This window comes from Triplophysa dalaica, chromosome 24 (assembly GCF_015846415.1).
Source record: "Triplophysa dalaica isolate WHDGS20190420 chromosome 24, ASM1584641v1, whole genome shotgun sequence".
Taxonomy (NCBI): Eukaryota; Metazoa; Chordata; class Actinopteri; order Cypriniformes; family Nemacheilidae; genus Triplophysa; species Triplophysa dalaica.
The window spans coordinates 14,833,815-14,905,903 of NC_079565.1; the positions used below are offsets into that span (position 1 = coordinate 14,833,815).

The following is a 72,089-nucleotide window of genomic DNA, read 5'->3' on the forward strand; positions in this document are numbered from 1 at the left end:
ATATTTAATGAACAAATATTTTTAGTAAAAAAACATAATGTTTTTATGTAAGAATCTCAAGAACATCTAAAAAGAGTAACCTGATCAGACATGATAATGAATATAGATATGTGATGTATGATATATAACCATTTTCTCTCTTATTTTTTAAAGGGATCAACATGGAGATTGAATTGGAAACCATTGTTCTGTTCGAAGTGTAGTTTGTGGAAGATGCAATGATGAAATTAATTTGAATTGTCAATGTTGTATTTTAAGCATGTAAGCAATGTTTAGATGATGCTACTGTAGCACTGTTTAAAGTTTTAATATTATTGTTATTTACAATGGAAACTACTGTAACAGAAGAAATAAAAAGGGACAAATACAAATGATTTTCTCTAATGACTTTTTGTATGACATATAACATACATTTCATGAACTACATATAAAATTATCTGTAAAGCAAAATCAAAATGCTGTACATGCCTTTCAAAATTAATTTCCATCACAGTTAATTTTTTCAAATAATGGGCAACACATGTTATTTTAAATAACGGTCAACACATGTTATTTCAATTTACAGTCAAACTCTGTTAAATAATGATTAAAACATGATTTCAGTTTACAGTCAAAACATGCTTTATGAAGTAATGGTATCAACATGTCATTTATATCTACATTCAAATCATGTTTAGTTAAACAACTGCTACACCATGTTTTTACATTTACAGTTAAAACATGTTTTATTAAATAAGGGTTTAAACATGTTACGTGAACTTACAGTCAAATAATGCCATTACATTTAATGGTCTATGCATGTATTTGCAATTATACAGACAACATATGTTATTTCAGATTACGTTTTAAAAATTGTATAGTACTGTATGGTCAATGTTCTTTTTTCATGTTGATGTGTAAACATGTTACTTCAGTTCATGTGGTTTTACCGTTATTTTCATTAATGGCAAACGTTTGGCACCCTGTGCTGCCATGCATTTGCTCGTTTTTTTCGGTGTTTTTTTTTTTTACAGTGTATCGAGTTTATTCTCGTTTTTTTTTTTTTTTTTAGGTGGCACTAAAACACCGTCGTATATTTCATATTCAGCTGCTGCCAAGATCTTTTTATTGCAGAAGGATAGCACCCACATGAGAGCGAGAGAGTTTTTTCACAGTTTCAACAAAATAAATGTAAAAGTGATTGACATATAAACTTGCCCATTAACACGTGAAGCAATTTTCTCCCACGCCAACTCTCTTTCTTTTGCTGCTGCAGCTGTGTTGCTCGTTTTTCTAAATACGTGCTCATATTCACCATATGCTTGTAACAGTACCTTCAATTCGATTGACGAGAAATGAACAGAGCGCTTTTTGTCACGTGCCATTGCCATGGTGAATCGTGCTATCTTCACTCAATTGATTATGGCTTTTCATCGCCATGCTGCACGCGCATAACCTAGAGTGAACTTACTCAGAGTGGATTGAACTAACTCAAATCAGCTGGTCTGAAACTGAAAACTCAGAGTAGCGATTCTCTGAGTAAATCAACTCAGAGTTCAGATTTTAACTCGGTGTTGATTGAACTTCCTTATTGAAACGGGCCCCTGAAGTCCACAATTATTGATTTTGTTTTGCTAACATCGAGTGGTATGTTATTGATGTCACACCAGTTGATAAGATGTTGTACCTCCTCTCTGTAAGCGGAGTCGTCGTCATCACTGATGAAGGCCACCACTGTTGTGTCATCAGCAAACTTGATGAAGTGATTCAAGATGTATCTGGCACAACAGTCGTGTGTCATCAGTGTGAACCACATAGGGTTTAGCCCACATCCCTGGGGGACCCTTGTGTTCATGATGGTGGTCTCTGAGGAGTTTTTTTCCATCTTTTGCCGTCTGTGGTATGTCTGTGAGAAAATCCAGTAGCCAGTTGCATAGTGAGGTGCTGATGCCTATTTCACCAAGTTTATTCACCAGGTGTTGGGGGATGACGCTGTTGAAGGAGGAGCTGAAATCAATGAACAGCATCCACACGTGACTGTTTTTGTTTTCCAGATTAGACAGGCATAGATTAAGTGCTGTTGCTATGGCATCATCAATTGAGCGCTTTGGTTGGTATGCAAACTGAAATGGGTCCAGTGTGGTGGACCCATTTCTTAACTAGAAAGATCTCATCACAAATATTACTAACAGTTAAAACCTCAAAAGTATTAAAAAAACATAGCAATTAGGCAAAAGAAAATCTTGAAGCTGTAATCATGATTTTTTTGCATTAAAATAATGAACAAATTGACTAATTATTTTGGCTGTACTTGTTGTCATGAAACCCGAGGTGAGACATGGACAGAGGACCCAGACGTAGACTGTGGGTAAAATGTTAACAAGACATTTAATGAAGAATACAAAATAGGAAACAAAAACCCATGAGGGGGTAAAACAACATAACAAAGGGTACCAACAGGAACAAAGACTCACTACACTAAACAAGACTAAATATTACACTTACATAAACTATGACTTACTAGTCTAACACTAACGCACCATGGAACAAGACCTCACTTACATGACACAAACAATGAACCAGCACAGGACAGAAAACACAAGGGAATTATGAAGGTAACTAAAGCAAGAGGGGACAGGTGTGGGACATGAAATAATATACGAGCACTAACAAGGAAACAAGAGGGCAGGAACAATGACAAGACCGAAGAGAGAGTACGGCAACCCATAAGTGCCAAAATTGTCTCTCTCCAACATAAAACAAGGAATCCTTCTCTGGTTCTGCCACAAGATCTCAAGAGAATCATGACACTTATACTGTAAGTATAAACTACTGAGTAGTTTTATTTATACCAAAATGCCATGTTTTATAATCTCTACATGAGCTGCAAGTTTAGTAAAAAGTTTGTTTTTCTTTGAACTTTAGACTAGCATAACTACGCAGAAGCATGAGAAGAAACAATTCATCTAGAGGAAAAATACCACAAATCTATACCTTAGTACAATAGAGTATCCACCCTTCCAATAATCTACTGAATTTCCACCCCTGACTGCAGGGCCGGATGGGTCACAAATTCAGGCCGGGATATCCCACACTCATCTAGGCCACAAATCACAAATCGAATGCTTTCTAGTCATCACACAATGCACCATCTAGCTTAATTAAACTGACAGTGCATTGTTTATGAGCAACATAAATTCACTTTGGCTTGTGGAAGTTTCAAGAAAACAAATTTTATCATGTGGCCAAACCACAAAAGCATGTTTAAATGATTTATACTGCAAGTCTATTTTAAACTGAAGATTCATTCAATCTTTAAGTTTTATTATAGAACAACAAATCATACACATCATATGCTTAAATTGTATGTGTTAAGATAAACAATTTCAGCGTGCTGTCATAAATTAACGGTCCCAAAATTCACAAAATATCTCCCCATGGACAGTCAGGGCCTATCTGACTGACATGCATGCATTCATTTTTATGTAAGTGAAAAAAGACAGACTCTACACTTTGGTTTAATTTATAAGGTGATCAACAGCAGATTTTATTACATGCTTTAGATTCATGGTTAAGGTCAAGTTCACTGTCAAGAAAAAGAGGAGTCACAGTCTTGTGGATTACAGTTCGTCATCAGAAATTTCAAAGTCACTGTCATAGTCATCAGCTGACAGTTTGTGTAAGAAGTGGAGGTTCTCTGCTCCAGATAAAACTTGCAGGTAACAGTCTCTTGCTTGCACCCTTTCTGTAGATGAGGCTCTGTAGAGCTTTTAACCCTCTTCACTTAGGTCACATTCCGCATCTTAAAAGATGAATGAAATAACAAAATCACATTGAGCCTCCCTTAGAAACTTTATAAACAGTCAGCATTGTTGTGTATGTTTAATAGGGCTGCCCTCTAATACTAACGCAAAAACGTTATTCTTTCAGAAAAGTCATAGGTGATGGGTGAAACATACTACACAGCACATGGTGACAGTCACGGACAAATATTATTGATGATACGACTGCTCCATGTTACATTCTTATGACATATGTGGGGCAGGACATTCAAATAGGAACATTGAAAGAGTTTCAAGGACATACCGAAGAAAGCAAGATTGACATCTTTGCCACCTTTACTTACTGAAACTGCTAATGTTTCAGATGTGTGTGTACCTCTGAGTGCAGATGAGGAAACATTATTCACACTAAAGTCGGAACTGAAGGTTGTTGAGAAGCAGATCTAGGATTTATTATAGAAGCAGACATGGCTACGACAACGTAAAACGGAGCTTAAAACAAACATTGCCTGACGCTTGCAAAGCCACGGTAAGTTTTCAACGTGATTGTAATACTCCTACCACTTCTAATCCACGTGTTTCTCTTTAAAGAGCACAAGCTAAGAGAACAGGAGGAGCCCAAATGAACTTCACTCCTGCACCGGCACACACAAGGCGAAGGGCGCAAGCCAGGACCGGAGCGATGACATCTACAGTTGTGTTCAAAATTATTCAACCCCCAATGCTGTAAATGGTTTTAGGGAATTTAGTGTACATTTGTAATTGTATTCAGAATGAAATCCTACAAGGACTTCTTAAAGAACCATATGCAACTAAAATGACATCAATTAGTTTTGTAATACAGTAGTAAATGTTTCTTTTGTGAATTCTTCATTGACATAATTATTCAACCCCTTAAAGACTACCACTCTGAAGAACAGATGTTCAATGAAGTGTTTTCAATCAGGTATTGAAAACACCTGTGGATATCAGGGAGCAGCAATAAAGCCTAATAAGCACCAATTAGGCAGCTTTAAAATGACTGTACTACTCAGCTCCTTCTAGACATTTACTGGTGTGGTTACAAACATGGTGAGGTCAAGAGAATGGTCCAGGAAGACAAGAGAACATGTGATTACTCTTCACAGGAAGGGCAATGGCTATAAGAAGATTGCAAAGATGTTAAACATACCAAGAGACACCATAGGAAGCATTATTCGCAAATTCAAGGCAAAGGGCACTGTTTTAACGCTACCTGGTCGTGGCAGAAGAAGATGCTGACTCCGACTTCTGTGCGCTACCTGAAGCGTATAGTGGAGAAAAGTCCCCATGTGACTGCTGAGGAACTGAGAAAAGATTTGTCATATGTGGGTACTGAAGTTTCTGCTCAGACAATACGGCGCACCCTGCGTAATGAAGGCCTCCATGCCAGAACTCCCAGGCGCACCCCCTTGCTGTCCCCAAAGAATAAGAAGAGTCGACTGCAGTATGCCAAAAGTCATGTGGACAAACCACAGAAGTTTTGGGATAGTGTTCTGTGGACTGATGAAACAAAATTAGAACTGTTTGGGCCCATGGATCAACGGGAGGAGGAAGAACAAGGCCTATGAAGAAAAGAACACCTTGCCTACTGTGAAGCATGGCGGGGGGTCAATCATGCTTTGGGGCTGTTTTGCTTCTGCAGGTACTGGGAAGCTTCAGCGTGTGCAAGGTACCATGAATTCTCTTCAGTACCAGGAGATATTGGATGACAATGTGATGCAGTCCGTCACAAACCTGAGGCTTGGAAGACGTTGGACCTTTCAACAGGACAATGATCCCAAGCATACCTCCAAGTCTACTAGAGCATGGTTGCAGATTAAAGGCTGGAACATTTTGAAGTGGCCATCGCAGTCACCAGACTTAAATCCGATTGAGAACCTCTGGTGGGACTTAAAGAAAGCAGTTGCAGTGCGCAAGCCTAAGAATGTGACTGAACTGGAGGCTTTTGCCCATGATGAATGGGCGAAGATACCCGTAGATCGCTGCAAGACACTTGTGTCAAGCTATGCTTCACGTTTAAAAGCTGTTATAACTGTAAAAGGATGTTGTACTAAGTACTAAGATTGAATGTCACTTGGGGGTTGAATAAAACTGATAATGATGTGAGCTCAGAAAAGACATTTGTGGTTATTTCATTATAAATGTTATGTTATATCTGTCTGACCTACATGTGCCTCTTTGATTTAATTGTAAGCAGGATGACTGAATGATCATAATCAATGTCAAACCGACCAATCAATCAATTTCAGTGGGGGTTGAATAATTTTGAACACAACTGTACCTCACCACCACCACCAGTCTTCAAGATCCTGACCAGGAAATGCTTTACTGCCCTCTGCGAGGCGGACTGTAATGCTGTGGTCATCAGAGACTGAAGTGTCTGGAACATACGCGTTTCCTTCTCTCAAGGTAAGCTGCGCACTCACTGTTTTCCTGGCGCCCGTGGTCTTGATGTCTCTGCGCAGGTACCTACGATCCTGATGCTGTCGTGCTGCACGCGGGGGTGAACGACGTTATGCGTGAGTCTGAGATCCTGAAAAGGGACTTCGATACATTAAGCAACGCATCAAATAAGCAAAGCATTGGAGCGGAACTCCTGTCTGACAACATCTCAAGGATGCTATGCACCATTTGGCTAGTAAGTACAAACTTTAACCTCCTCTCACTCCACTGTTCAAAATGTTACTGCTTCCAAATGCATAGAGCATTTATGTAAAGGTCAGAGAATAAAACTTATCGTGATTAAACCTAATGACAATATAAATAATGAGCAAAACTATATCCTAAAGTTCGGGCTACTAAATATTATATCACTAAATTCAAAGGAAGTTATTGTCAATGAAATGATCACAGACAACACTTTTGATATACTCTGCCTTACCGAAACCTGGCTTAAACCAAATGATTATTTCGGTCTAAATGAGTCTACTCCACCAAGCTACGGTTATATGCATGAGCCACGTCTGGTTGGTCGAGGTGGTGGTGTCCCAACAATCTTTAGATACATTTTGAATACATACATTTGAATCTGATCATTTGAAGTGCTTGTGTTGATCATAATTGTTCCAAACAAAAGTAAAAAAACATTACTCTCTCTTACATTGGCTACTATGTATAGACCCCCTGGGCCCTACACTAGTTTTCTGAAACAGTTTGCGGACTTATTATCGGACCTATTGGTTAACTTTGTGTGGCAAGTCGCCCATTTCCCAATCAGCGTCGCCATGCGAAAGGAGACAATCAATTCCCTCACTTGCTGGTCGGCAACACCTGCCACTCATTTCCAAAGATAGTTTTTGTAAAAGAAAGTTTTTGTAAAGAACTTGCCAGATCTGACTCCACTAATACCCTTACCAATATATACAGAATTGCTCGATGACATGACCAGCAACATGGGCACTATTTTCTCTAATACATTAGAAGCTGTCGCACCTATGAATGAGAAAATCATAGCGCCATGATACAATAGTACAACCTTTCGCCCTAAAAAGAGAAATGCAAAAACTGGAGCGCAAAACCCAGTTAGAGGTCTTTAGAATTGCATTGAAAGAGAGTGCAAACCGTTCTAAAAGTGCAAAATGCACTAAAAGCAGCAAAAGCTGAGCACTTCCGTGACCTCATAGAAACTAACAAGAAAATCCAAGGTTTTTATTTAGTACAATTACTAAACTAACAAACAAACAGACTTACCCTGACCTGGCTATTCCGCCTTGGTAGCAATGAATTCATGACATCTTTTATAGAATGAATCGGGAATAAACGAGACAACATAGTTAAAACCCAACCTCCAAGTGTGTCTGATGAATTAGTATCAACCATCACCCCAAAAGAAAAGCTACTGTGTTTTTCTTTAATAGTACAGGAAGATTTCATCAAACCTATTGCAACATCCAAACCGACCACATGCTTATTAGACCCCATTCCACCTAAAGTATTAAGAGTTACTACCTGATGCGATAGAGCCCATTTATAACATTATCAACTCGTCAATTAATCTACGCCATGTCCCAGGACCATTTAAGTTGGGTGTAATTAAGCCTCTTATCAAAAAACTAACTAAGACCCTAATAAACTTGGAAGCTATGGACCGATTTCAAATCTTCCGTACTTGTCTAAAATACTAGAAAAAGTAGTGTCCACTCAGTTGTGTACTTTCCTACAAAATAATGACATACACGAAAAATTTCAGTCTGGCTTTAGACCCCATCATAGCACTGAAACAGCGCTTGTTAAGATTACAAACGACCTTCTTATAGCATCAGATAAAGGTAACGTCTCACTACTAGTCCTGCTTGATCTTAGTGCTGCGTTCGATACTGTAGACCATAAAATACTTAGATCATTTACACCATTATACCGGTATTCATGGACAGGCTCTACAATGGTTCAGATCTTACTTATCAAAAAAGAAATCAATATGTCCATTTAAATGGCAATCGTCAAATCTAACGCAAGTAAATTATGGATTACCTCGGGGGTCGGTTTTAGGTTATATCAAGACCAGATGATTCCTTCAAGCTATTCAAATTGGCAGTGTGTGTCCAAGATATAAAACATTGGATGACTTGTTATTTCCTAATTTTAAAATGCAGCATTCACTTACCTCTTGTTCTGAAGAGCCTGAGAGCCTCTCACGACTGCAGCAGAATACGATACGTGTTTGTGGCATAAGGGACACAACGTCATGTTCCCTCCATCAGGGAACTGAGGCTACAGACGTAACCAAGATGTTCCCTTTCTGTCGGTCTCTCGACGTTGTGTCGAGAACGACAGATGGGGTTGCCTATGGATAACGCAACAACGCTGTATCGCGTCTTCACACCATTACCATTCATTGTGATCACAGCAACAGTCTTCCCTGGGCTGACCCTCAATGACATTCGTCAGGAATCTCCACAGGTTTAAAATAATCTGTACAGGGTTTATAGAGGTCTAGTATTAGCTACACTGCGAACAATCAACATGGGACCCAATTAAGGCATATGAAACACATGTCTTTAATAAACTGTCAAATATACATATATTTAATTCATCACATAAAAAAATGTCTCTCTTTAAAATGCTCCTGTGACACGTCTGTTAAAATCAAATCATCAAGCAAAAGATTCATAAAATACTATTTAAATGTGCTGTAATTAAATATTTAAGTACGTTTTTAATAAGTTAAAAGTTGAAAAGACATAAAACATATATTGCCATGATTTGTTGAACATTTCAGGTTTTACAGGGTATCTACAGAGGCCTTATATAGGCTATCAGACCCATTTATTTAACATTTGTTTTCATTGTTGTTGGGTTCTCTGCAGGGCTGTATTGGGACAAAAAATTGGCTCTGGACTTCATTTTGGCAATATCACAACGCCTTATCGCAAACGCACACACACACACATTATTATTTATCAGTCTAAATAACTAAAGGTTTTAATTTATGTGCTGATTATTATTCTGATGGGAAAAATGAATTCTTAGGTTACACAATTTTGGCTGTTTCTTTAAGAGGTGCATTACGTACCAGGGCCGACAGAAAAAGCTTAGAAAACAATTCACTTTTCTCTATAACTTTTTCAATAATCACATCAGAATCAAGAGAGAAGAAGAAGTCCCTCTCTGTTCCATCAACATAAAGCTCCCAAATGCTCCTGTGAGAGCTTGAGTCTGAATCTGGTTTAAATGAATCAAATTGTTTATTAGTTTGCAACCTGGTCTCATGGGTAAGACGTACCTCTGCACACTTTTTGCAGCGCCACTAAATAGGTTCTAGCAGGTACATATTTCTACAGTTTTAAGACACGAAAGTCCACTGGGGGCGCTAAAGAGAAGACCTCTGTGTGACACATCGATGACGGTCGACTCCACATACAACACGATTGAGCGTCAGAGGTATGTACAGTATATCACATTATCCTAATGCTGTCTGCGTTATTTTAGTGAAATTGTAAAGTGTCACGTTGTTTTACTGAAACATGTTTGCTCTAATGGTAACTAAACTGTAACGTTAGAATCATGCGACTGCCCGTGACGCCAGTAGGACAGTTAAGTGAAGCTAACGCATGAGTAATTTAGCTAGCGTTACCCACCGCCGACAATTAAAGTTTTTTTTTTTACAATTACCGTTACGAATTCTGCGGTAGATTTAGTAGCTATGTGGCTTGTTATCCGGTAAACTTAATAAAGCTTTTGGCGACCTTTGAAAATATAAATAGATCGCTTTATAATTCAGTTTATTGTTCGCAGTGGTGGACAGTAATGACGTTTTTATCTTTTTACTCCGCTATATTACATAAAGCATATCGTTACTCCTTATTTGGAAATAAAGAAATTACGATGTGCCCCTCATGAAAGAAATGATTATTTTTAACGAACCGGGTAAATCGGTTCGCAAATCACGCCAAATGATTCATCTACGATTGTATGAACAACTCAATGATTCAAATGAGCCGTTCATAGCGAGTCTTCAGTGAACTGAATTCACGCGCGCGCGCGTGCGCGCTATAAGTAAGTTACTCATGTCCAGTTTAAGGATAATCTTTGTAACTGAAAATAACACTTAGGTCAAAACCTACAGTTGTTGGTGTAGTCTTAATCTGCAGACATCGTTGAATGTGGACACATCGAAGTCAATTTGAAATGTTTACGTGAAAAGACGAAATATTATAGTAACAGAAGTTAAAAAGTAATTTAAAACGCATACATCATTCATCGTCCCAGTTGATGTGGTATTATAATGTTATGCATTTATCCATGCGTGACCCCTGATTTTAACTTGTTTTTCAACACATTACATACGTGACAAGCACTAAGCCGAAATAACTTATTTATTTATTTATCTGAAAATGTTTCTAACCTGAGAAACTACATGATGGAATAAGAAAGGACGTGATGTACATACTTACTATCAGTGATACCTGCTGGGGTCGTTTTACCCCACAGACTAGGTTTAATAAATAATTATGGAAAAATATGTTCCATAAAATGTAATCCCTTAATACAGTTTGTATTCTTATGTCAAATATAACTCAGATTTTCTGCAAAACGTCAAGCTTTAAAACACTTTTCCATTAACCAATGAAAATTGGTTGTATTTGTCTATTGGCATAGTTGTAATTAGGCTAAATTACATTTTAAAATACTTTGAATCAGACTACAGGTAATTCAAAAACGTACAGTGAAACGTTGACCTATCAGGTTAGTCTTTCCATGTAGCACCAACTTGTGCCAATGCCATGCTTGCATATGAGTACATATTACTACATTTATTTATGTATTGAACATGCATTTTATGTAGCAGCCGTACCTGCCACAGAATGAGTGGTGCTCGAGCTAAAGATAACTGCCCATGTGGCTGGACTTTAAAGTAACAACCTCGTTTTAAAAAGTTAATTTATGTTATAATGATATGTAACGTAACAATTTGACCCTTTTTTATGGATCATATGGTACAAAAATATGTTGTATTACTTTTTTCTTCTGTTTAGAGATGCCAGGAAACACACAGAAATTGTGCCCCGGGTACAACACCCTGATAAGTGTTGCATTCAAGACATGCCCACTCTGCAAACAACTCCAGCCGTACAAAACAAAAGTTGCAAAAAAGAGATGCAACTTTCAAAATAAGAAGGCTGAATGGAAGAAGTCAATCGAGAAAAACAACAACAGGACAGTTGTACTTAATAGCTGCCATGTAATGGTAAGTTTAGGTCAGGGATAAGCATACAAATAGGGTGATTCATGGGGTCAACTCAGTAAACGTAGTAAAGTTAAACGGTCAATTGTCATGTTTCCATGCAGCTGTCAAGTAAACTTTTATGAAATGTGAAAAAAAAAAGAAAATATGAATCACATGTGTTTCCATCAACTGGTTTTGAGTGAATAAATTCCTGCAACGGGATCCTCCCGCCATGAGGCCGTCCCGTTCCCCCCCCGGGAAAAATACATTGATGAAAACATGGCTGATGAAGCAGAAATAAATATGTTAGTGATAGCATTTTGGTGAATATTTAGTTACAAACCAGTAGTAATTAATTTCTTGATATAAGTAGACATGGGCTGGTATGAGATTTTGGTGCTATAATAACCTTGCTCAATGAATACCACGGTTTCACGGTATTGCTATTACAACACTAAAATGTGTTTCTTCAAATGTATGCATATACATAGAGACTGGACACAATTCATTTCAGTTTGAACCATAACTTGTGTGTCAGGTAAAAATAAAGCCTTAAAATTACAATATTCTTAAAAAAAAAATATATATATATATTAGACATAAACATCAAACATTGAATTACATGATTAAACAATCTATTCTTATGCAAACACAGCTCTTACCTTAGAAACTGTATCACATAATTTTTTTTGTGGTTTTGAAACCTTAACTCTTTTAAACCTTGGTATACCTTGAAACCGGTATGCGGCCCATGCCTACATATAAGTGGCACATTTTAAGAGGTTTTTTCCAATGACCATAAAAATGAAATGAAATTAATATTTTAGTCAAATTATTTCATTCTATGCATGTTTTTTTTATTTAAAGTTTTTATTTCAGCTTGACAAACTTGCTGCTCTTGATTTCTTCCCCATACTACTTTTGGGAAAGAAATTAAAGGGAAAGTTGGTGGCCGATGCCATCCTTGGAGGGGATTACGTTTTGGATCCCGATTTGTTTCAGAGGGTTAAATTGATGTATGAAGCAGTGCTAAAGAGTATGTTTTTTTTACTAATATTAAGGTCTGTAATCTGGAAACACTGATAATCCACATGTTTCATTCTCTTTATTTTTCATATGGATGCAAAGGGTGAACCATTACATTTAGCCATAATAGGATAAAGCAGCATGTGGTGGCTCTATTGCAAAACAATACTATTGCCTGAAGTCAACAAAATAGATAAACAGTATTAGGCAGACTGTTTTGTGACAATAATTACAATTGATGGGAGAAGACATGTTTAGGTCTATGAATTGCCCCTGATTTAAGTTAAGGGTAAAAAATGATCTACCTATTCCTGATAGGGGCAGTATACTGCACATGTAGTTTATGCTTTCTGGCTCATAGCCTTTGGTAAGAATTGATCTTCCTGTGGAAACAATGTTCTGAAGCTAGCGTTCTTTAAATTTTGGCCATGGGCCAGATCATTGATAGCTCAGGAGACCTGGATGTAATCTCGTTATTGTTTCATTTATGTATCCATTTAATCACAGATTTTGCTCCATTTCCTTAAAACAATCAGTTTGAGACAGAGAAGATATGAGGAACTCTATTGTAAACTTTTACCGTAGATAAAAATAAATATCTACTACATTTCCCTCTCCACAACAGCTTTGAACAGTCTTCTTCTCATAAATTAGTTAGGAAAATTTCAGCCTCCTTCACAAACACCAATGTTGTCTTGTGGGAGAAACAGAAAATGTAATATTAATTTAAGTATAAACCCTGCTTGACTATTTATCCTGTTTACACCTTTGGAGAAATTTGGTTCTAAAAAGTGATAGAAGCATGAGAATACATTTAATATTTTGGGGTTGGATACCTCCTCTTTATATACAACTAGTTGCAGCTTCTTTAGCATTATCCCACTGTCATAATCATGAAAATTTAGAATGCTCTGATCAAAAGCTAAGTACAGTATTGCCTTGATGACTAGATCTCTTGACATATACCGTAGATCCTTAATGGCTCTTTTCAATCATAACATAACACAACACACATGTAATGTAGAAACCAATTCTATTATAAAAACTAGCCTCTTACACTTGCATTCAGATCATCTTTGTGTTTTTAATAATTAGTCATATGCAAAGTTCTTAATTTTGATCTTTGTCTTGTCTGCACGTTCATTGTCAAAGACAGAAGAAGGCCACAAGTAGCACAGAAACTACTGACCCTCCAGAAGCTACTTCCACCAGCCCTCCAGAAGCTACTGCCACCAGCCCTCCAGAAGCTACTGCCACCAGCCCTCTAGAAGCTGCTGCCACCAACCCCCCAGAAGCTGCTGCCACCAGCCCCCCAGAAGCTGCTGCCACCAGCCCCCCAGAAGCTGCTGCCACCAACCCCCCAGAAACCGCTCCCCCCAGCCCCCCAGAAGCTGCTGCCCCCATTCCCCCAGAAGCTGCTCCCACCTGCACCCCAGAAGCTGCTGCCACCAACCCCCCCAGAAGCCGCTCCCACCAGCCCCCCAGAAGCTGCTGCCCCCATTCCCCCAGAAGCTGCTGCCACCAGCCCCCCAGAAGCCACCAGCCCTCCAGAAGCCACTGCCACCAGCCCCCAAGAAGCCACCAGCCCTCCAGAAGCCACTGCCACCAGCCCCCCAGAAGCCACCAGCCCTCCAGAAGCCACTGCCACCAGCCCCCAAGAAGCCACCAGCCCTCCAGAAGCCACTGCCACCAGCCCCCAAGAAGCCACCAGCCCTCCAGAAGCCACTGCCACCAGCCCCCCAGAAGCTACCGGTATTGATATCACAGGCTCATCAGAAGCCACAAGACCCCAGGCCCAGAAGGCCAAAAATAGACCAAGAAATGAAGTACACTGTATGTCCTTAATACTCAGTAAAGTGTGTCTGAACTCTTGACATTCTTAAGAAGTAATAACTTACTGTATAATAAAGTGTGATGTCTTGATACAGATCCAGTCCAACAGATGGAAGCCAGCAAGAAAAAGAAAAAGTGTTAAGTACATTTTCTGTATATACATTTACATCAGTAGCTTTCCTGTAGCCCATTGGTAAGAGCTTTGCATTAACAGCTTTGGATAAAACCGTCTTCCAAATGAATAAATGTAAATGTACATTAATATGATTTATTAACTACTCTTTGATTCTGCAGTCGCTGTTTGGTTTTATTTGTAGCAATATACTTATTTCAAAATAATATTGCCTATCTTTCAGATGAGTGTCCAGAATGCTGTAGGAGAGTGAGCCAAAACAACTTTGATTACTCCAAGGTTTTGAAAAAAAGAGTGAGAGAGGTTTGTCTTTCCAAAGCATTTTCACACAGTCTTGCATTATATCGATGTACTTGCAGTCATAGACTACTTAAAAAATCTGCTTAAAATCCTTCCAACCATCTCATCTGCCCCAACACTGCTTAGCGTCAAATTGTAAAATTGATAACCTGACTAAAAATACAACATGAGATGAACCGCTCTACCCAGTATTTTCAGATTGGATTAACTTCAGGTTTTTTCTTTGGTATAACAATTGTGATTCATAAACCAACAATGACAACAGGCAAAGAAAAACTATTATGTAAAAGATAAGGGTGAATAGTCCAGCTAAAGCATACACTGATCACCATAATGGTGACTTAATAAAATAAATTCACATTGAGCTAACATATTACTAACATAATAACATAGTGACATCACTATGATCATCCCATGACCTCATGTGTTGACTGTGTAGTTATGTTGCCGTTTATTTAATGCTAGTTGTTCTAGGCCTTTGTTGTTGTCTGACCAGTTGAAACCTACGATTACACACTGTTCTGTAAATTAACATACTCTGATTTTCCTTCATAGCCTTCATACCTTTTGCAAGTATTGACATGAACCTTTAAAACATTTTTACATTTAATTAATAATGGTCTTAAAATTGTCTTAAATATCTTTAATTTTACTTGTTGAAACTTGCAGAAGCCCTGAAAATGTTAGAGCATAGATAAAAAAGGATAACACTCTGGACATGCTGAATGTGAAGTTAACAAGAATTGAAACTGAATCACTTTGAATTCTTTGTATTTAATAAAAACGCATTTGGCCCCAACAATGTATTCATGTGATTGTTACTGAGCTGGATCATGACATCATTGTTTTCTTCAAAGCTGCTGTTTTGACGGATGAACTAAGTAAAAACTAATCAATAAAGACTGAACTTAATAATGCTGGACATTGCCACCCGTTTTTCTAGAGCTGCTACACAATTGATATTGTAAATAAGCAGTATTTAAATAAAGGTTACATGATGACATAACATGATATGTTAGGACTTTACCACTGTACATTTTACCATCACAATTGCAAGATTTGTGCCATGACACACATGGCTGGATTTTGTGTTGTGGAAAGTTGTGTTGTGATCATGCTTGTTTTTTGTTTGTTCTATAGGGAACAGAGGAGGTCCTCATTCGTTGGGTTCCATGCAAGACCTGGTACGTGTACTAATCGACGGTTTATTACATACAGACCATATACAACAGTTTTAATATTTGGGTAACAGTAACAATGTCAATAGTTCACTGAAATGTTAAAATATTTTCAATTGTTATATTTCATAAAGTGATATAACAGTTTGCTTGCCTGACAGAGTCACTCAGCAAATGTAAATTTTTACTCAAAACGTTGTCTCTTACAGTGGGACCAAATGGAAGGACTCATGGGAGCCTTCTTCTTTTCTTGAAGAATGAATTAGAAATATGTAAATTAATTTAAAAATGGGGCTTGTTGTTCATTGCCTAAAATGTATATTCCTTCAGGAATAACCTAATAAAAATCAGTTTTGTATGCATCATTATTGGACATGGTATGTCACTTACAGTATGTCTTGAAATTTTAATGGTGCATGTGTTGCCTTTTAAACTTCCAAAATGTTGCTGTTCAATATGAAATTGAGTCCATGTGCAAGAGCAATTTAGCTGTCCTGCCTGCACCCCAGCAATGCTTACATATTGGTTGAAGGAAACATTACTGTTTAAAGTGCATTGCAAGGTATTCTAGAATCTACACATTCACACATGAATGGCAAAATACACAACTATGTATTGTACACCAAGTTACCTTTATCCGTGTCAAATCTTAAATGTTAGTTCCATTTGTTCTTGTTTTTTTTAGATCTGAAAGTGGTCGGGATGTGAATACATTTCAGAATGTATAGTTATTTGAACACAAATTATTCTTTCCTTTTTCATATACCTATTTGATACAATTCTTACATCATGACATAATGATCATTTGTCAGTTACGATTTTTCGACAATGTAGGTTATTGGAATATGCATTTGTGTTGGGGCTTGGTTGGCAGCCAGAGAGAATTCCCACAAATCCTGCAAGAAGGTTTATGAGGAGCAACTGGAGTTGGCTGTCTGCAGGCACGTTGAGCAGAGAACATCACAATGCTGCTGGTTCCATCTTAGGGCAGGAAGTGGAGAAGTAGTTGGTATGCTATGTAGATGTGCAATCATACAGTATATAGTATTTGGATAAAAGACCAGAAGAAGCCATGGCAGTTGTAGTTCTATCTTTTGATCTTTTATTCATTGGCGGTGCAATAATTATGCATTCAAAGCATCAAAAAGATTTAAAATTGGCAAATAATTACATTAAATAGAAATACCTAAGAAAGACAAATGTTTCTATTTACAAGAAACATGTTAATGGCTTCACATAAAATGGACAGGACTGAACAGTATAAACTGTATTATGGTGATAAAAATATCAGATAACAAATAATGATTCATACTAATAATAATAATTCTTCTCATCATTTTAGACTTCTAAAGCTATATAGATCCCCCTTGGGACCTGGAAACCCTGAATGCTCACTTTCACCTGGAGATGAGAGCATGGGCAGATGGTAAGAAAAGGATGAACATCATCTGACATTTTGTCAATCCCTTTTTTTCAGGAGAAACTGACTATCCAATATTATTGTAAAAAGGAATCATGATATGATCACCATGTTATTCTGCAGGAGTAATCACAAATGAATTGCTTAACTATCACAATTTCACAAGCTCTCCATCCACATTTTAGTTCCTTTGTATGATATCGTGGAATTGGTTACATTGTAAAGAAACAATGCTATCACTAAAAAGATGTGAAAAAATACAAACAATTGTCCATGTGGCTATTTTTGACACAGAAGCAGGATCGTTTCTGATTGAAGGTCACACACATTCAGCAGTTGTTTGCTCGAACTTTCCATAAACATTTCAAAATATTTGAAATTTGCTTGTTTGTTGGACATTGTCTGCTGTATGGTGATTTTTCTTTCTGTTTTTCTATACAATTCCTCTACAGGTTTGGGTGACTTGACAAAGAATTGTGTTGTCACACATAGCTTACAGATAATCAAGGCCAAAGGTCCAGCACATATAGAATGGCAATTCTAAGCCATTATTAAGATAAACTCAAAAATTGAAGAAGGAATTTGCAAATACTAATATTGGACTATTATTATTAATTTGGTTCAGCTTTTTTGTGACAACAAAGCTGTAGTTTCTCCAGACTGGCGTCACTACATAGCAAGTTAATCATGCTAATTTCTTAAATAATCCTATTACAAAGCATAATTTGTTTTTCACACGCTTAAATTGTACAGATTTTAAGGGAAAATATTTTGTGTATTATTGTGTGTGTGTGTGTATGTATGTAAGCTATGATTGCAATAGAATGTGGAAATGTCTTCATTTGTCTTGATGCATACATGCTGTTTGTCATTTAAGCATACTTGTTGATGAACCCCATCAAATGGAATTTAAATCATAGATGTATTTCTATAATGATTTCCATATCGCATCATCCAAGTGTACATCAATATAGACATAAATCAAATCCACTTTCACTGACATTCTGTAAAATTGTACAGAGAAATGTATTAATTTGTCTTTATGCATATGTTCACTGCTGTAATAAACACAATAATAATGGCATAAATGTCTGCTGTGTGAACTTCCTATGAAAATAATATACCATTTGTCTGACTTTAGACTACTGCAGATGCTTACAAGTTCATGACTCATGCATACACACTGAGTCTTGGGTGTGGTACATACATATGTTCACTACTTTAATAAACACATTGTTGATGGCATTGCCAATGAAGGGTGAGGTCGGGTTCCAAAGGTTTCACTAAAACAATGCCTGGTACCGGGCAGTCTCCATGAAATATTGAAATGAAATCTTGTAATAAGACCAAACAAAATACATTTTCGGAGTTTAAATGGCAAATGTTGAAAGTGAGACATTTTGAAATGTCATTCTAAATATGGGCTCATTTTGGATTTCATGAGAGGTACACATTCCAAAAAAGTTGGGACAGGTAGGAAAAAGATGCTGGAAAAGTGTACATATAAAGGAACAGCTAGAGGACCAATTTGCAACATGATTGGGTATAAAAAGAGCCTCTCAGAGTGGCAGTGTCTCTCAAAGGGCAAGATGGGCATAGGATCACTAATTCCCCAAATGCTGCGGCGAAAAATAGTGAAGCAAAATCAAAAAGGACTTTCTCAGGGAAAAATTGCAAAGAGTTTGAATTTATCATCATCAACAGTGCATAATATCATCCAAAGATTCAGAGAATCTGGAACAATCTCTGAGCGTAAAGGTCAAGGCCGGAAAACCATACTGGATGCCCATTATCTTCGGGCCCTTAGACGGCACTGCATCACATACAGGAATGCTACTGTAATGCAAATCACAACATGGGCTCAGGAATACTTGCAGACAACATTGTCTGTGAACACAGTCCACCGTGCCATTCGCCGTTGCCGGCTAAGACTCTATAGGTCAAAAAAGAAGTTATATCTAAACACGATTGTGAAGCGTAGGCGTTTTCTCTGGGCCAAGGCTCATTAAAAATGGACTGTGGCTAAGTGGAAAACTGTTCTGTGGTCAGACGAATCAAAACTTGAGTTTCTTTTTGGAAAACTGGGACGCTATGTCATCCGGACTAAAGACAACCCAAGTTGTTATCAGCACTCAGTTCAGAAACCTGCATTTCTGATGGTATGGGGTTGCATGAGTGTGGCATGGGCAGCTTACACATCCGGAAAGGCACCATCAATGCTGAAAGGTATATCCAAGTTCTAGAACAACATATGCTCCCATCCAGATGTCATCTCTTTCAGGGAAGACCTTGCATTTTCCAACATGACAATGCCAGACCACATAATGCATCAATTACAACATCATGGCTGTGTAGAAGAATCTGGTTACTGAAATGGCCTGCCTGAAGTCCAGATCTTCACCCATAGAAAACATTTGGTGCATCATAAAGAGGAAGATGCGACAAAGAAGACCTTAGACAGTAGAGCAACTAGAAGCCTGTATTAGACTAGAATGGTACAACATTCCTATTCCTAAACTCGAGCAACTTGTCTTCTCAGTCACCAGACGTTTGCAGACTGTTATAGAAAGAAGAGGGAATGCCACACAGTGGTAAACATGGCCTTGTCCCAACTTTTTTGAGATGTGTTGATGCCATGAAATTTAAAACACAACTTATTTTTCTCTTGAAATTATATATTTTATAAGTTTAAACATTTGATGTGTCATCTATGTTGAATTCTGAATAAAATATTGAAATTTGAAAATTCCACATCATTGCATTCTGTTTTTATTCACAATTTGTACTGTGTCACAACTTTTTTGGAATCAGGTTTGTATATAATTGTGTTTTGTGGTTAGATCTTAAGTACATCTTAAGCAAAATTAAATATTTAAGCACGATCACAGAACATTTAACTTATTAAGCCTATTATCAAAAAGTTTGGTGAAACTTTATGTATTGCATGTTATAATATTTTTGTTATAATGTAATTCTGTTAATGATCCATGTGTTAATGTAGTGAAGTATGTAGTAAACAAATTTGTACAAGAAAAAATTACAAACTATAACCAAACTGTGACGTTAAACGATATTTTGTAATTAAGGAATCAAGACTCAGTCAGGCAGTGATAGAACATTCAGGGTCAAGGTTTTATTCTTTACAATGGGGAGAAAACATGGCTTCAAAACACAGATTCATCAAAGTGGCTGAGTAGAGCATAGAAAGTCTGATTTAAGTTGCTACTTTTACAGGAGAGGAGTAAATTACTGCACCCAGCAAACTTGAGCCACCTAGAGTAAGAAGACCAGTCAAAACTCTAGTCAAAACTATAATTCATCATCGGTAGAGGCATCTGTGGAGCCATGCTCAAATGGGTCTTCATCTTCTTTTTCAACAACAGGTCCATCATTGCCACCTAACGCTATTCGGGAATATGTTTCTTTCACAGTCACCAGGTCTCTTTTGATCTCCTCACATTTTTGTAGGACAGCACTGTATAGGCCACGGTAAGCTTCACCAGAAAGTCCTGAAGGGAAGCCTAAAATTTTGGATAGAAAATAAGAAAGTGTTTAGAAGTATGCACCACTACATCAATTTGGGACTTTCCAGGTATTATGATCTTTAAAGCAGGTTATTTAAACTAGGCTATACTAAGTAAACAATATTTAGAAATTAGTACTCACTCTGTGTGGCCAGGTCATCTGACACTGCTCTAGCCTGGTCCTTCAAGGCCCTGTAGGTTCTTGTAAGCTGTGTCCAATGTTGTTTCATTTCCTCTACAAGTACAGCCTCTTCCTCAATCAGTCTCTCCAGCTGCATCACCTTGTCAAAAACTTTCTTCTTCATTCCTAAAGAAGTGTCAGGTTCTACAAAGATAAAAAAAAAATCAATTAACATAATACTACTAATCTTAATGCCTTTTGTTAGCAATATCCGATGTTAGTGGAAAAGATGTCTCAGGCAAAAAGTGACTGGTGTTGGATCTACAGTGTGGGAAAACAAAAGGACAAACCGACTTGACACATTACTCTGAGGAGTGACCTGTAGTAACTTCCTCTGGACTGTAGTTTGAGTGAGCTAAAAAAAGTTTAAAGAATGCAATGATGTCTGTGCATTTCTATGGTCTGAAACAAAGGATAAGCACATGGGCCTTTTCCTTTTTTAACCCAGAGTTTAATGAAGTAAGTGTTTGAAGAGGATTCACCAAAATGATTCATGTCAAACTTTACATACCAGAATCCCAAGGCCAGATAGGACTTTCTGTTGTAAGAAGGTCTTCAATTGAACCTACAGATTCTGTTGTGGTTGGAAGACCGTCGTATTGGGATATGGCATTAAACAGCTTTTTCTTATCCTCTCCAATCCGTCTTCCGATCTTGTGTCGCTATTTGTTACGGTCTGCAGCACAAAAACACCACGGAGAGAGGTTTCAGGAGGATACGCATGAAGGTCATTGTGCTAATGGCGCCTCATAAACTACGGTATTGAGCTCACAGAACATCAGGGATTAAAAATGCAATTGTAGAATATTTAAACTACAATAATAAAAGTGTGGTCATAAAACCATAATAGATAACCTTGAATGTGACCAAATTTCAAGTTATCCAGGAAGTTGGGTGCTGATAACATTGGACATATAGGCAGAGTTAGGACAGTTCACTCAATATACACTCACAGTATAAAGGTTACTAATGGTTCTTGTAGTAGAATAGGCGGGGCGAGACCGTGGTTCGAGTCCGGTGAGTATTTGTGAATTAGCGCCAGCTGTGCGCACACCGGGCTCGAATCACGTAGGAGATTGGGAGCATATAAAAGGAACGAGCGACTGGACCGTCGAATAGAGAGGACCGGGCCCGAACTTGTGTTATGTTTGTATTTATATTTATGTTTTGTTCGCCGGCGGTCGTCCGTGAGGGGCCACCGGCTGTTATATTACTTTATTAAATGTTTTGAATGTTTTTCGGTTTCCGACTCCTTCCTTCCATTTTATGTAAAACATGTTCGGGCCCGGTCCTCTCTCTTCGACGGTCCGGTCGCTCGTTCCTTTTATATGCTCCCAATCTCCTACGTGATTCGAGACCGGTGTGCGCACAGCTGGCACTAATTCACAATTACTCACCGGACTCGAACCACGGTCTCGCCCCGCCTACTCTATTACAGTTCTATATGCACAGTGTGCTGTAGATGTGAGACTTCAGTCTTCAGATGTGATAACATTTAAATAACTTAATAATATCAATACATATCACATTTTAAAATTAACCCCACAAGAACATGAGGGCATGAAAAGGGAAGGAATTGAAAAATTCGATTCAAATTCGGAATCGAATCGAAAAAGAATCGAACACTTGAAATTTAAATTACACTTATCAATTCCTATGTGCATATTTTCAGAAATGTGCATGTGTTAACTTCGGATAAAGCAAATGAAATACAAATTTACCACACATTTATTTAACCATGATGTAGTTGGTATTAAACTATGGTAATTTTTTTTTATAAATCAGACAAAACATGGTTGCTATGTACACAGAATGGTGCTCATAAACCGATATTTTTGGCAAACCTGTCAATAAGCAGGCTTAAAGGACCCTACAGGTCAAAGTTTTGCTTCAACTGTGGAATCAAAACTGGGAATCGATAACAATTGAAATCGATAAGCAGAATTGGAAATCAAAATCATCAAAATACCCAACCCTAGGCATGGAGCCTACTTACCGGTTACACGATACAGATCCCTCTTTTTCTGCTGGATGCCCAAAAATAGGCCTTCAATCAGATGTTGCAACGCCACTGGATCATCTGTTCGGAGGTCATCTGGAGCTGTAAATATTTAGTAAAGGTATTTAATCAATATCATGCACTTTCTGTTCCATCAAAAATAGAACAATTAAACTATTTCTATAAAACACCTAATATAGACATTTTTAGGGATAAGGTGGTTAACATTTAGTGAAAAAATAAGTATTCAATGAGAATGTCATAAGAATATATGAAAATATTGACAATGGATATCAACAAATGTTTTGCCAAAGAATCTGAGAACATTTGCTCAGTTTGCTAATTGGTGAATAAGTGTTATGAAGTTTTTTGGGAGAAAGTTTCATCATCTTAGTTTACTTTAAAAAGAGAAAGAGCTCCCAATTATGCCATTGTTTTATTGTTTGGTTTGGTCATTCAATGTCACTAAAGGAGTCAGGTGTTAAAACACAAACCAGCAAGGAAAAATAACGTATTCAATATATATTTTATATATAAAATAACGCGTTCAATAATTTTTAAATTTAAAAGAGACAGCAACAAGTACTTACTGTCAACTGCCCACTGTCTCACATCAGTAACCCACTGTTGTAGTTCCTCATCAGACCTTTGCGTGGACTCCTTTATAGCCTCAATGTCCTCTTTGACTTCCTTTGTCTTCTGGATAGTCTAAAAGCATAATTAATGGAAAGTCACACAAAACTGTCGCAATCCTAAATGTATAAGATACTGAGTACATACAAGTTATCAGTAAACATCAGTCAGATGAAATGTAATCTTCCTTGATGAATATTTTTTAGTTTTTACTTACCTTCAAGTACCGTGTAGACAAGTACTTGTGCAGGTTTCTTTTTTTTCGCTCATTCCATCCTCTGGCATGCAATGTGATCATATCTACTCGTGCTGTAAAGATGAAAGAATTAAATGAGCTTTTTGAGCAGTGATGGTTAATCTACAAGTATGATTCTTGAAAAAAGCAAGCTGTTTTAATTGTTAGGCTACCAAAGCACAATCCGTGAGCACTGAAAAAAAACACTTACCAGCCTTACTCATGTATTTTGTAGTTAGAGCCACACGGGACAAAAAGCTGTTGACTTGTTCAACTTCTTCACCAATGGTAGTGCCTGCCCCTGTTTGGTTTTTGCCACCCCACTGCACCTAAAGCATGCACACCAGATGTCCAAACCACAAATATTGAGGTCAAACAGGAAAAGAACTTACCATATTGTTTGAAGATATATTTACCTCACATTTTGTAGAATGCCCCTTTGCATGCATGACCGAAAGAAATGGCTTCATCTGAGTCAATTTTTTCATTTCTGGGAATGCTTGAGCCACCTTTTGTAGATAAGGCCAATATCTACACATGATGTCGGTGCAGAAGAACTTGCAATTTGTTTTTGTGGCCAGATCATTTTGCAAAAACAGAGGGTATGCAAATATCTCCCCCCTGAACATGTTCAGACCTCTAAGCAATATGCAGTGTCTGCAAACTGCCACCTCTAGGCCTTCTTCGTCACATTTGGAGTTTGTCTTCTTAGAGGTCTCCCTGGCTGCAGCCCATGTTGATGTTCCACAGGTGCCTTTTCCACTTACCTGTAACACAGAGTCATATCAAATATATACACAAAGTAAATGCTGATTTATTGACTACAGTCGTAAGTCTTTGACAAATATCTTACTGGCTTGATCTTCTCACGAACACAATCAACAAATGTTGCTACAGCTTTGTCATTGGCCAGAAAAACTCCATCAAAAAATGGTTGTTCCTCTACCCTACATAAATAAAATATGTTAAAAGCAAAAATGATTCACAAGACATTTTGACAGTGTAATGTTATCAATAATAATATACCCCTTTGTTTTGCTGAATCTATATAATTTTCTGTTTCCATCTGCAGACACAGCAACTGTATCTGGGGTGCAAGCTGGGCAAGAGAAGTGGTCAATGCCGCAGAGTTTTTCTCTTTCATGACGACAATATGTCCATTCAAGGAAAGCTTTTTGGAAGATGTCGCCACAAATGTAACCTCTCTGGAATTACAAAAATTTGAATACAGTGACATGCCAGTTAGACTTGCACAAATGAAGAAAACAAATGACCTTCCAGATGTTACCCTTCCAAATTGTTGTGAGTGCTGTTCTAACATTTTGACAAATGCTTGTCTTGAAAGACCAGGTGCATTGATCTTCAGGTCCTCAAAAGAGGTGAAAAGGTCTAGCTGGTATATGGTTTGAAATCCCACAGTGCCCGGCCAGTAACCACTACACAGCAGGTCTCCCACTTCAGGTGTCCATGACGCATGACATGTTCTGCAATTCATAACTGGCCGGTACATGTCATAGCGACCTGAAAAAAGATTAGATCACTTAAATTTTTTTATCCATTTCTGATTCCAATTACATAACAAAATTGTAGTTGGAAACCATCACAGTAGTTGGAATCCAATTAAATGACACATTTTAAGGTAATAATCAGACAACTTTTAAATAACTTTGGACCTATATTGTTTCAATGGGATAATATTATACCATATCATTATAAAAATACAAAGAGTAAGAATATTACATTTGTTGTTACTAACAACTTAACATTATATTATGTAAAGGTTTTCCAGAATGGTATTTGTGAAGGAACTGCGGGGGGTTTAAGAGTTTATATGAAAGGCTAACGATTAATTAAATAATACAAATGTTAAATTATAATAAATCATTTTAAAATTAAAATAAAAAACTACTAAAAAATAAAATAATTTATTTGTTTACACGCATGCAATTTTACCATAACCAATGACAGAGAACCAATGAACATGCAAATGTAATAATTATTCAAAAAAATATTTTTAAATCTCTGTGGTATAAATGAAATTGAATTGAATAACCTGATTAAAAGTTTTTAAAAGATTAAAAGATTAAATGCCAATAGACAAATACAATAGAAAAATTGCGTGTCATACAGTACCATTTATGCAAATGAGTGCAACTGATCGTCCGGCGACAACAGAGAGGTTTTGAGGGTCACAATCACACACTTTTTCAGGTTGTGTGATTGGCAGCAAGCACACTAGATGAAAGGAAAAATATATTACCAAAAAATAACATGATTTTAAGCTTTCCAGTAATTCCTACCTTGCTCATATATGACATTTTGGCCACTGAAGTCTTGCACAGCAGTTGATGGAGGGACAGGTTTATAGAACCCATCTATAAGAGTCTCTCTGTTGTGAAAAACTAGATGTTGATGCGTAGAAACATCACACTTTCCACAGTAACGGGGTTTAGGCAAACAGTCCTTGCACCTGATGACTGCTTCTTTCAAGCTGCAGTGATCACAAGGACCAAGATGTACACAGTCTGAAGCAAGCAAACTGTCAAGGAGTTTTGGTCTTGCTTCCTGCCAGCGTTCTTCAGACAAGGATTGCCTCAGTGCCCAATCATTAGATGCTGTTGATCTGGGTTCATCACAGTCCATTGCATCTTGGAGTAGATGTACTTGTAAATCTTGCAATAAATTAATTTACATTACAATTCCTTATCATGAACAAGCTTGTAAGAACACAAACACAGTTTATGTTGTTTAAAAAAACAATCTCTTGAGTGCTACACCTAAATATTCTGAAGCAAATCTGTACATTTTCATAAAATGCTTGCTCTTTTATTAATTCAGAGACAGTTCTGATAGGTAAAAACTTACTACACAAAACAAATTTAAAGTAAGCATACCAATAATCCGATGTGCATCTACTTCTCCAAAATGTTTGGTAGTTGAGGCTTCAGATGTGTTTGTAGTTTCTAGAATTTTAATGCAGTAGCAGGCATACAAAGAACAGAACAGATGCAATGGGAACTCTTTCCACTGTTGAGCAGCTCATATGGGAATGTATTTTATCAAATTACCTGTCTGTTAGTATAAACAGACTTCAGGGTATAAATGTGAAAGATAAACAGCATTTGGTTGAACACATGATTGTACATCGAATCAACAAAAACAAAAATTGCTTACCAAGCTCAACTTCTTGAGGGTTATTTGAAGAGGCACTGGTTGAGGCAACTGGTCTTTCAGATCGGTCTAAAAATAAAAGGAAAAAAATGGTATTTACAAAAACTTAGTGAAAATCAAAGGGTCAAAAATATCAAAACATACCTGTCTTTCGTTTATGCTTCTCATAGACCAAGAATCCTTTTTGGTCTCTTTGTTTCCACCTGAGTTTTATCTTCTTTCTTTTTCGTTTTTTTGGTGTTTCTTTTACTGCCTCCTCACTCTGTATTACTCAAACACAAGAGGTAGAACAACGACTTCAAAATATACATATTTAAGAATGTGTTGAACACGTTTCTGAATATCAATTTTCAAGTTGCAAAAAATACAAACAGTTGAACACACACGCACACGCACACACATACAGTGAAATACTGCTTGATGCAGAATGCTGGTACATAATTTTATAAAAAATACCTGTAACTCCTCCAAATCAGCCATTATTTCATCGAGATCAGGCTCTAATCTCTCCTCCATATTTTACACTGCTGTAGGCTGACAATCCTTCTCAGTAATTTATTTTTTGACACCTGAGAGGCACAAATAAAAAGTACACATCAAAACAAATGAAAATATGTGGGTAATGGTTTGCATACAACTGGGAGGCCTCCTTGATTAAGTTTTTTTCCTACCCAGGAAGTGCCTAGGTAAATGTTCTCAATGATGGTTAATTGGGTGCCGGTGATGCAATGGGCAGTTTTCATCACCTGGTGAAGTGTTTACTGTCCGATGTGGAGCTCTTGCCATACCACACTTGAGTGTGGTTTGGGAGTAGATCGAAATGTTAAATGCTTAAGTCAATGAACAGCATTCTAACACAAATTTTGATTGTTTGGTTAAGGCAGAGTGGAGCTCCTTTCTGGCATCAGGAGTGCTCACACATGATTCTATTGTTAACATTTACCATTACAATTACTACTGGTTTATGACTAAATATAAAAACAAAATGCTTTCATTGTGATATTTTATTTCTGTTTAATCAGCCATGTTTTCATCAATGTATTTTTCTACACTTTTTGAAGTATCACATTAGAAAAGGTTGATGGAAACCGCAAAATTGAAACAGATTTGCCCAATAAATTCTGATGTAGTGAGCATTTAACTGACATGACTGATCAGCTGTTAACGAAAGGAGAAAATCCACGGCTAAACATGCCTTTAAGGATTTTAAAGCACAACGTGAAGGCCAAGAAGTGCATAAAAATCCTTTAAAATGATCCAGTAAAAAGGGGTCAAATTGTTACGTTACATATCATTATAACATAAATTAACTTTTTAATACGAGGTTGTTACTTTAAAGTCCAGCCACATGGGCAGTTATCTTTAGCTCGAGCACCACTCATTCTGTGGCAGGTACGGCTGCTACATAAAATGCATGTTCAATACATAAATAAATGTAGTAATATGTACTCATATGCAAGCATGGCATTGGCACAAGTTGGTGCTACATGGAAAGACTAACCTGATAGGTCAACGTTTCACTGTACGTTTTTGAATTACCTGTAGTCTGATTCAAAGTATTTTAAAATGTAATTTAGCCTAATTACAACTATGCCAATAGACAAATACAACCAATTTTCATTGGTTAATGGAAAAGTGTTTTAAAGCTTGACGTTTTGCAGAAAATCTGAGTTATATTTGACATAAGAATACAAACTGTATTAAGGGATTACATTTTATGGAACATATTTTTCCATAATTATTTATTAAACCTAGTCTGTGGGGTAAAACGACCCCAGCAGGTATCACTGATAGTAAGTATGTACATCACGTCCTTTCTTATTCCATCATGTAGTTTCTCAGGTTAGAAACATTTTCATATAAATAAATAAATAAGTTATTTCGGCTTAGTGCTTGTCACGTATGTAATGTGTTGAAAAACAAGTTAAAATCAGGGGTCACGCATGGATAAATGCATAACATTATAATACCACATCAACTGGGACGATGAATGATGCATGCGTTTTAAATTACTTTTTAACTTCTGTTACTATAATATTTCGTCTTTTCACGTAAACATTTCAAATTGACTTCGATGTGTCCACATTCAACGATGTCTGCAGATTAAGACTACACCAACAACTGTAGGTTTTGACCTAAGTGTTATTTTCAGTTACAAAGATTATCCTTAAACTGGACATGAGTAACTTACTTATAGCGCGCACGCGCGCGCGCGTGAATTCAGTTCACTGAAGACTCGCTATGAACGGCTCATTTGAATCATTGAGTAGTTCATACAATCGTAGATGAATCATTTGGCGTGATTTGCGAACCGACCCTTGTCAAAAAATCCTATTGGAATTTTAGTTTATCCTATAGGATTCTATTGGATCCTACTGGACTTTTAGAATCCTATTGGGCATTCTGATATATTCTATTGGAATTTCAGTTTTATCCTATAGGAGCATATTGATTCTTATAATCCTATTGGATATTATAATATATTCTGTGGGAATTTGTCCTATAGGATTCTATTTGGTTCTTAGAATCTAGTTGGACTTTAATTTCTCCTAGAATCCTTTCAGTCTTTTTGATTTTTTAATGTCTGAAATCCACTTGAATTTTGTGAAAAAAGCCTTATTGTTATTAGAAAGCTATTGGAAATTAGGGTAATAGACAATATACATATTTTTTTTTTTTTTTCGAGAGAGAGAGACTATTATTTAAACAAAAGAATAATTAAGTGTAACTGAATAATGATCTACCTCAAAGTTGTGAACAATTCATTTTTTATTTCAATCTTACATGTAATGTGCTGCACAAGATGTGCTTTGTATTTGACTAATATAGAATATTGTAAGGATATTTATAAAATTATTAATTCAATCAGTTCATAAAATATTGCTTATAATGATTAATATAAAATGTAAATACAACAAAACAATTTTACTACACCTGACAGAATAGGTTTTAATTAACATTGGAACTATGAATGGAACACTATGTACTGTACATTATTCATTTTATGTTGACTGTACAAGAAATCTATTTAACAGTCAAGCTCTCTAGTCATACATATTAGTCAAGCTCGATGCTGTTTGGTTGTAATGAAATATAGCATGTTTTTTTAAAGCTCATATAAACAACCTTTCGGACAACCTCCACGGGTTTCACAATAATGACTGTTTCAGTAGGCAACACTTCTTTTATATGGGAAGGGGATCCTTCAGAGACAAAACCAGCAAGAGCAGTTTGTAAAAGATGAACCTGGATTAAGGGATTGTTTTTGTTATCATGTACAATATTTAAAATTGATTCAATCTTTCCTATGCAACCATTTCTTAGCACAACTGTAAAACTGTTGTGTTTGTATTCCTTTCCGTATTTCTCTGTTGTTAAAAGTTGTCCTTTTACAATGGCTCTGTCATAAATCTCTGCAGAGTACTCATCATTTTCAGAGAGATGACAAACTGGGAGCATTAAGAACCTATCCTTGTGATCCAAAGTTTTTTGTCGAGAACAACCCAAAAAAACAAGACCTTCCATCTTTTGTGCCCTAACAACCGGAGGATAAACACCTAGCCATTCATTGACAAGTTTTGTCAACTATGTTTGAGACATCAGCATTAGTCTTTGTTTCCCTAAGTAGTCTAGGAATGGACTGAAGTATGTTAAAGTGGCGTGCAATTTGAGATGGAATGTAATTCGTCCCATGACATAACCTCTTCAGTTTTTGGTTGTGACCCTCAAATGAAAATGCAGATGTACACCAAAGGGGACCAAACATCTTGACAGAGAAAGGCAAGTGTGTGAGTTGATGTATGTTGAAAGACATATGGCACAAGTCATACATCTTTGGAATCTCCTGCACAAATGTTGCTATTTTAGATGTTGCAGTTGCCATGTCACTGTCTGTGATGATGTCTTTAAGAAAGCAAAAAAGAGCAGTGGCCAGAAGTAACCAATGTTTCAGAAATTTTGCTGGAAGAATCTTGTATAGAACAGGCCCACTGTAAAATAACAGCCAGCTTCTGCATTCTGCAGCTTTCCACCTTTGTGCTACTTTCACACTCCGTGGCACTCTTGGTATATCAGATGGAGGTTTGATGGTAAGCAGCCTTTGATCAACATGTTTCTGTGATGTCCCAATATACCAAGGGCTTTCGTGGTACTTGCTGTTAAACCACAAGTCCAAGAATTGCTTTGTCACCCCCAGCAGAACACAGTGCATGTAGTCAACTGGAAAACTATTGACAATGTCAAAACCAGTGGAGGGATTCAGAAGGACTAGAGGTGATATTGTCTTCACCCCACACACATGGTCAACCTCATTCTCAATGGCCCTCTGTCCACAATCAATGACATGGCTATGAGTTCTTTTCTCCGCTTCAGTAGCTGGATACACTCTGGCATATCCTCTTCCCTTTGGCACAGTTTTTCCTTCATTTAAGCAATGGCCACATCCATATGCACCATTGAACTGATGTATACCTTGAAGCACACATCGGGCCACTGCATCACATGAGCATATGATAGGGAAAACTTTAGACACCACATTTGTTTTAAAAAGTGGGTGCATCCATTTAACGCCATTTGAATTTATTTTTAGAATGTCATCCACAAATTGTTTAAGGTAGGTAGACATGTCAGGTTTGCCACGGCCAAACCAAACACCAGCGAGTATTATGTTTTTGAAACGAACATTCGGTTGGAGCTCATTAATAACACATCTGATGGGCCACAATGAGAAAGATGAAGATTTAAACATCGGAATGCCATCACAGTTCCAAAGCAGAGATATGTCGTTTGCTGTGAAATTAGGGAGTGTCTGATACATTTCTCCTTTTCTTACATCATTCATTCCATTTTCTTCAGATTGCAATGCACATTCTTCTTTTTGTAGAATATTTCTTAGCTGATCCTCAATTGAGAGACTCATGTAAAAACTGCCTTCTGTAATATTTCTTTTTGGGTCATTTATCTCATTACAATCTGGACAGTGCATGTTGTTCTTTGGAATATATGCCCGGCAATTGTTGCAGAAAATGTGAACACTCAGTGACTCAGATGGATCATGAAACAGTTTTCGGAGGAGGTGAAGAGACTTTGGCAATATGTTGCCACTTGGGAGAAAAACGTTTAATAACTTTAAGAGGTCTTCCACAGCACTTTCTGTTAAACTGTGCCTCAGTGAAAATGACAAAATAGGGAGTATGCACTGTGCAATTGTCATCTCTGATCCTGTGTAGAGAGGTGCCCCAACATTTTTAAATTCTGAATAAGAATCAGGATTTGTGTCAGCAGTGTAATCTGTGGCAGAGTCTACCTCTCCCTGAGTGTCTGTACACTCTCTGTCATTATGGTCCATTTCATCAACAGAATCATAAAAGTCCTCATTATCGTCCTCATTGTCTGCCAGGGTGTCATTCTGATGGGTAAGATGATCGCTGTTTTCATGAGAAGTGTTTTCTCTTCGCCATCGACTTGTCTTTGGAAGAGGGCAACTCAAATCTGGATCCAAAAATCTATTAAAATAATCAGAAGCCATCTTAACATTTATCAGCCTACGAATAAAAGGCTGGTGCATTTTTTGGTGCATTGATTACTCTTAGACAAACCATGAATTTACTATGTAAACAATGTTTTAACTATGTATTTTTTTGTGTTAAATACTACAAACCATGTTTTTTGATGTTTAACTGTATAAAAAACATGTGTTTTGTCTAAACATGGTTATTACGTAAGGTGTACAATTTCTCTAAAGTGCTAGCATTACCAACATATTAATAAAAATAATTTATTACTGTATAAACATGATGAAATGAATTGCTTCTCTACATTCAGCAAGAAAAGTCACATAGCTACCTTTTATAAGGGGCTCGTTGTACACTCATTTCACAGGAAATCTTCACACGTCTTCACACAATCTTGTGTAAATATTAAATAGGTAAATAATTGCACTATACTAAATCACTATATATACATATATTAGTAAAATAATACCATGCACTCACGCACACACACACGCGCGCACACACACACGCGCGCACACACACACAGGTGTATATGAGCCGGCACCTTACTTTATGGGAATTACTTTGCGCATGCGCAGACCTTGATTAGACCGCAGCAGAGCCGGTGATATGACAAGAAAGACAACCCAGTGGAAGAAACTGAAGAGACGTGACAATATGTAAGTCACAATATTACCAATAATTCACACCATACATATATTTTGTGAAAAGTAGCAAAAAAGACAATTTTTGGTCTGCTTTTATAAGCTTTAATCTTCGGAATGTTACTAGCCGTTAACAGTAACGTTATCTGTTCTCTTTAAAAAAGAATAACGGAAGTAATTATTGCCAGTTACTTACACAATATGTAGAAATAGTGTCTATTTGGTTCGTATACGTTTTTATTAATGTTAATTATTTCTTAGTCGGTACTTAGGAGTTTAGTTTAGCTTCTCGTGAGGCAGAATGGCGGTAAGCGCGCGCCGGTACCGTTGTCCTGACAACAGATAACGGTTGATTGCTATTATGAAGGGAATAAGACATTCCAACACATCTAAATGGGCGATAGATCGATAACGATTATAACTGTGCATTTTTACACGATATCGATCAAATGGGCCCCAGAAAACTTAACTGAAGCCGAAAAGCTGAGATAAACTTGATAGCTGACAGTGACACTCCATACGACATGCTATACTGTTTATTAGTTGTATGTATTAACTTCAGAATCTTTAGTGGTTTTCTGCCTAAATAAAAGGTCTTACGTCTGAATGTCAGTATGCTCTTCAATCAATTCATTAGACCACAGGGAAATAGTGACAGCTTCTTATTGAATAGTCTCTTTAGTTAAAAGAATAATGACTGGTTTAAAATGTTGCACTTTAAACTCAAACTTAAACTAAAGTGCATGATTCATATTTTTCCATTTATTATTTTGATATTCTTAATGTACCTAAATGTGTCAGAGCCTTTTCCAGCAACTTTTTTGTTTTGGTTATACCCTTTTGATATTTAAAATTCTTGCTGTTTTCTCCAGCTTTCAGTCAACAACTTGCTCTTTGCATGTCTCTTCATAGAAAAAACAAGCGTGGACTACGTTCACAATTCAAGCACATAGCCAGCATTGTGAGAACCACAGACCGGTAACAAAAAGCTGCAAAACAAGTAATTATTAATAGTATTTTGATCAAATATATCTAATTGTATAATATTATGAAAAATCTTAATGTCTGGTTGTCTGAATATTGATCATGCCAATGACATTTTTTTCTTACTTATTTAGAAAATGAAGTTCATCTTGATCCAGTGGATTGAAGATCCCCCAACATGGGATGTACTTCCTATAGACAAAATTGTAAACGGCCGCTGTGAAATTGGGGGTATTTGCGATGTGTCTTACAATGAAGAATCCAGCCCAGCAAAAATTTTGAACATTGGTAAGTTTTTATAATATGTCTGTATGCATTTCTGTGATAAAATTGATGATATACATGTTGTGGTTACCACTATTTAATGAAATCAGGAACTAGATCTGCCATGATGAAGCAGCTTTACTGTGTGGAAAGAGATGGCCAGGCCAGAAACAGACCACAGCAAGATGAAGAAGTAGGGCGAGGACAGCGCAAGAAATATCGTAGGATACAGTCTGATTCAGAGAGCAGTGAGGAATTTCAGGTAGGATGTTGCTGTTTGTGGTGGGAAAGTTTCAGATGAACCAATCAACCGCTTTGGATGCTGGGAGTCATGGTTGCATTCTGTACTGTCTAATACCCAGCATGCATTTTGTTATATCAGTCTCTGTAATCTTTAATCTAGTCTGTTGAAAAGCAAGTGTCTGCAAAGAAGATCCAAGCGATAAGAGCCAGATCCTTTCTAGAGCAGTATAAGGCGGACAAAGTAAGAAATTCTAAAACATGTCACACATTGACTGTCACATGACTCAGTTTCCTACTCCAAATCAGGGAAACTCATTGTTTATTATTTGCTAGATTTGTGCATCGTTGGTAAAATATGTGTTTTTATAGAGCTGCATTAACATTAGGTTTTTTGTTTGGAATGATATTTGAGTAAGTCAATGTTGATAACATATAGTTTTTGTTTAAAGTAAGCCTCTAGCTGTGATATTTGTAATCAGTAAAGACAAATTGTTTTAAGAACTATGTTATAAACTGTACTAATGACTGTTTTAAAATTATAGGAATCAAGTAAAGATGCAGCAACCTCAAAGACTGCAACATCAGGAAATGAAAGTGAATTAAATGAGCAAATATTGGGAGAATTAAAAGAAATTAAAAGTGTTCTGGTAGAAACTTTAACACTTTTGAAAAATGGTAAAATTGTATAGTTATTAATGGCATTTTTATCATTATATGCAATTGCTTCTAGTGTTATAATAAGTTATTTTGTTTTAGGATGCACTCCATTATTAACTGCACCAGTTACCAGTTCACTGGTAACTCCCCCTGAACCTGCTTCTGATTTACTTGCTCAAGAGTCTTCCCCTGTGCTACCTGCCCCAAGGGCCTGTCTACAACCTCTTCATGTAAAGGACACTAGGAGCATTGGTGACTGCAAAAAGGTATAGTTTAAAACCCTTTCACCTGGAGGGATCACTATAGTGGGAGGATCTTTAATTTTTTTGTGTATGCATGGGTTTTGATGGCATAATTTCACATCAACCACTGCAGCAGACACCAGTGCATCATCCTTTACACTGTCACCTAGTGGCAAACCATTTTGTTTTTTCCTCCTAACAAAGCAGGGCTTGAGAATAAGGCCTGCCTTGACAACTCAGGACAGCTGTCAGAAATGTAACTTGTCCAAACAAGACAGGACTGTATCGTCACAAAAGTTAATCTGCATGTTTTTAAACCTTCCATATTTAAATATTCACAAAACGCATGACTATGTAAGAGCAGCCAGGTCACTAGACTGGGGCATTGAGGGATATGTGAATAATTTTTCAGTTCTCCAGGCACCCCAGAGAGAGGCCTCCAAAGCGGAAACAGCTGAGATGGGGCCTTATGATACAATCTTGTTAGACATTTGTTGTCATGGCTTAAGAGCAATAAAATCAATCCTGTTTGAGGTTTTCATAATGAATGTATAAAATGGTTAATTGTGGCTGACATGAAATGCTTTCTACAGTGCCATCAATAACTTTGCTCTAGGGTGATTCTGACTCTCTGCTCACACTGTAGGTTTCATTGTAACAAATAAAATATTATTAGGTGCACATTTGAACTGTTTTTGTTTTAATGTATGATCTCTGTTTTCAGGTGAGAATTGGCCCTAACACATCCATCACTGCAGAACAGTTTGGTCATGTAAAGTGGACAGATGCTAAAAAGGCAACAAAAGACCTCCTGATTTCAGTGTTCGGAAGAAGAATACTAGCAACACACTGCTACACTGGGAAATGTTCCAATGCCTTCAAGAACAAAGACGCTAAACCTCAACTGGATCCTGAAAAAGTGTCTGACATCATTAGTAAGTTATTTTTCTCAAGAATTCACTTGCACTTTCAGGCCTTAACAGTTTAAATCAGTAGTTATCAATCCTCCTCGCGACCTGGGCCTTCGCTCTGCATATTATGTATGTATGTACGTACACAGCATTGAAACTTATTACAAGTCTCATTTGAATGCTTGATTCTGATTGGCCAGTCGCAACATTTCAAGGGTTTTTCTTTTCAAATAACAACCGCTCAAAACTAATAACACCCTGTAACCCGGATGCTGCAAATCATTTTGAGAGGGGCAGTTTAATAATACACAGAAAATAATTATAAATGTGTCTTTTAACAACATATGATATTATATTTACGAATGATTTAACCAAGTTGCCCGTTTGTGCCGTTTGAACGTCGTTTCTTACTTTAAACCCAAACTAAACTGCTTTTCCTCACGGAAGTTCCGCATCCGATAAAAATTAGCTAATAAAATTTTTCAAATTCACAGTTTATGTCCAGTTTTTTTCGCATGTAGCCGTGTAATAAACGGGATAATGTACAAGCAACCGGCTGCCTCTACATTATCCCTTACATGCCAGTCTTAGCAACTGTAACTATGCTATTTTTTGCTTCAAAAAAAAGTTAATACAATATAATTACAATATAAATTCCATTGATCTAAATAACTGAAATGACAACATCACAAGAAATTGACAATTATGATTTTTGTTATAATTGTGCAGCATTTTCTCTTATCCATATGTATTGATCTATAATAGAAGGACGGTTAGATGAGGGGTGGCTGGATGACAGATGTGCAGATATCTGTCTATATAGACAATATCCACCTCTTTATAGATGGAATAATATTGATTTATTTGTTTTCAAATTGAATTTGTCACAACAAACCCTCTGTCCATTCTAATGAAGTTGTAATGTTGACACTTCTGACACTATTGCTTTAATTGCATGGGAACAGTAGAAATAAATGTGAAGTGTTTATTTGTAAATAAGAAGTGAATGTTGCTTATGTAAAACTTTATTAATCCAGCTGCATATTTTTTGAGTAATTTACCTAAAACCAACAAGTTGTGCCCCGCTCTCCCCTACATTATTCCTATTAAAGCATTTCCACATGCCTAGAAGTTTTACCCATGGTGAGTTTGTATTGAAGTGCTAAGTTACTGATATAAGCACAGCTTTGCTGTAGATGTGTTAGATTGTAAACAGAACACCCAGTACTATTATTCATTAATCATTATGGCTTGTAAACTTATTTTCTCTTTATTTCTTTTACCTTACAGGCTACATCAAAAGTAAATTCAACACAGAAGTGAGCGTAATTAAAAAAGCCATCTCGGAGAAATGCTCAGATGAATGCAAATTATCCAAAAGACGCAACTGTGTGTGATAATAATTGAATTTTGTAGTGATTTTTTGTTTGTATTTTTGCCTCTAGTAAATATATCTAAATAAAAAGGAATTAAAAATCGAAGTAAAATTTTGTCTGCACGATTTTGTTATCAATCTGAGTTAAAGTTATGAAATGTTGAGTAGTTTGCTAGTATGCTGTCTTAAACAAAGGGTTGTGGGTTCTTAGCCAACATGTTCTCAGGTTTTTAGTATGTGCTTCTTGAGGATCGAATCCATAATGTTTTTGTTGCTAACAACTTAATATTTTTAGAGAAATGTCTGTTTTAAGACATATATATATATATACACACAGTAGGATACAGTAGGAAAGTGTCTATCTTTTTTATCAAATATGCCCTAGTATATCATATAATCCCTATATGCCCAAATAGAAGTGGTCCTAAAGAGGTAAAATCATTCTTGGTAATCCTATAGGAATGGTTCCAAAATATGATAGAAATTGTAATTAGAATCCAGTTCACATTTCTTATAGGAATCCAATAGGATTTTTTGACAAGGGGATTTACCCGGTTCGTTAAAAATAATCATTTCTTTCATGAGGGGCACATCGTAATTTCTTTATTTCCAAATAAGGAGTAACGATATGCTTTATGTAATATAGCGGAGTAAAAAGATAAAAACGTCATTACTGTCCACCACTGCGAACAATAAACTGAATTATAAAGCGATCTATTTATATTTTCAAAGGTCGCCAAAAGCTTTATTAAGTTTACCGGATAACAAGCCACATAGCTACTAAATCTACCGCAGAATTCGTAACGGTAATTGTAAAAAAAAAAACTTTAATTGTCGGCGGTGGCTAACGCTAGCTAAATTACTCATGCGTTAGCTTCACTTAACTGTCCTACTGGCGTCACGGGCAGTCGCATGATTCTAACGTTACAGTTTAGTTACCATTAGAGCAAACATGTTTCAGTAAAACAACGTGACACTTTACAATTTCACTAAAATAACGCAGACAGCATTAGGATAATGTGATATACTGTACATACCTCTGACGCTCAATCGTGTTGTATGTGGAGTCGACCGTCATCGATGTGTCACACAGAGGTCTTCTCTTTAGCGCCCCCAGTGGACTTTCGTGTCTTAAAACTGTAGAAATATGTACCTGCTAGAACCTATTTAGTGGCGCTGCAAAAAGTGTGCAGAGGTACGTCTTACTGTACTTCCATCCACTGTGTGTGTTCTTCTTCTTCACTGTCTCCTATTCTTACTTGGGTAACACTTTATAATAAGTGCACGCTATGAATCATAAGTTAAGCATCAGTACATAGTTAATTAATCATTTATGAAGCATTGGACCCACATTAATAGACATTAGTAAGTAGTTTATAAATACAGCTATAAATGCTTTGTTCTTGATTTATAAGCATGTATATAATATGCTTAATAATCAAATTTTCATACTTTATTGAGGATTGAGTTGTCAGGGGTTCAGGAGATCATTTAGAAAGTGTAAGTAAATGATTAATAAACTCTTTGAATGCACATTTATACATCTTATTATTCTGACATATAGTAACAGTAATTTAATTTGTTAATAAATGCTTTTTTAACACACATTCCTGCTGTAATTCATGATTACTTAAGGTAGTTATAAAACATTTACTAGTTGTTATTTAACTATTTTTTGTGAGCTCATCTAAAGTGAGGACTATGTATGCCTTGTAAAGCATTTACAAATGAGAGTTTCATATCACTTCACAGTTATATTTTTGTGTGCAGGAATTTTTTCAGAAGTTTATTTTTCATTTTATATCAATTCATTTAATATTAATTTATATGTTTGGTTGTACAATTTTAATTTTGCAGAGGTTTATTTTATATTAAATCGTTTTATACTCATAAATATGTACAGTTGTACAGTTTAATTTCTTTTGCATCTTGAAATAAATATTTCTATTTTCTGTATCCCTCTGGGGCCCGTTTCAGAAAGCAGGGTAAGTGCAAACTCAGAGTAAGTCAACCCCAGAAAACGGAATACTCAGGGTTTTTGGTTTCAGAACGCGAGGTATGTCAAACCCGCGACCACGGAGTAAGTCAAGCCCATTTCAGAAATCGAGGTATTTTATACTCCGAGTGAGTAACCAGAGTAACCTACTCCGTGAACCTAACCTGGTCGGGAGCAGGTTTTATTCCGCAAACCTAGGGTTTTTTACAATCTCCGCCCCCTTTTCGAAGTGAAAGCGAGCGGTGTTGAAATTACATACGTCATTTGTTTATTGATTCGTGTTCCTAATCGCGCTCAATTTAGTCACACAGAACTTAAAATGGCATGTCCGTTTATTTAGGAACCCATAGAAGAGGAAGCTGCATTAATTCGCAGAGAATTATATTTATGTCGGGAGAGAATTGTGAGGCCCCGTTTGGACGTTTTATCTTAACTTTTAAGGCCAGTTTAAGAAGTATATTTAACATTTCCCAATCAGGCATCTTACTAGCAAGACCATTTTATTTCTTTAAAGTTTCCTGAATAAATGATGTTATTGTATTTCTACGACGGCGTTTTAGTGGCACGTTAAAAATAAAATAAATTCAAGATTACGAGATTAAAGTCGAAATGTTACGAGATTAAAGTCGAAATGTTACGAGAATAAACTCGTCGTAATACGTATTTTATTTTCGTGAAGGTTGTAGTTTAAGAGTTGAAGTTATGTTTGAGCACGTCATCTGAATCAGTGAGTTAATTCGTAGTTCATGTCAGATTTTTTCTTCTGAATAAATTCAGTTTCCTACATAACGGCTGCAGTGTCCTTTTACTAATTATAACTCCGTGATGATGCGCCAAAATACAAAGAATTTCCTTATTGCTAAATCATAATCTAAAGTAGGATTTAACCAAATCCTCCACATCCATTGTTTCTAGAAATTCTGTTATTTTTCTCAAAATATTACGACTTTATTCTCGTAACATTTCGACTTTATTCTCGTAACATTTCGACTTTATTCTCGTAACATTTCGACCTTATATTTCGACTTTTTCTCGTAAAATTTCGACTTTATTCTCGTAACATTTTGACTTTATATTTCGACTTTATTCTCGTAAAGTCGATTGGCGAGAAATGAACAGAGCGCTTTTTGTCACGTGCCGTTGCCATGGTGAATCGTGCTATCTTCACTCAATTGATAATGGCTTTTCATCGCCATGCTGCACGCGCGTAACCTAGAGTGAACTTACTCAGGGTTGATTGAACTCAAATCAGCTGTTCTGAAACTGAAAACTCAGAGTAGCGATTCTCTGAGTAAATCAACTCAGAGTTCAGATTTTAACTCGGTGTTGGTTGAACTTCCTTATTGAAACGGGCCCCTGTTGTCATGATTCCGCTATCATGTCATGTTTATTCTTATTCTTGCAGCGGAGTCATGACTACGTCTAGGGTTTTGTGTGAGAAGGACATGGCATGGTTTAGATATTGGCTGTCATGCGCCTTCTCGTGTCTCGTCTATGGCCCCGCCCCTCTCGTCTCCTCGTTAGCTTCCCTTGAGTGTTTTATTACCCACACCTGCCTATTGTAATTATCCTTTGTTCGTCTCCCCATTTAATGCCCTGGTATTCTCTATCTTGTGCTCGTCGGTTACTTGTAACTTTGCTCGTCTGTACTGCTGTACCCAGGATTTATACATACGCTGTGTCCCAGCGTTTCTGCTCCAGCACTCTGTTCCTGAGAGTTTTTGTTACAGTTTGTTACCCTACGTGAGTTTTTCGTTCCTGTTTGGCTGTCTTTGTTTATCCCCTGTATTTTACCCCATTGTGGGTTTTTGTTTTGTGTTTATTAAAATCTTTTGTTACCCCGTACCGCTGCCTGCATTTGGGTTTCTCTATCACCACACGTTTCGTGACATCTGTGTTGTGTTTTTACTATTTTGTTTAGAAGATAACTGAGCCTTTAACTCTCATTTGTAAATGCTTTGCAAGGCATACATAGTCCTCACTTTAGATGAGCTCACAAAAATAGTTACAACTAGTAAAAAAGTGATGCATTTTTGAAGAAACCTACCCACATCTAGGGAGTGATACAAACATAACAAATGAAGATAGAAGAATATGGTTTCTTTTGTTTAAAAATGAGACTCTGTTCTTTCATTTGACATATTGTTTGTCCATATATTCTTTACAGAAAGCCATTTACTGTGAGCCATTAAAGTTGGGTGAAAATGTTAAAAAACGCTGGCGTAGGCTGGCAACTTTTTTTTACAGAGGCTGGCGGCGAATGAGTTAAACAAGAAACATGCTGGTTGGCTACTGACAACACACTCGGAACAAACACAGACTTACCAAGACCAATGTTTTAGTGTAGTTCATACTGCTTTACACACATACTGAACGTAATCAATTTATTTTAATGTCAAAAATCTAATTTGTGGTTCTGGTTTGATTGTTTTCCTGACACATTTCTTCTTTGATACATTCATAATTGTCTAATCAATGTAGATATTCAATAGATATTAAATAAAAAACTTTTCTGACCCCTATTTGACTGATTCCTGCTTGATCTTGGCCTTGCATAGACAATGTTTCCATTACTGTCTCTCTTTATCCAATGCACCCTTGGTTCAGGTGCTGCGTACTCTTCTTCCTTCAGCTCGGCAAGCAAGTCATTGGCTGAAAACAGTATAAACCAGCAAACCAGCATCAACACATACCTAACCCAGCATATGATGTTTTTTTTTTGGGTAAAAGTTTAAAACATTTTTCATTATCAGGGAAAGATCATAAACGGCTCAGCAGAGGAAGTTTTCAACAGAGGAACACATGAAAACAGATTATTAATCACTTAAAAATTGATATTTAATAGTTATCCGTTTATTTTGCCCATAAACGCACTCATTGTGTATTATATCAAAGTGAAGAGTTTATAAAACATTCATAAGGTCAGTATGATGTGTATGAGACCAACTCATGAATAATGTTTCAAACAAGTGAAAGTGACTTGTGGTTATTCATTTGACAGTTTGCTTTAGAAATTGACTTCATCTGCAGGTGTTTTCATGGTTCATTGAGTGATGTTTATTTATAATAAAGAGCTGATGTTCTGATCTGTCACAAAAGACAAAATGAGTCATGAAGATTCAATATGATTTTATTTGATGAATTTTAATGAAACACAATCAGCAGTGAATGAATAAAGCACACATGCACTGGTTTGTGGTGTTGTTTGTGAAAAGCAGAGCAGATGTCAGATGAGAGAGAGAATGAATGTAGAAACACATGTGAGACATGAGTGAGACTCAGATGAGAACAGAAGTCAGAGGAGAGAGAGAGAGAGAGAGAGAGAGAGAGAGAGTCTAGTGTGAACACTCATCATCTCTCCTGAATTCTCCAGTGACTGTATGACTGGGATCTTTGTGTTTGGCCTCACAGCTCACTGAGAGCACTGAGCTCCACTCCTGCTCAGAGAGAGTCAGACTGCTGCTCCAGCTGTACAGACCGTCCTTCTCCAGGAGCCCAACACTGCTGTCCTGAGATCTGCTGCTCCCGTCCACCTTCCACATCACACTCCAGTCTGAGGGGAAACCCTTGTTGAGCACACACATCAGTGTTGCTGTTTTCTTTGTGGAAATCTCTTCACTGGAGGGCGGCAGGACGCTCACTTTAGGACGAGTGAAGCCTGACAAACACACAATAGTCACAAACTCACAGTGAGAAACAAACAACTTCATAATAAGATACTTAAATTAAATTAAATAAGATTAAATATTTCATTCATGTTGATTTAAATGTTCATAGAGAATTTACAAACATTTACAAGTGCTCTGATTTGAGAAATGATCCGTGTGGAAATCATATTACCTTTGTGACATTTATTTACTTTGATTAAGGATAAAAATTTAAACATAGAAATACCAGTAAATTAACTGGTTTTGAAAAATATGACCTAACAATATATTTAATAAAATAAATAAATTCAAATGTAAAAGTTTTTTGTAACACATAATAGATTTCATTTGATTTTCTATTATCACAATTATAGTTTTATACATTTTTCAGCAAATCAAATTTCTTATTGTTTTATAAAATGAGTCAAAACTTAATCAGAAATGTAACCTGAGCAGTTAATTTAAGTCCAGAGTAACACAATCTTTTCATTTTTCCAAATTAACTACATAATTATGTATAAATCATTAAACACATCTAAAAAAAAATTCACCATATTGTATAAAACACCCAGCGGTTCTGTTTCAGATTTGTAAGTGCAATAGTACACAGTCATTTTTTAAACCACATGAATATAGTAAAATCAAAATAAATATTTTAAAATGTGATAGTTGATCTTTACATGTGAATGCAGAAATCTGTTATAATATTATTGAATGTTTTTACTTACTGCCAACATCCAGTCTGGTGCCGCTGCCGAAAGTCCACCACAGTGATACAAACTAATAGAGCGACTGTACAAAAACCTCTGAACGCTTCAGTAACTGCACTATAAACACATCACAAACACATCTTTACACTTTATCACACATTCACACATCATACACATTACATTTCATTTAATCTTCTGATTATTTTTGACAAAAAGACTTTTACAAATCCTGAGAATTCTCACTGATGAAAAGTTTTACTTCTCATATCTGACTCTCATGACCTCAATCCTGAAAGTATGAACAAGGAAACAATATTCAAAATTAAAGCATTGCAGTCAAATTGATGATGTAAAGATATGATGATATAAATACAACAACATAATCAATAATATAAGAAACATGTGAACATGACATATACAAGTATCTTTATTAAAACATACATATTATTTATATTACACATAAAACACAATATTCACATGATCTAAAAGATACAGAACACATCACAAGTCCAGTGTTTGTCTGTGTTGAGGTAAATGATACATGTAGAGAGTGAGTTTGCATTGTGATCACGTGCTTCAGTGCTCTGAGAGTGTTTATAGTGCTGTGAGTTTAGCACTTCATGACTGACAACACAACACAACACAACACAATCTTCAGCATCACACAAACCAACAAGAACAATAATGACTTTCAGCATCATCTTCATCTGGACACTCACAGTGTTTGCTCAAGGTTTGTGTAGTAACATTTTTATCACGATTGTTCATTCATTGAAGAGTGAAATCTTCATTTGTTTCAGTGTTGTCTTATATTTCATTCTTGTTGTTTCTTTCAGAGTGTAGAGGACAGTACACTGTTACTCAGAGTCCATCAATAACAGCAGTTCAACCAGGACAAAGTGTTCAAATAAACTGTAAAGTCAGCAGTGCAGTGTATAGTACTTACTTACACTGGTACTTACAGAAACCTGGAGAAGCTCCTAAACTCCTCATATATCTCACAAAAACCCTCGAGTCTGGAGTATCATCTAGATTCAGTGGCAGTGGATCAAACACAGATTTCACTCTGAGCATCAGTGGAGTTCAGACTGAAGATTCAGGAGATTATTACTGTCAGAGTGAACATTATATCAACAGTAAATATGTGTAGACACAGTGATAAAGAGTCGTACAAAAACCTCCGTCAGTCAGACTGAACAGTGACTGCACTGATACACCTGACACATACTGCAGCTGATCATACAATACACACACACACAACAAGACTGAACTATTTAGAATTAAAATTAGTAATTAGAATTAAAGAATTAAAAAAAATACTTTAACATCCATACTGAGTTCTGATTAATATTATTGGCGTCAAATTCCGCTAATTAATAATGAACATATTATAAAACATAAACTGACTCATTTATATAAGATGTTTTTTCTCTGTTTGTGTGTTCTTGTAACCAACATATCTAATGATCTTTATGAGATAAACGTTATGATCAGATGCACAAACAGCCGCTGTTCATCATCACAACATTTGTTCAGAGAGTTCAGTGTTCACACCAGTCAAGAGAAAAAAATACATTTAAATTTTGATCAGAATATTCTTTTATATAAATTAATGATTTATGTCAATCATATATGTGCACCAACAACTTTATAACATAGCAATAAATATATTGTGTTTTTGGTTTACAGTATGAATATAGGCTGAGAAGTGCATGTACAGCACACAGTATAATTTTAAACATAATATTCATGTGTGAACTTTAATAAAAATAAAACCACTAACAATAAAGAAGTGAAACTTGTGTGTTTCAGTTCAGATGATTGAACCAATCAAACATTGACACTGAGAGTGTTGAGCTGAAAATCACATTTGCATTGACAGGATGAAGAGACTCTGATGTTCTCAGAATAGATCAGCTCTGTCTCCAGAGATCATGTTCACAACACAACACCTGCATTTCACATTTACTGCTACATGAACCTTTACACAACTATTAAAACTATTAAGAATCATGATACAGGACATTCCTGCACAAACACACATGTGATTTTCTCTGTTGTCTGAATGAAGCTGTTCGACACAAATGTAACATGTTCAGAAGCTTTATTGAATGTTTCAGTAAACACAGCACATTGAAAGATGTCACAGTGGTTTGACACACGAGCTCTCTTTCAGTATTGATCTGCTGCACTAGACTCATGAATGATGTCTGACACTCAGATACGACTCATCAACACCACTGATGGTCAGTAACGCGTTACTGTAATCCGATTTCTTTTTACAAGTTACGAGTAAAGTAAGGGATTAAAATTGCAAAAACAGTATTTAGATTACAGTTACTTTCCCGCAAGCAGGCTGTGTTACTGGGTTACTTAACCGTGATTTTGTTTTGTGAGACTGTCTCGTGAGTTGTGACTTGTGAGTGACAATGACGTTTGAGCGCCTTGACATCAGTGGTAAACACCGACATGTGTATTTTTGAACAAGAGACAGAATGGAGCGTGAGAGAGAGCAGGGCCATGCAGGGTTTAATGCTTGGAAGTACCGACATTACTTTGAGTTTGACTCGGTAAAAGGTGACAAAACATCAGTGTCCGCTGTACACTCTGCTTTGGAAGAAAACTTTTATCTACAGCAAAAAAATCCACCTCAAATCTATGCAAGCACCTTATCAAGCCGGCACAGGAATGTGAAACTCACTGAAAAAACCCCGAACCCCCAACTGACAGGACCGCTGCGACTACCACATCCAGTTCCACCGGGCGAACCTCCGAGGGCCCCTCTCCTGCTAAACAGGTGAAATTAGAATTAAAAGCGACCGGAGTTAGTGCTGCTGAGCTGAAGAAGCTCGTCGCTGGCTATATTGTCGAAGACATGCTGCCAATTTCCACTGTTGACTGTGAATCGTTCCGACGCATCGTAGAAAAAATACTGACCAAACACAGTGTCAAACTGCCGCTGAGAAAGTCATTTGCAGGATACCTTGAGAGAGAATACGACATAATGGACATAAGGCCTCCCTAGCATGAAAGAGAATTAAAGGCAGGCACACCTATGATGTAATTGGATCAGAGATTGAAGAAATCCATTCATCATATGGACTGCATGGCAAAGTGACAATGCATCTAATTTTACCAAAGCATTCAGAGTGTGTCAGCCCTGTAATTTGGAGTCTGAATCTGAAAATGAAGAAGAAGAAGAAGGTGATGATAAGGAACCGACTTTTACAGATGTCATAGAAGCTCTTTCAACCGCATCTGGTGATGGACAGTTTAGCCTCCCTCCACACTACATGTGTGCATCACACACAATTAACCACATTTCAACAAGCGATGTTTACAAACATCTAAATTCCTGTACAGGCACCAAGGCTGTATATAGGAGTAGTATTCCAAAATGCTCTTCTCTTTGGACTAAAGCAAGTCGATCAACATTAGCCTCTGAACAGGTGGAGGATGAAGTCAGCCGCAGGAAACTAATGGTACCTTCATCCACAAGGTGGAATTCCCTGTACGAGGTAATTTTCAGAATCATCACAATTCCGATGAATGAGCTGAATCCCCTGTGTGTAAAACTGGGAATCAAGTGTCTTAATGAAAGGGAATACCTATTCTCACAAGAGTACTGCAGTGTGATGAAGCCCCTGACCGTAGCACTGGACATCTTACAAGTGGATGAGTGCACCTATGGGGCTTTACTACCAACACTCACAAGCCTGATGTCAAAGACACTTGCCCTGAAAGATGAACTCTCTAGAATGACAGCCAGACTTCCAGATGTCATTGTAAAGGTAAGATTAATATTTTATAATAGATTTGGGTGGATTTGTTGAATTTATTATACCATTCATGGTGGGCAGATCTTACATTTTGTTTGTTTTAAGCAGTGAGTACAATTATCAAAATGATAGAATATAATGAAAGATCAATTATTCATCCCCTGTTCAATATCAGGGATATTGATCATCATTAATCATGAATATTAATCTTAACATCAATAGAAGAAGAAAAGACGAGGTCAAACAACCTCAACTGAAATTAAATCTCATACAGTATTAATAGCACATGATAAGGTTTAGGTCAGTAGAGCTCACAAAATAGTTAAAATACCCAATTTATATGGTAAAATACATATATTCTTATTTATATCATATTGTATTTTACAGGCCATCAAGATTCGTTCTGATGCTGTACTGGATAGCCAAGATGGACTTCTTGCAGCCACTTGTCCCAAGTTCAAACTTTGATGTCTGAGAGATGAGTGTAGGAGAGAGCATTTGAAGGAGCTTCTGACAACAGAGTGTCGTAAAGCTGCTCCTGCAGCTGACAATGCTAATGTGTCCCAACTGACAACCAGCCCAACTGAAATTGACTTTTTTGATTTTGAGAACCAGCCCACAGAAAGCTTCTCAGCAGAAAAGGAAGTAACTGACTATTTAAGGTCAGGGTATGAGCTTGAGATTCTGAATCAGTTTCCAAACCTCAAAAAGATGTACATGAAATACAACACTCCAACTCCATCCAGTGCACCAGTGGAACGGCTGTTCAGTTTAGGTGGATTGGTGCCTTCCCCGAAAAGGAACAGACTGTGTGATAGGAGGTTTTAGAAGCTTCTGCTGATGCGATATAACCACTGTTTCACTCCGAAAGAAAACAAAAAGACACAGGGCCTTGTCAGGGTAGCCATAAAATGAGACTGGACTAACAGCCTTAAAGTGGGATGTAACAGGATTTTCTGTTTTGGTAAAAAGAATAGGTTTAAATGTTTAACAATTTTCTTCAAGGTAGTTTAATTTTTGTTTGTAAAGTTTTAAAAGATTGAAACTAATAAAACAAGTTTTAATAAAGAGAATGTTTCATTTGATTCAATTTTAAATGATGGAATATGCAGAAAGAATAGAATTTGGCTGAAAGGTCGCTTTATATCATATTTAGGTCGTGTATCATGTTTTTGAAAAGTAACTTAGTAAAGTAACTAATTACTTTCTTGGAGAAGTAATCAGTAATCAGTAACTAATTACTATTTCCAAGTAACTTGAGCAACACTGATCGACACTCACAGCCTCTATTGTGAATCTTGTTTATTGTGTTTGACTACAGTCGTGTTCAAAAGTTTTGAGAATTACATAAATATTCGTTTTCAAAATGTTTGCTGCTAAACTGCTTTTAGATCTTCGTTTCAGTTGTTTCTGTGATGTACTGAAATATAATTACAAGCACTTCATACGTTTCAAAGGCTTTTATCGACAATTACATGACATTTATGCAAAGAGTTAGTATTTGCAGTGTTGGCCCTTCTTTTTCAGGACCTCTGCAATTCGACTGGGCATGCTCTCAATCAACTTCTGGGCCAAATCCTGACTGATAGCAACCCATTCTTTCATAATAACTTCTTGGAGTTTGTCAGAATTAGTGGGTTTTTGTTTGTCCACCCGCCTCTTGAGGATTGACCACAAGTTCTCAATGGGATTAAGATCTGGGGAGTTTCCAGGCCATGGACCCAAAATTTCAACATTCTGGTCCCCGAGCCACTTAGTTATCACTTTTGCCTTATGGCACGGTGCAACAATGCATTGTTCTTCACCAAACTGTTGTTGGATTGTTGGAAGAAGTTGCTGTTGGAGGGTGTTTTGGTACCATTCTTTATTCATGGCTGTGTTTTTTGGACTGAATTGTGAGTGAGCCCACTCCCTTGGATGAGAAGCAACCCCACACATCAATGGTGTTAGGATGCTTTACTGTTGGCATGACACAGGACTGATGGTAGCGCTCACCTTTTCTTCTCTGGACAAGCCTTTTTCCAGATGCCCCAAACAATCGGAAAGGGGCTTCATCGGAGAATATGACTTTGCCCCAGTCCTCAGCAGTCCATTCACTACACTTTCTGAAGAAGATCAATCTGTTGTCCCCTGATGTATCCCCTGATGTTTTTTTTGGAGAGAAGTGGCTTCTTTGCTGCCCTTCTTGAAACCAGGCCATCTTCCAAAAGTCTTCGCCTCACTGTGCGTGGAGATGCGCTAACACCTGCCTGCTGCCATACCTGAGCAAGCTCTGCACTGGTGGCACTCCGATCCCGCATCTGAATCCTCTTTAGGAGACGATCCTGGCACTTGCTGGACTTTCTTGGACGCCCTGAAGCCATCTTAACAAGAATTGAACCTCTTCCTTGAAGTTTGATGAACCTATAAATTGTTGATTTAGGTGCACTCTTAGTAGCCACAATATCCTTGCCTCTCAACCCTTTTTTAAGCAATGCAATGACGGCTGCACGCGTTTCTTTGCAGGTCACCATGGTTAACAATGGAAGAACAATGATTTCAAGCATCACCCTCCTTTTAACATGTCAAGTATGCCATTCTAACCCAATCAGCCTAACATAATGATCTCCAGCCTTGTGCTTGTCAACATTCTCACCTGAGTTAACAAGATGATTACTGAAATGATCTCAGCAGGTCCTTTAATGACAGCAATAAAATGCAGTGGAAAGGTTAATTTAATTTAAAGTTAATTTTCATGGCAAAGAAGGACTATGCAATTCATCTGATCACTCTTAATAACATTCTGGAGTATATGCAAATTGCTATTATAAAAACTTAAGCAGCAACTTTTCCAATTTCCAATATTTATGTAATTCTCAAAACTTTTGGCCACGACTGTTTACAAACATACACCCCTCTCTCTTCCCAGAGTTCTTTGCTGAGGGTCAGGATGGTACTGCGGCTGTATCGGCCGTCCTGCTCACTCTCTTCACTGGTGTGAACCCCTTCAGTGACCTCTGACCCCTCAAGTGTCCAGCTCACCAGCGCCCCCTGTGGTAAGTAAGAGCTGAGCAGACAGAGCAGCGCTGTTGAGTTTTCAGAGATCTGCAGAGAAGAGGACGACAGCAGAGACAGGCTTCTGGGGCTTCTGAGGACCAGCCGCAGGACACAAACATACAACACAAACACAATGAAAACATTAACAATGCACTTGTATCACATTTACTAATTTTCTGTACGTTGAGTCATTTGTTGACAGTTTTTTACTTCAGTAATATACACCAGTCAAATATAATCTACTGAAGCTATTGTACAAAACCCTTCATTACACCTGACTGAATACAAACTAAAACAGAATATACAGCAATTACATCAGACAACACAACCAACAGTTCAGTTCTTCATACATCGATACTACACTCAAGATCAAATGAAATATCTGACATGATCTAATCCCGCAAATCATGAAAAATACAGTTCTTCGAACCGACCTGTTATGTACGATTACACAGTCTGGGATCCTTCAGGCTCACGCACAGTTTGTAAAGGTCGCATTTATTGATAGAAGAACTAGTGATCAGCAGCGCTGCTATTGGCTGGTTGTTTTGTCAAAAGAAGAAGTTGTATAATTTTTTTATAAATTAACTTTTAGTTCTTAGTGTTTAATTGCAATGAGATTGTGTTTCTCTCCACCAAAATAAATTGTTTTATATCCATCAGTGTTCACTGTGTACGATACTGAGGAAAGTGTCTGAAGAATGTCCATTTCTATAACACTTCTTAAATTAGATAAACTCAGTAGCATTTGCAGGAGTCCACATCATCTGAAAGGCTTTTACATCTGCTGAGTCTGCACAGAACCTTGTACAGAGATGAGGAAAGTATTTTATTGCTTTTAATGTTTTGTGAATTATTGATTTCTCTCCACAAGAGGCACATCCCTGCAACACTTTAAAGTCTTTAAAGTTTGAATATACACAAATTCAAAAGCAAATTCAAAAGCAAAAACTTCAATACATTGACCTTGACAATATTACGAACACAAACCTAAAACTGGAGATTTAGTTTTAAGAAGATTGCATATTTAGAAACTACTTCTATATTGTTTAACATTCTTGACTCTTATTGCAGGTAAAACATGACACTGATATCTGTCTATTATCTATGGAGATTAAAAAGAAAATGCATGTGGGCCTAAGCATGTTTGTGTGGTTTTTATTGAAGAATAATAAAGAAATGGTGTTATATCTCATGAAGCTCAGTCTAAGTGTAGTGGTTTAGAGATCTTCTTCATCTCAGGTCTCCTCTCTTTTCTGATGATGTGTGTAGTGTAGCTCATGCAACAGTACCGACCCTGTCAGGTTCATGCCTTAGATTTCTTATATGCTGAAATACTTCATTGTATCAGTTGCACAAAGTTTATTTCATGATCCTGTCCTGACTTGAGCTGCAGTGTAACAGGTTTGGGTCAGGGAATGGTGTCTTCAAACACAGTCCATCATAAATGTGACTGAAGATTGTTGACTCATGCAGATTCAGGTCATTTTGCTTCGGTTTTGGAGGTGTCACACACCATCTAAGACATTTCATCAGTCAGCTTCCTCATTGATTCAATTGCTTTTTGTTTAATACTATTAATACTATTTAAGTGAATATAACCTGAAAATATATAATTTACGCATTTGTCAGACACTTTTATCCAAAGAGACAACATTGCATTGTACTATATATTTTGATTTCTCACTATGGCCAATCCCCTGGGATCGAACCCATGGCCTTACTGTTGCACCGCTATGCTCAAACCACTGAGCCACGGGAAATATTATCATTTACTAAATTAAACGCTACAAATTTGAAATGGCAAACTGCATATTTGATAAATACCCTCCATCATATGCACTGTCTGTGCTTTTATATACTGTATATTTAATATGAAGGTCCAACAAATGATTATGGCTTGACTGCGTCATGGCTGCGATCTAATCCTGTTTACATTAAATAAACTTTCTCCAGAGCAGGTTTAAGCTAACGGATCTGTTGCTAAAACAAAAATTCCAGGATGAGTGCGATGAACCGAACAATCAAAGATAATACGAAATCGTCAACAATCAAATCCAGCTAAATAAATCAGCATGATACGATGAACAGCCCCAGAAGATCTCTGAAGGATTCCATATATTATTATTGTTGTTTTTATACAAGTAATTCTATTTTACTTCAGTAATATACACCAGTCAAATATAATCTACTGAAGCTATTGTACAATAACCGTCATTACACCAGACTGAATAGAAGTAGAATATACAGCGTTTACATCAGACAACACAACCAACAGCTCAGGAGATCTCTGAAGGATTCCATTTAGTATTAATATTGCTTTTTTGTTAGTTAGAGTCTGTGTACATTCAATAATTATAGTGCACTAGACAGAAGCAGAAGAATCCTGCCCACTTCTTTGCATTGTGATCACGTGCTTCAGTGCTCTGAGAGTGTTTATAGTGCTGTGAGTTTAACACTTCATGACTGACAACACAACACAATCTTCATCAACACACAAACCAACAAGAACAACAATGACTTTCAGCATCATCTTCATCTGGACACTCACAGTGTTTGCTCAAGGTTTGTGTAGTAACATTTTTATCACGATTGTTCATTCATTGAAGAGTGAAATCTTCATTTGTTTCAGTGTTGTCTTATATTTCATTCTTGTTGTTTCTTTCAGAGTGTAGAGGACAGTACACTGTTACTCAGAGTCCATCAATAACAGCAGTTCAACCAGGACAAAGTGTTCAAATAAACTGTAAAGTCAGCAGTGGAATATATAGTGATTAGTTAGCCTGGTACTTACAGAAACCTGGAGAAGGTCCTAAACTCCTCATATATAACACCAATAGCCTCTACACTGGAGTATCATCTAGATTCAGTGGCAGTGGATCAAACACAGATTTCACTCTGAGCATCAGTGGAGTTCAGACTGAAGATTCAGGAGATTATTACTGTCAGAGTGGACACTATCCTAATAGCAAGTATGTGTTGACACAGTGATAAAGAGTCGTACAAAAACCTCCGTCAGTCAGACTGAACAGTGACTGCACTGATACACCTGACACATACTGCAGCTGCTGAGGGGAAAAGTTTAATTGTGTTTTATTTTGGATTATATTTAGACAAATATTTACATAATCACACTATCCGTCAAAAGTTAAATTTGAACAATTCAGTGAATTGTTTCCTTATTATATTTAATAATGTTATATTAAAAGTTTCTTTACTATATATATTTTTTATTATTTAAAAGAAAATATTTGATCTGAAGGTGTATGCTATAATGTGAGAAAGAGCTTTTATAGACAAAAACGTAGTTTCGCATATATACATGTCATTTTTTCAGTTATAAATTTTATTTTTAATTTTTATTTATGACATTGACTAAATAATGAAGAAGAACAGTCAAGAGCTCAGAGTAATTGGAAACCTGATGAAGTTTCTTGATACGAGGCAAAATGTGACAACACTAAAGTTACTAAAATATAAAAGTTGTGTTTTTTAGTCGCAACATAATTCTTGTAGTGTTACAATATATGTCCCTTTGTTTTATTTCATATGTTCACAGTATGTGTTCAAAAAATGTGGACCAGTAGTGTATACATTTAAAAAAAAGTTTTTTTCACACACATCATCAATACATCTACTTAAAATAAACACACCAAATCCTCCTTGTCCAGGCCCTTGTGAACTCTAGGCTGGACTACTGCAATGCTCTTCTTTCTGGTCTTTCTTGTAAAGTCAATCAAACACCTCCAGCTGGTTCAGAACGCAGCAGCGTGACTCATCTTCCAGAAGCACAAAAGAGCCCATGTGACGCCCTGTTCATGTATTTGGTTCAACAATATAGTTGATGATGTCACGCAGGTGGTGGAATAATAACGTCTACTGTACAAATTAATTACAGAACTAATGAATCCGTTCAGATCAAATTAATGTCAGATTATTGCTGTAAAAACCAAAAGTGGCATCTAAACAATCTATTTTGGTTCTCCAGTGTTTCATTTCCTTTTGTTTCTTTCATTTTCAGATTTCCACTTTTATAATTTCAGATTCCCCCTGGAGTCCCAGAGCATAAGCACATGTACTTTTTAAAAACAGCTTAATTTCTCTTGACGAAAGACGTTAAATAGTATTTATATCTAGAATGCACAATACAACCTTGCAATACTGTTTACAAATGTTTGTTGGAAAGATGGTTTTGGGAAACACTGAATTGTTGAACTATGCTGTCAATGACGAAACTTACTCCCATAATTGGTAACAATACTTTTGGGAAAATCACACCAGAATGGTGTCCCGGATGTCCTCTGGGTTCTACAGCCCGTACTTCATCGTCCCCAAAAAAGGAGGAGGGCTGCGCCCTATTCTGGATCTACGCGTCCTGAACAGGTACCTGCACAAGCTACCGTTCCGGATGCTGACTCAGAAGCGCATCTTGGAGTCAGTTCGACACCAAGATTGGTTCGTGGCAATCGACCTGAAGATCTCCGTACTTTCACGTCTCCATTCTTCCTCGACACCGACCGTTTCTACGGTTCACGTTCGAGGGGAAGGCGTATCAGTACAGGGTCCTGCCCTTCGGTCTGGCCCTGTCTCCGCGGGTTTTTTCGAAACTCGCCGAGGCCACCCTAGCTCCCCTCAGGGAACAGGGCGTGCGTATACTCAACTATCTCGACGACTGGCTTATTTTGGCACACTCGCGAGATGTGTTGAGTACGCAAAGCGATCTTGTGCTCGGGCACCTAGACCGTTTGGGCCTCCAGGTCAACCGAGAGAAGAGCAAGCTCTCCCCAGCGCAGAACATCTCGTATCTCGGGATGGAACTAGACTCTGTCCGCATGTCGGCGCAGCTCACTACCGAGCGTGCACAGTCGGTGCTACGCTGCCTGACACAGGTCAGGCAGGCCACAGCGGTCCCACTGAAACTTTTTCAGAGGCTCCTGGGGCACATGGCATCCTCAGCCGGGGTAATCCCGCTTGGGTTGATGCACATGCGACCGCTACAGCACTGGCTTCAGAGTCGGGTTCCGAGGACGGCGTGGCACCGCGGCACCAGGCGGATTACGATCACGCCCCTGTGCCGTCGTACCCTCATCCCTTGGGCAAAGTTGTCCTTCTTGCGAGCGGGGGTTCCGCTCGGACAGGTTTCGAGGCGTGTCGTAGTTACGACAGACGCTTCCCTGCAGGGATGGGGGCAGTGTGCAACGGGCACGCAGTAGCAGGGCGGTGGACGGGCCCCCGACTGCGATGGCACATAAATTGCCTAGAGTTGCTGGCAGTTCATCTAGCACTGAGGAGGCTACGGCCCCTAGTGCAAGACAGACACGTGCTAGTCCGGTCGGACAGCACGTCTGCCGTGGCGTACATCAACCATCAGGGCGGCATACGCTCACGGCAGATGTCGCAACTAGCCCGACGCCTCCTCCAATGGAGTCAGCAGGTGACCAAATCCCTGCGAGCCACGTACATCCCGGGGAACCTGAATCAGACAGCCGATGCGCTCTCTCGTCAGGGGACTCCCCGTGGAGAATGGCGACTCCATCCCCGCGTAGTCCAGCTCTTATGGGAGCGGTTCGGGCAGGTTCAGGTAGACCTGTTTGCCTCCCCGGACTCCACCCATTGCCCGCTTTGGTTCTCCCTGACCGAGGGCTCCCTCGGCACGGACGCCTTAGCGCACAGCTGGCCGCGAGACAAGAGGAAGTACGCCTTCCCCCCAGTGAGCCTCCTTGCACAGACTCTGTGCAAGGTCAGGGTAGAGGAGCACCAAGTCCTGTTAGTTGCGCCGTACTGGCCCAACCAGCCTTGGTTCCCAGACCTCATATCTCTGATGATAGCTCCCCCCTGGCCAATTCCCCTCTCGAAGGACCTTCTTTCGCAGGGGAAGGGCACGGTTTGGCACCCCAATCCGGGCCTCTGGAATCTCCATGCCTGGTCCCTGGACGGTACGAGGAGAGTTTAAGTGGCTTGCCTCTGGCAGTCCAAGAGACGGTCATGCAGGCTAGAGCCCCCACCACGCGGCGTTTGTACGCCTACAAGTGGCGTCTCTTCTCGTCTTGGTGTTCCTCCCTTGGAGAGAACCCGCGGAATTGCCCGATCGGGTCAGTGCTGGCCTTCTTACAGCAGAGACTAGAGAGTAACCTCTTCCCATCCACCTTGAAAGTGTATGTAGCCGCTATTGCCGCTCATCACGATCTCGTGGAGGGTAAGTCTCTTGGCACGACCTGATCATCAGGTTCCTTAAGGGTGCGAGGAGGGTGAATCCACCTCGACCGCGCCCTGTACCCTCTTGGGATCTTAATGTGGTCCTACAGGGCCTGGCTATGGCCCCGTTTGAGCCCCTCGGAGATGCCTCTCTTCCTCATCTTACGATGAAGACAGCACTCCTGACGGCGCACGCATCTATCAAGAGGGTCGGGGACCTACAGGGCCTTTCCGTGTCCCCGGGATGCCTAGAATTTGGAACTGGTAACTCTCACGTTGTCCTGAGACCCAGACCAGGTTACGTGCCCAAGGTCCCCACCACTCCCTTCCGGGATCAGGTGGTGACCTTGCAGGCGCTCCCCTCCGGGGAGGAAGACCCAACCTCTCATGTGTTGTGTCCTGTACGCGCTCTGCGCGTCTACATTGACCGCACACAGAACTTTAGGAGTTCTGAGCAGCTCTTTGTCTGTTTTGGAAGGCAGCATCAGGGGAGAGCTGTCTCCAAACAGCGGCTGGCACACTGGATTGTGGATACCATCTCCTTGGCGTACCAGTCCATGGGCCAACCATGCCCGCTTGCAGTGAGAGCTCACTCCACTCGGAGTATGGCCTCCTCGTGGGCGTTGGCCCAGGGTGCCACCCTGGCAGACATCCGTAGGGCTGCGGGTTGGGCTACGTCCAGTACCTTCCAGAGGTTCTACGACCTCCGAGCGGAACAGGTGTCAGCCCGTGTCCTGCTGGGATAGGGGCCCGGCATCTGGCCTGGACGTACGCCTGCGAAAGCGCCTTCCCCCCTCTTCAGGTGAGTAACGTGCGCTACTGCCTCCCTGCAATTCCCCCATTAGGGTGAAGCATAGGCATTCCATCCATCACTAAGCACAGCATTGGTAATAGATCGGGCGGAGCGATCTGTTGGAACCAGGTCCAGTACTGGTAGAGTTACCCCTATTCAGGTGAACCCCTATACTTGGACTAGTGCCCCATACGTAGTGACTCCCTTATAGGTAGTCCCGTATGAAGATTTTCACGTATTCCCCTCTGGCGAATTGGTGACCTCCCCACCGGTGGCTCTCCAACGGGTTTACTGTCCCCAGAATCGGGTTGACACTTCCGGCGTGCGCTCTCCCTATGGGTAGACCATGCCTTATACCTCCACATGTACCTCCCCACGTGGCAGGATGTGGGCTCCGCAACACACTCTTCAAGAGAAGAGTAGTGTTTTTTCCCAGTGCGGCCCAGAAGGGACCTCGTTACAGGGGTAACGCCACCTTCCGTGATGACCGTCAGTAGAAGCTTCTTCGTATGTCTGATACTGAATACACTGGAAGATTACATCTCGCGGTAGCACTCAGTCTTGACTCGCAGGGCCAGTCACTGTCGCCCCGCTAGAGGTCGTAATGCGGCGTAGTGCCGTGGCGTGTGTAGATACTTCCCCAGTCGTCTCTCAACACAACGTCGAGAGACCGACTGAAGGGGAACGTCTCGGTTACGTATGTAACCTCGGTTCCCTGATGGAGGGAACGAGACGTTGTGTCTTCATGCCACACCACTGCGCCGACCCGCTGCAGTGACGAGAGACACTCTCTCAGGTTCCTCAGCACAAAGGTAAGTGAATGACCGCCGCCATCTTCCTTTTATACCCGTATGTACGGGGCGGAGACTGGCGTGGGCGGGCCATTCGCCAATCCTATTGGCGTTTAGAAATTCCTCTCGGAGATGATAGGTTCTCAAGATCAAACCCCAGTCGTCTCTCAACACAACGTCTCGTTCCCTCCATCAGGGAACCGAGATTACATACATAACCGAGATGTTTTGTTTTGCCGTGGTGTACCTTAATACACACTATTAATACATTTGCTCTCAGACCAAGTTGATTTTAGGCAAATTAAATTCATTCGGGTCATCAGGTCATTGGTAGACATAGCCAATTCGCAGTATTTGTTCTTTAGTTATTCAGCTGTATTTAAGTAAACAGTGTTTAAGGGCTGTGCTTATCTTGGAAAATGCTAACTTTAGCCTGAAAGCGAACGTACCACCCTCCCTGCAAATCGCCGTCCAAAGCCATGCCGCTCAAACGCATGAATGAACACAGATACGATCAGAGACAACATTACTATAAAACATCACATCTTATTAACCAATGAGAAAACTTCACAGTACCGGTAGTAAAAGTACTACAATACCAGGAAGGTCAGGTTGTTTGCTTGACATTCTCGATCTGTCTGCGTAGCGTACGTGAATGCGCTGATGACGAATCTTCTCTGCACAAGCCGGGTGAACAAAGGTATGCAAATACATGTTGACTGGTAGGTACGAAAGCCAATAGAAACGCTTGGAACCAGCATTTAAATTGGACTTACATTTCTTGTGCCTACGCCTTCCACAGAATGTATAAATACATATAAAATACATTTAGACCCATTAACTGAATGATTTCTATCTGAATGTGAAGAGACTTTCAACCAGCATAACAACAAATATTTCTGAAGACCTATGATCACCTATTGCACCTTTAAGCTGAAGGCTTTTGGATACCCAGCCCAGTGCATTTTGCTTGATCCACAAAAAGCAGGAACAAAGTCACTCAGACACAAGTGGAGAGGACCACAGATCACCTCACAAGTGAAATGACAACTATTAACTTGAGATTAAACTATAAAGCATGACATTCCTTTGTATTGATCATTGAGGTTGCCGAAAATGTAGCAGGCAGAAGATCTTCCTATTTGATAAAATAAGGGGGAAAGAAAAAAGGAGGTAAAATGTATTTTATTAGGCTGCTTTCTTGTCTCTGTGACAAATTCTGTCCTTTAAAGAACAAAGGGATATCTAACTGTGTTCAATGTGCAAATCTTTACGACATATTTGAGAGCCAGGTCGAAATTTGTTTTTCTATTATAGATAATTTTGCAAACTTTCTGTAAAAGTGAGAAAACTGTGTCCAACATTATTTATAAACACAGGATAAGTAGTTGTTCTGCTGTTTTTGCCTTTGATATGCTCTTTGAAATTTGAGTTGCAGCCATTTGGACAACAAACTGTTTTCACGTTTATGGCTGAACATTTTTATTTATTTCTCCCCTTGTCTGTATTTACAACATTCTTATGTTAGGTTTTGATGGTGCTGTGAGACTCTGAAAACAGAATTCAGAAATACAGTAAAATGTACATTAAAAAAATGTTAAAAAGTTAAAAGTAACATTACTAGGCAACATTTTATTTCTTTATATATCATTAATTTTCTTTAAGCAAAATAGCTATGGGTGAACTTGAATTTAGTGCTGTGAAATAAGCATTCTTCACCATAATTGTGTCCCTATTATAATCTCAAACAGGTTTCAACAGCACCCTAAACTAGGATACAGGCATGTGGCCACAGATGTTTTCATCAGGGCTGAAGACCTAAAATTCCTTTTTCCCCTGTGAATCATATTTCGTTATTCGATTATTATTACGTAAGATTATCAGGTCTTGTAGTTGGTTGAGGTGGAGCTCATTTTGAACTATTTTGTAGACAACTGGATCTTATGATTATTGTCAATATGAGGTAATCTGCTAATTATTTTCTCTATTACTCAACTGATGACTTGGTATGTAAAAATTATGAAAAAAGTGAGAAATTAGACATTAAGTCAAAGTAAATTTTATTGTCAAAACCGAACATGTAACAGTAAATGCATGGAAGGATTGAAATTGTGTTTCCCCAAACTCAAATGTGCAGTATTAATATGACACACAGCATAAAGTATAAATATAAAGTGCACACAGGCATCAACATATACAGACAACAGTGGGCATATACAATTCTACAGTGCAGGAAACAAGGTTTAAAGTGAAGAGAAGCAGCACGAGGTAAATGTGTATAGACTTGTAGTTCTAGTGCACATAGAGATCATTGTGCAGGCATTTATGTTTTTGTGCATAGCGTTTTACAGACATTGAGTTTTAAATGATTATTACAATCAGTCTTTATAAACACTCTTTGTAAATGAAGTAGTTTCCATGTTCATGGAATTTTCTTGAGAGAGTTAAGTAGTCTAATGTCCTGTTGGAAAAAGCTGTTACTGGATCTGATAGTCTTGCACTGCATGCTGCGGTAACGTTTGCCGGAGGGTAGGAGGATGAACAGGTCATGTGCTGGGTGAGATCTTTGATGATGTTGATGGCTCTCTTGCAGCTGCGGTATGGGTATAAGTCCTGAATGGATGGTTGGGCAATCTAGTAATCTTCTCTTCTGTCCTCCCCACCCCCTGCAGGGCCTTCTGCTCAGCAGCAAAGCAGCAGCCTTACCAGACTGAGATGCTGCTGGTGAGGATACTCTCGATGGCACCCCTGGATCACCTCACCTCATCCTACGAAGGATAAGAAGGTGTTGTTGGTAGTCCATGACAGGTCATGGGAGATATGCACCTACAGGAACTTGGTGCTTTTCACAGATACCACAGCATTAATATTGATGGTGAGTGTATTTTGTGCCAAATGGTTCTTCCTGAAGTCCACAATTATTGATTTTGTTTTGCTAACATCGAGTGGTAGGTCATAGACCTCACACCAGTTGATGAGATGTTGTACCTCCTCTCTGTAAGCTGAGGGTCATCATCACTGATGAAGCCCACCACTGTTGTGTCATCAGCAAACTTGATGATGTGATTCAAGATGTATCTGGCACAACAGTCGTGTGTCATCAGTGTGAGGAAGTTTCAAGAAAACAAATTTTATCATGTTGCCAAACCACAAAAGCACGTTTAAATGATTTATACTACAAGTCTATTTTAAACTGAAGATTCATTCAATCTTTAGGTTTTATTATAAAACTACAAATACACATCGTATGATTATATTTTAATGTTTGAAGAGAAACAATTGCAGCGTGCAGTCAGTAATCTCACCTGCACTGCTTTATGACTCTTTTCCCTTTAACTGCTATTTATATTAGAAATGAGAATGTCACTTTGTTGACGGTCCCAAAATTCACAAAATATCTCCCGATGAACAGTCCTGACTGCTTGTAGAGGCATACATGCATTCATTTCTATGTAAATAAAAAGACAGACACTAGACTTTGGTTTAATTTATAAGGTGATCAACAGCTGATTTTATTACATGCTTTAGATTCATGGTTAAGGTCAAGTTCACTGTCAAGAAAAAGAGGAGTCACAGTCTTGTGGATTACAGTTCGTCATCAGAAATTTCGATGTCACTGTCATGGTCATCAGCTGACAGTTTGTGTAAGAGGTGGAGGTTCACTGCTCCAGACAAAACTTGCAGGTAACAGTCTCTTGCTTGCACCCTTTCTGTAGATGAGGCTCTGTAGAGCTTTTAACCCTCTTCACTTAGGTCACATTCCGAATCTTAAAATAAGAATGAAATAACAAAATCACATTGAGCCTCCCTTAGAAACTTTATAAACAGTCATCATTGTTGTTTATGTTTAATAGGGCTGTCCTCTAATACTGGAGATGGTGGTCTAGTGGGTTAAACTTAAAGTTACACTGAACTGGTAAATCAAAAGGTTGCTGGTTCGATCCCAGGAGCCACCACCAGTGTATCCTTGAGGAAGACACTTTACTCCACGTTGCTCCAGGGGGATTGTCCCTGTAATAAGTGCACTGTAAGTCGCTTTGGATAAAAGCGTCTGCCAAATGACTAAATGTAATGTAAATGTACTAACGCAAAAATGTTAATCTCTCAGAAAAGTTATAGGTGGCCTAATCTGGATTGGTTATACAGTTTCAGAAAAAAAAAAAAATTCTACACAGGACAAAGTGACAGTCACGGAAAGATATTTTTGTAAATACGGCTGCTCCCTGTTACATACTTATTACATATGTGATGCACGACATTCAAATAGGAACATTGAAAGAGTTTCAAGGACATACCGAAGAAAGCAAGATTTACATCTTTCAGTTTTCAATTGGATAGAGATTTGGGCAAAGTGTAATGATGTCTCATGCAGCTACATCCACATATGATACAATGAAATATGTTTTCATTACTGACTTCTTTTTACTTTAAAGTTTAGACAGGACACGCCCTCTATTTAGTTATAGAAATTTGGAAGTTAGCAAAAATCAGACTCTTACTAAAAGTTATATAAAAATACTGTAACGGTCATGATGGCTAAAACAATTTGTAACATTCTTTCTCAGCCCTGGAACTGAAAATTTTGTGAGCCCATTTTCTAGGAAAATCTTTGATGAGGGGCAACGCTATTCTTAGGTTTGTGCCATATATACAAATACATACTTTTCAGTGTTTCACTGGCAAACAAGTAGGACAGTTCTCTGAGGGTATCGGCACGAGTTGAATGATATTTCCAACGGTTGTCCCTCTCTGCAACAAGAATCTTCTGCTCCTCCAGAAGTCTCCTTAATGACATTATGATGTCGACTGCCTTTCCCTTTGTCCTTTGATCGACAGACGCATGAGAAAAAACAGCACTGTTACTCCAACAAATACAGTTAAAGATCTAGGCTTAATATTAGACGGCGACCTGTCATTTAAAATTCACATCTCAAATAACACAAAAACAGCCTTCTTCCACCTTAGAAATGTTGCCAAATTACGAAATATTTTATGTGTTGTTGACATAGAAAAGCTTATTCATGCATTTGTGACCTCAAGACTATTGTAATGCTCTACTTAGTGGTTGTCCTGTCTATCCAGATCAAGAAAATACGATCACATAACCCCAATTTTATCATCCATTCACTGGTTACCCATTAGGTATTGTATTGATTTTAAAGTTATTTTAATCACTTATAAAGCCTTAAAACAGTTTAGCCCCTACCTACTTAAGAGAGCTTCTATCACATTACAAGCCATCACGCTCTCTAAGATCTCAAAACTCGGGACTTTTGATAACACCTAGAATAACTAATTCCCTTAAAGGGGGTAGAGCTTTGTCATACGTAGCACCGAAACTCTGGAATAGCCTTCCAGATACTTTTCAAAATAATTAATGCATAGTTAATGAACAGCAGCTACGATAATTTTTATATGTCTGCCTCCAAGAGCAAAGACGGACGTCTTGTCACATTAATGCTAAAGTTACAATACTTGGTTGTGGTGAGGAAGGAAGGACGAGAGCTGTGGGGCAGGGTCGGTGGCGTGAGTAATATTTGGCATCAGCAGTGCGCACACCGGTCACGCATATCTCACGGAGGAAATCGGGAGCATAAGAGGATGAGTGACGGGACTGCTGACGAGAGAGGACCGTCGACAGTCGACTTTTAGGTGGCTTCAGGCGTTTTACTTCCTTGTTATTGTTTGTTTATTTTGATTAAACTTTTTTTCAATATTTGTCGGTTCCCACCTCCTTCCTTCCTTTTATTAAACCTCGTTACACTGGTGCCGAAACACGGGAGGAAGGAGGGGCATCGCGGTGCTAAGTAGTTCGGGCAGTGCGGACGAGGGACGTCCAACATCGTTGCCCGAGGCGGTGGTTCTGGAGCAGGGTTCAGCTGAGATGGAGAGCTCTCTGCCTTGCTCCTGGGCCGAGGTGTGGTGAAGCCGTCCAAGAGGGAGCGGAGGAGTCTGCGCCGTTGGTTGTGAGCCGGAATCCTGCTGCCAACAGCCATGAAGGTGAGGAACAGGAAGCAGCTGCCCTCACTCGTGGGAGCCATCAACAACCACCAGGAGGAGGAGGAGGATTGGACCGTCCACCAGACGTCCAGCACCACTGCATAGCTCCGCGAGGAAGAGCCTCTCGGCTGGGCTGAGCGACAGTGTGTCGAGAAACCGGACCTAAAGTTTTTTCCTCTCTCCCCTCTCTCCTCCCTGTTGCTCCTGGTGCTCCCGTTTCCATTCACTTGTCTTGTTGGTGCATACCCCCAGGGCACTGCGGACGCCGAGACTGGCTCCCCGGTGGTACCGCCCAGCCTGTAAGGGGCGATGGGGTATGTTGTGAGGAAGGCAGGACGAGAGCCGTGGGGCGGGGCCGATGCCGTGAGTGATAGTTGTAATCAGCTCTGCACACACCGGTCCCGCATATATCACAGAGGAAATTGGGAGCAAAAGAGGATGAGCGACGGGACTGCTGATTAGAGAGGACCGGGCACGGCAGTTGACCGTGAGGTGGCTGCCGGCATTTTAATTATGTGTTATTGTTTTCTATTTTGATTAAACTTTATTAAAATGTTTGCTGGTTCCCAGCTCCTTCCCTCCTTTTATTGAACCTCGTTACATTGGTATGTAATGCTAAACATTCATCACATGACAGCAGTTTTAAATTTTAGCTGCTTTCAATGGCCCTGATTGGAGGTTGCTGGGAGGGTGTTTGTGGGGAGTCGGAAGGCTTGTTGTTTGTGGGTGGGGGGATTTTATTTGTTGTGGCTGTGTGGGTCTGGTTTGGTCTTGTTTTGTGGTCGATGTCGGACAACAGAGGAATAAAGTTATGCCATAACTATTTTCCCTGGTTTTTCCTCCGTTTTCTGGCGTCGTTCAAGGTGTGGGACCGAGTTGGACCTAAATGTTTTCGGCGAGTGGGACTTGCTGGGTCGCGGGTTGTCCTCTGATGACATTAATTGAATTTTTCATTTACTAGATATTATTTATAAGAATGATCTTATTTGCTCTATAAACACCATGCCCTGTGCTTTGTTTTACCTTTCTGTGTTTTTCTGTTCTTCTTATTTGCCCCTGTAAAGCTGCTTTGGAACAATGTATATTGTGAAAAGCGCTATATAAATAAACTTGAATTGAATTTATGCTGTATCCTTGTTGAAATTTCCGGTGTTAAAATAGACCGTGTTACATTACTTGCCAAAGTGTGTAAATATAGTTGCAAGTGAAAAAACCCACAATCTGTCTGACGCTTGTTTTCAGTGCTCGGAAGACAGCTCCTGATCAATAAACAGAGCAAAAAATGGCCAGGGAAACACCACATAGATAAACAAGTGTGATTGTTTCCACCGCACGAGAGTTGACGTTAAGCGTTACACGTTAACGCCCTACAAGATGAAAAGCGAAATACCCTAAATTTCCCTAAATCACTCAAAATCACCACTTGAGTCGTATACAAACGAAACATACTTAATGTATGAGTTTATAAACACTCATAACAGCCATAGACAAAAATGTTTCTTACTTACCGACAACTCAACTTTGCTGGAACTACAAGAAAATGCCGTCGTCCAATCTGCTCACAACTGCCAACCAGCGAGGGGGTAGGGGGCCCGGTCAGTCGAAAACTTTTTTATTGAGCCATTAAACTTAAAGTTTTACCCACATTCGACTATGCCTGCAGAAGTAGTAGAAGATACATACATTTTTACAGTACTCCACTAAATCTTAAATAATTAAAGTATGTTGCAATTAAACAGTTTAATTTGAAGTTACATCGGGCCTAACAGTGTAGACGCACAATAGATGGTTATGTCACTGCACACAAGAAACCTGGCTGTCAAGGATTCACATATGAGACTGTCATGACCCTGTCCACAAGAAACTGGAAGACAACCTGACTAGAAGGTCAAACTTCCTTCTAAATGTTATGCATGTAAACACTTGTAAACAGATTTTGTAAAGTAGATTTTTTATAGATATTTGTTTATTTTTCCCATGTTAACTAAATGTGTCGTATATCAGAGTGAAGAGTTGATAATAATACATTCATGAGGTCAGTATGATGTGTATGAGACCAACTCATGAATAATGTGTCAAACAAGTGAAAGTGACTTGTGGTTATTCATTTGACAGTTTGGTTTAGTTCTTCATCTGCAGGTGTTTTCATGGTTCATTGAGTGATGTTTATTTATAATAAAGAGCTGATGTTCTGATCTGTCACAAAAGACAAAATGAGTCATGAAGATTCAATATGATTTTATTTGATGAATTTTGATGAAACACAATCAGCAGTGAATGAATAAAGCACACATGCACTGGTTTGTGGTGTTGTTTGTGAAAAGCAGAGCAGATGTCAGATGAGAGAGAGAATGAATGTAGAAACACATGTGAGACATGAGTGAGACTCAGATGAGAACAGAAGTCAGAGGAGAGAGAGAGAGAGAGAGAGAGAGAGAGAGAGTCTAGTGTGAACACTCATCATCTCTCCTGAATTCTCCAGTGACTGTATGACTGGGATCTTTGTGTTTGGCCTCACAGCTCACTGAGAGCACTGAGCTCCACTCCTGCTCAGAGAGAGTCAGACTGCTGCTCCAGCTGTACAGACCGTCCTTCTCCAGGAGCCCAACACTGCTGTCCTGAGATCTGCTGCTCCCGTCCACCTTCCACATCACACTCCAGTCTGAGGGGAAACCCTTGTTGAGCACACACATCAGTGTTGCTGTTTTCTTTGTGGAAATCTCTTCACTGGAGGGCGGCAGGACGCTCACTTTAGGACGAGTGAAGCCTGACAAACACACAATAGTCAGAAACTCACAAAGAGAAACAAATAAGATACTAATAATAAGTAAATAAAAATTAAATATTGAATTCATGTTAAACTAAATATTCATAGAGTATTCACAAATGTTTACAAGTGCACTGAATCACCAATATAATGTTTGTAATTGATTTTAGATTTTAGAAATGATCAGTGTGGAAAACATTTTACCTTTGTGACATTTATTTATTTTGATTAAAGATTAAAATAGAAATTAGAAAGTACCTGTAACATCAAATACAGTGACAAAGTCTTAACAACATTTCAAATAATCATAAAGTCAAATAACTGGTTTTGAAAAATATAACCTAACAATATATTAAATACAATAAATAAATACAAATTTGATATTTTTTTGTAACACAGAATACATTTAATTTGATTTTCTATTTTCACAATGCAAGTTGTATACATTTAAGAGCACACTCATTTTTTTTAAGTTTTACAAAAGTGAGCAAAAATTTATTCAGAATAGGAATCTGTGCAAATTATTTCAAAACAATTATTTTCATCCTTCCAGATTAACTACATAATTATGTAAAAATCATTTAACACAACATGAACACAAAGAAAAAAAAATCCCAGGGTCTCCATTTGAGATTTGTAAGTGCAATATTACAAAGTCATGAATATGATTAAAAAATATATATATATATATATATATATATATATATATATTGTGTTGATCTTTACATGCGACAGCAGAAATCTGTTATAATATTATTGAATGTTTTTACTTACTGCCAACATCCAGTCTGGTGCCGCTGCCGAAAGTCCACCACAGTGATACAAACTAATAGAGCGACTGTACAAAAACCTCTGAACGCTTCAGTAACTGCACTATAAACACATCACAAACACATCTTTACACTTTATCACACATTCACACATCATACACATTACATTATATATAATCTCCTGGTTATTTATGACAAAAATATGAACATATTTTACAAAAGCTTGTGTCATTTTTTCAAGAAAATCCTGAGATACCCACTCATGACAAGTTTAAATTCTCATTTCTGACATTTCATGACCTCAAATCATTGCAGTCAAATTGATGTTAAGATATAAATACAACATCATAATCAATAATATTAGAAACATATGAAAATGACATATACAAGTATCTTTATTAAAACACACATAGTATTTATATTACACATAACACACAATATTCACATGATCTTAAAGATACAGAACACATCACAAGTCCAGTGTTTGTCTGTGTTGAGGTAAATGATACAAGTAGAGAGTGAGTTTGCATTGTGATCACGTGCTTCAGTGCTCTGAGAGTGTTTATAGTGCTGTGAGTTTAACACTTCATGACTGACAACACAACACAACACAATCTTCAGCATCACACAAACCAACAAGAACAACAATGACTTTCAGCATCATCTTCATCTGGACACTCACAGTGTTTATTACAGGTGAGACATGAAGACTTAATCTGACTTGTTTTTATTTCTGTTGTATTTGTCGTGCTTGTTTTAGTATATGATGTTAATACAGTTTAATACACAAATTGTTTATATTTTGTGTTTTCAGAATCCAGAGGAGTTACTCTGACTCAACCTAGAGTGAAAAGTGTTCAACAGGGACAAACAGCTACAATAGAGTGTCATATAGATGTAGGAATATATAGAGACAACTTATTCTGGTATCAGCAGAGACCGGGAGAAGCTCCTAAACTCCTCATATATGACATCAGAAGCCTCCAGTCTGGAGTATCATCTAGATTCAGTGGCAGTGGAACAGCAAGTACTGGAAAAGATTTTACTCTGAGCATCAGTGGAGTTCAGACTGAAGATTCAGGAGATTATTACTGTCAGAGTTATCACAGTGGTAATGTGTTGACACAGTGATAAAGAGTCGTACAAAAACCTCCGTCAGTCAGACTGAACAGTGACTGCACTGATACACCTGACACATACTGCAGCTGATCATACAACACACACAAAACACTGATCACTAATGACAAAGCACTGTTTTTTGTAATTATGAAGATAATCAAAAAATATCTTTAACATTCATACTGACTACTGAAATATCAGATTATTTTTAATTTCCATAATTCATATTACTGACTCCTTTATATAAGATGTTTTTCTCTGTTTGTGTGTGTTCTTGTAACCAACATATCTAATGATCTTTATGAGATAAACGTTATGATCAGATGCACAAACAGCTGCTGTTCATCATCACAACATTTGTCAAGAGAGTTCAGTGTTCACACCAGTCAAGAGAAAAAATACATTTACATTTTGATCATAATATTCTTTTAGTTAAATTCATGATTTATATCAATCATATATGTGCACAAACAACTTTATAACATAGTAATAAATATATTGTCTTTTTGGTTTACAGTATGAATATAGGCTGAGGAGTGCATGTACAGCACACAGTATAATTTTAAACATAATATTCATGTGTGAACTTTAATAAAACTAACAATAAAGAAGTGAAACTTGTGTGTTTCAGTTCAGATGATTGAACCAATCAAACAGTGACACTGAGAGTGTTGAGCTGAAAATCACATTTGCATTGACAGGATGAAGAGACTCTGATGTTCTCAGAATAGATCAGCTCTGTCTCCAGAGATCATGTTCACAACACAACACCTGCATTTCACATTTACTGCTACATGAACCTTTACACAACTATTAAAACTATTAAGAATCATGATACAGGACATTCCTGCACAAACACACATGTGCTTTTCTCTGTTGTCTGAATGAAGCTGTTAGACACAAATGTAACATGTTCAGAAGCTTTATTGAATGTTTCAGTAAACACAGCACATTGAAAGATGTCACAGTGGTTTGACACACGAGCTCTCTTTCAGTATTGATCTGCTGCACTAGACTCATGAATGATGTCTGACACTCAGATACGACTCATCAACACTCACAGCCGCTATTGTGAATCTTGTTTATGGTGTTTGACTCTACAAACATACACCCCTCTCTCTTCCCAGCGTGCTTTGCTGAGGGTCAGGATGCTACTGCGGCTCTATTGGCCGTCCTGCTCACTCTCTTCACAGGTGTGAACCCCTTCAGTGACCTCAGACCCGTCAAGTGTCCAACTAACATGGTCTCACCCCTCATCGTCATATATCGACGTTTGGTCATTGCCCCCTGGCGTCAACATCCGAGGCAGTAGGTAACCCCTTTGTGTCTCTTTTCAATGTAAATGGCTGTCCGATACACTTCAATGTAAATCCCTCACCTTCGGATTCTGACGCGGGGGTCAACTAACGAATCTCTCGCATGTGCTGGAAAGTTTTGATTTTCATGATCATCAACACAAAATATCTTGACTAGATGTAGGCATTATCTTTTGATAAAAATACAACAGCTTTTAGGCTACAGAGGATAATCTTTTTTTTGACGCATCCAGGGGCTCAAAATCGATTTGCGCTCTTAATAAAAAGTGTTTTGCCTGGAATATTTGTTATATTGCTTTTATACAACAGCTCCATTACCAACTAACAAAGTTTTAAGACATAAAATTGTGTTTTCTACCGTTTAGTTTTCATTTACCTTCGTTTATTGTCTGCCCCACAAAAGATCCAAACATCCAATCAGAAATTGATAAATAGTTTGACCGGACCTAATTGTTGTATATAATAATAATAATTAGTATTATGATTGTTCTTGCATCTGTATCCTACTTCACATTGGACAATCAACTACTTCAGCAGTGATACATCATTGCATGCGATGATCCCAAGCACCGTTGCGTTTTTTGATTTCCATTCATAAGTTTTGCACTCAATCTAGAATGAGACATATTAGATATTTGCCTAAACAAAAACAACCACCTCATGCCATAAAGTTGTTGCCAGTTGTTGTGTTTTTGTGTTTGGTAATATTTTAGCACACTGTAGTGATGTCATGGTATTGAGATGAGCATAATATAAACTTGTTGCACAAAATGAAATGTGCGCATTCTGCTACACATTGTTAGATAAAAGTTAGCCAAGGGTTAGGCCCTGTTGGTTACAAAATTAAAATAGCTGTGATAGGCATTTCTGATTTCAAACATGATATTCTTTGTTGCTACTAAATAGCTAGTTGCTAACGAGTTATGCCACATTCTACTGCCATATTCATAATTATAATATAGATAAAAGTGTCTGCATAGAACCTATAGACATAGACATGTAAACACAATCGAAACTCTGTCTTCAGATGTAATGTGTGTGTGTGTGTGTGTGTGTGTGTGTGTGTGCGTGAGTGAGTGTGTGTGTGGCCATGTTTTTATATCCCGGTGGGGACCTAAACCTGAACGCCTTGTGTGTTAGTGTATTGTAATGTGTAGTTTAGTTATACTGATTTAATTTTATTTTTATCAACAGATTCTCAAATACAATTTATCTACTAATAAATAGCAGCTGACTAAAAAAGTTACTTTTAAGAG

General features: G+C 38.1%; 2 protein-coding genes and 4 gene segments (V, D, J or C); 3 read left to right on the forward strand and 3 right to left on the reverse strand.

Annotated features, from left to right (window-relative positions):
- Window positions 1-20,451: 20,451 nt before the first annotated feature.
- On the reverse strand, window positions 20,452-39,043 carry LOC130413784 (uncharacterized). Of its 5 annotated transcripts, none has more exons than XM_056739203.1 (18): window positions 38,952-39,043; window positions 27,538-27,650; window positions 27,226-27,343; window positions 27,085-27,150; window positions 26,805-26,873; window positions 26,211-26,558; window positions 26,044-26,145; window positions 25,199-25,431; window positions 24,937-25,115; window positions 24,764-24,857; window positions 24,327-24,677; window positions 24,122-24,239; window positions 23,893-23,984; window positions 23,633-23,750; window positions 23,040-23,144; window positions 21,555-21,719; window positions 21,005-21,187; window positions 20,452-20,859 (listed from the first exon to the last, which is right to left on the reverse strand). In XM_056739203.1, the coding sequence occupies exons 2-16, from the start codon at window positions 27,595-27,597 to the stop codon at window positions 21,706-21,708; spliced, it is 2,067 nt and encodes a 688-aa protein (XP_056595181.1). In that variant the 5' UTR covers window positions 27,598-27,650; window positions 38,952-39,043; the 3' UTR covers window positions 20,452-20,859; window positions 21,005-21,187; window positions 21,555-21,705. The 5 variants fall into 5 exon arrangements, with proteins under 5 accessions (XP_056595181.1, XP_056595180.1, XP_056595182.1 ...); XM_056739202.1 differs by having other exon boundaries at window positions 26,211-26,582; XM_056739204.1 differs by having other exon boundaries at window positions 26,211-26,582; window positions 27,226-27,351; window positions 38,952-38,978.
- Window positions 34,386-37,936, forward strand: LOC130414707 (uncharacterized). Its single transcript, XM_056740713.1, has 7 exons — window positions 34,386-34,510; window positions 34,597-34,748; window positions 34,890-34,970; window positions 35,272-35,404; window positions 35,486-35,652; window positions 36,353-36,563; window positions 37,830-37,936. The coding sequence occupies exons 2-7, from the start codon at window positions 34,611-34,613 to the stop codon at window positions 37,934-37,936; spliced, it is 837 nt and encodes a 278-aa protein (XP_056596691.1). The 5' UTR covers window positions 34,386-34,510; window positions 34,597-34,610.
- A 4,202-nt stretch (window positions 39,044-43,245) lies between the features above and the next one.
- Window positions 43,246-44,533, reverse strand: LOC130414708 (immunoglobulin kappa constant-like). The segment is given in 2 exon segments: window positions 43,246-43,568; window positions 44,527-44,533. Coding segments are annotated over 2 exon segments (330 nt in total).
- Window positions 44,534-44,951: 418 nt separating this feature from the next.
- On the forward strand, window positions 44,952-46,059 carry LOC130414122 (Ig kappa chain V region 120-like). The segment is given in 2 exon segments: window positions 44,952-45,000; window positions 45,104-46,059. Coding segments are annotated over 2 exon segments (363 nt in total).
- Window positions 46,060-67,305: 21,246 nt separating this feature from the next.
- Window positions 67,306-68,662, reverse strand: LOC130414710 (immunoglobulin kappa constant-like). The segment is given in 2 exon segments: window positions 67,306-67,628; window positions 68,659-68,662. Coding segments are annotated over 2 exon segments (327 nt in total).
- Window positions 68,663-68,975: 313 nt separating this feature from the next.
- On the forward strand, window positions 68,976-70,036 carry LOC130414625 (Ig kappa chain V region K16-167-like). The segment is given in 2 exon segments: window positions 68,976-69,094; window positions 69,213-70,036. Coding segments are annotated over 2 exon segments (366 nt in total).
- The last annotated feature ends 2,053 nt before the right edge of the window (window positions 70,037-72,089 follow it).

What these genes read in the sequence shown, in the direction of transcription:
- LOC130413784 (XM_056739202.1), bottom strand. Translation starts at nt 27,597, where the DNA reads ATGGAGGAGAGATTAGAGCCTGATCTCGATGAAATAATGGCTGATTTG. An exon ending in AAATGTCATATATGAGCAAG is followed by an intron (nt 26,146 to 26,210) that starts GTAGGAATTACT and finishes CCTTTCATCTAG; the next exon opens with TGTGCTTGCTGCCAATCACA. An exon ending in AGATTCAGCAAAACAAAGGG is followed by an intron (nt 24,858 to 24,936) that starts GTATATTATTAT and finishes TTATTTATGTAG; the next exon opens with GGTAGAGGAACAACCATTTT.
- LOC130414707 (XM_056740713.1), top strand. Translation starts at nt 34,611, where the DNA reads ATGATGAAGCAGCTTTACTGTGTGGAAAGAGATGGCCAGGCCAGAAAC. An exon ending in AGAGCAGTGAGGAATTTCAG is followed by an intron (nt 34,749 to 34,889) that starts GTAGGATGTTGC and finishes TCTTTAATCTAG; the next exon opens with TCTGTTGAAAAGCAAGTGTC. An exon ending in TTTAACACTTTTGAAAAATG is followed by an intron (nt 35,405 to 35,485) that starts GTAAAATTGTAT and finishes ATTTTGTTTTAG; the next exon opens with GATGCACTCCATTATTAACT.